The 69,421-nt window shown below is 36.3% G+C and overlaps 1 protein-coding gene across 1 annotated transcript; it reads right to left on the bottom strand.

Annotated features, from left to right (window-relative positions):
- Positions 1–31,378: 31,378 nt before the first annotated feature.
- LOC120347919 (uncharacterized) lies at positions 31,379–55,888 on the bottom strand. Its single transcript, XM_078118036.1, has 13 exons — positions 55,680–55,888; positions 55,058–55,207; positions 54,314–54,467; positions 53,823–54,014; positions 53,260–53,397; positions 52,568–52,688; positions 36,843–37,048; positions 35,153–35,378; positions 34,882–35,068; positions 34,255–34,404; positions 32,359–32,512; positions 31,874–32,062; positions 31,379–31,573 (listed from the first exon to the last, which is right to left on the bottom strand). The coding sequence occupies exons 1-13, from the start codon at positions 55,886–55,888 to the stop codon at positions 31,379–31,381; spliced, it is 2,271 nt and encodes a 756-aa protein (XP_077974162.1).
- Positions 55,889–69,421: the final 13,533 nt, after the last annotated feature.

The following is a 69,421-nucleotide window of genomic DNA, read 5'->3' as shown; positions in this document are numbered from 1 at the left end:
AGAGACTGCAGTAGCGATACGGACTGCAGGGTTGCCAGACCCCAGCGATCAAAAAAAGCCAAATCAAGACATAAAAAAGCCAGAAAAAGCCAACAATTTTACTAAGTACAAAAGCCCCATGATTTGTCAGATTTTAAGCCCTTGGCAACGTACTGATGATGATGTAGAGCCATCCGATCATTTAGTGAGGCACACAAATAAAAAGTAAAGTTCCTATAGAACTGTAGAAAGTAAAATAAATATCAAGCGGACAGCATTATTTTACCATTCAATATGCTGTATAGTGTATACAATACAGGGTGCCGCAGGTCTGTCAGTACGGTATGTAATATACCTACATGTTTCTACTTAAACTTGTGATAGGCTATACCTTAAAAAATTCTCCCTATATCATATCGAACTTGACTATTGAAAATTTTTTCACTTTTAAAATTTATAAACCATCAACTTTATTAAAAAATTATCTAACCCCCTGCCGCTCACATGTGGACCACTGATATCTAATTCAGTAATTTTAGCGTAATTAATCACATCGTTACTGCGCTTGCAGAATTAAACTAAAGCTCACATAAACTATATCAGGCATAATAAAAATTGAGTTATACCGGTACGTAGTAGGCTAGTACGGTATATATTTACGGTTATCTGGTTATACAACTATTTTTTGGAAACAGAACGTAAAACTGACAAATAACACGCAAAACCATAAAAACAAGGCAATGTTTACAACTCTGCTTGAACATCTGTATGAGCGGCTGCAGAAACTGCAATTATTTCTTATTGGGTACCGGTACCGTAGCGTAGCCCATGGTTAAGAGTTACAAACAAGAAAATCGATGCTCCAGGAAATCCTAATGTTAAGTAGAAAAGTACAGGTGATAGGCTATTGTTCAGTTGTAACACACTAAATATTGTATATCATATGATTTTATAATAGACACTAGAATAGACTTGAAAACAGCCAAAAAGCCAAACGGAAATTCTGACGCCAAACGCGTTTGAAAAAAGCCAAAAATGGCAAATTTGGCGTTAAAAAAGCCAATATGGCAACCCTGGTACGGAGTCTTCACAAGCACAACTAATGCGAAAGCAGAACTGCCACAGGGGGTGCAATTTTTTACGTCATCGAACACAAATACGAATCCCATGGACCTTTCCCCGAGCATCGACTTCTTTGTTTACTTTGTGACATTGGCCAATCAGCAAGATGCAAAAAGTGACGTAACAATGCCCCCTTTTCGCATTCGCTCAGACACTTTACTCACTCAGACAGATTTTCAAGCGTGGTTGTAAACATTACCTCGTTTTCGCGTTTTCGAACTCTATTCGTTAGTTTTTAGTTGTGTTTCGGAAACTTAAATATAAATCAGATAATTCAATAATCACTCTGTCTTCCTAGAAGTTTTAATTGAATTGCAGTAATAAAAATTAGTTTAGAAATAGCTGTGATAGACTAGCCTGAAATTCTTTACCGGTACTTTTAAAAAACAAATCGTTGTATGCGATGAATCATAAAGATGGTTTGAAACACATACTCCATTTTACAAGCGCCAACTCGCAAAAGCACTCCTAAAATAGCCTCGAAAATTTTGCAATGGTAAAGTATAGGAAGAATTTTCCGGGGGCTAAAGGTCGGGGAAAGGTCCATAGAGCAGTGGTTCTTGGACTTTTTCGAGCGCGACCCAAATCTGAGATTTATGAATACTCGCGACCCAATCCGGCGGTGTGGCTCAGCGGGCGGTGTGCCCACAACTGGGAGGATATTCATCTGCGGACAAGAAGCTTTCAAACCTACTTCTCCAACTCCGAGAGAGTGACTTCTTACCGATTATCAAGGAAGGTTATCTTTTCGGAGACAAAAAGAGAAACATGGGAGTAAGATTCAATCAATCGGGACAACTTAAGATTTTAAACTGCAAATTCTGCCGAACACCATATAACAGTGCAAAACATTTGTTTCTACACTGTGGAAAAATTGCAGAATACACCTCGGAAATGAGTGACGCTCTCAATGACATATGCAGCAATAGTTTTACAATATCCAGGAAAGAAATAATGGAAAATAGCTATAAAGGCCCTCAACAACTATTAATTCTGAAAGGATTCACCATCATGAAAAGTGTCATAATGAGAAGAAAAATCAGATTGGACATCGATGACAGGTATTCAAATAACAATGATAACAATATTGTGGAACTAACCTTGAAAAATCTGACTGAATTTCTCACCCAACAGGAAAATAAATATGAAAACCTGAACATATTTGGAATCACCGAAAACTGGAAATATATTCTAAACGGGTATTTATCAAACTTGTAGTAACATTTTCTTTCAAATTAAGTAATACTACCTTCAACCCCAACCACCATAAATGGTAGCTCGACATGAACGACAAAACCCTCAGAACACCACATTTTTATAAACCCGATAATACCATCTAATACAGCGGAAGTGATGAATCGGAAGCTTCACGGTGAATGTCATGCTGTGTGCGTGTTACACGTTTTCACACAGTGTGTACGGAAGCCGGGTCGGCGGGACGCCGAGGTGGCCTAGGACGTGCTGTGCCCTGCATGGTATAGTCCGAAGCCCCGGAAAAAGTTTGTGCTGTGATATACAGCATGTACCAAACCCCTGGGTGGAAGTCTGTGCCGTGCTATGACGCAGCTAAAGACCGAAGCCTCCTTAATTGTATGACTGCTGCTCACGCAGTGGTATGCTTATGAAGCGTTATACCGATAAGACTCGGATATGACGTGTCTTTTAGACATTTATCCGAAACTGGAAAATTCTGATCCGGATATTAAAAAAAAAAAAAAAAATCTAAGCGTTAGGAATACGCTCGCCACCGCACCTCTAATTACTCTTTGTGGGTTCGCAGGTTCGAATCCCATGCAGGGATGGTTATGTGCGAGAGGATTGCTGGACTCCTCGCCGTCGTTGGGTGGTTCAGGTAACCGCTGGTCGGTTACGGCTTCCTCCACCACCAAGTCCATGCTTCCGAAAACAAACAATACAGTAAAAACTAATCCCATACCCGACTTGGAATGGTAACCGGACGAGAGGCCGTGGTTCTCCATATGGATAAGCCGTCTTATCGGCTTTCCTCTCCCCCGGGATAAATATGTAAATCCTATCCCAAACAGCGTGAAAATGTATTATTATTGTTAGTACTCTTTGAGTCAAATGCAGACAACGATTTATTAGAAACAGTTCATTGACTCAGTGTGATTGTAGTATATATTTATGGTGTGATTGATGAGACTGGAATTTCCCTTCCAATATATCTACAATACATGGCTCTATTTTAATCAGCTTAATGCGCATGTCGTCACCACGATCGAGGTGATTGCGAGCCTTAGTTTTAAAACCGTCAGTGCCGAAAATTCGTGCTCGTACAGATACGTGGTCGCAAATGGTAGCAGAAAAGCCATTGCTTAGTTTCCAATTACTGTAGTGACTTTTCCTTTTTCCATAACTCTCCAAGTAACGCTATAATCAAAAGCTGTCGATGGAACTCGTCGTGATGCAGGTCGATAAACTCTTCCTGAAGTCCTGCAACATCCTCTGATAAGTCGTCAACCTTTACCATAAACGGATTTTTGACCCACACCCACCACTGAGATGGCAGATTTCTGTCGGTAATATAGCGGTCTAACTCCGTGATAAGGTTTTCCAAAGGCTCCATTTGAATGGTTTTGATGACACCAAATCTGCTAATCGCAATCTGATTTCCTTCTCCCAGATACTCGTTCACGGATGGAAGCGCTGCCGTTCCGTTTTTTTCTCCCAGAGTTGCATCTTTTCTCTGCTGAGAAAGTGGTGATATTTTGAATTCTGCCTTGCATCGATGTGTTAAGTATGTTCAATATGGCAAAGATGTCGTTTAAGTAACATACTTTAAGCATCCACTCCTTATCTTGGAACCCAAAGTCGCGCCGATGTTTTTTTCAATTGAGAAAGACCTGCACAGACGGGCCCCGACTCATCCTACTTATATTCGTTGCGAAACTCTAATTCTACGTACTCTAACCACCTTAAAATGGTTAACATGTACAAAGATGGATTCAAAACGATATTTTAAACCAAACTTGACCAGACATGAAATAATTGTCGTTAAACAAAGTTAATAGGAAAATTTCAAACAACCGCTTCCGTACCTAAATTCAACTCTCGACAAAACATGAATTAATACATGTAAATATGCATGCGCCAGTTCACCCACATTCAACACACAAACATATATTCAAAATAAGACAAAAACACGAAAGGGTATCGTTCGGGCGTCAAACTTGTGTAACATAAACACTCGGTGGGTCTATGTCTTGAATCAGCTAATGTTGACAGGCGAGCTTCTTTTTTGCCTTGTCTATTCGGATTCACGTCAAAGACGGCACCCATTTTTGGTTATTTTGCTCCAATAAGATGACAATCCGCGCGGTCAACACAACAAGCGACGTGAACTGTGACCGACACCATGACAAAGACACGTGACTGGCATCTATATAATATAAATTGTGAAGCAACAATGCAATCAGGACAGTTCTTTCTGTTAATGAAATTTAATATTTCATTGATTTGAAATACTCAAGCTAAGAAGGTAAATTAAGACATTCGACTATCTGAAAGATTAGATCCCTTGATTGCCATTGGATTTCCGACCTTTGCGCGACCCATTTTTAGACCTTCCGCGACCCATGTCTGGTACTTTGAGAACCACTGCCATGGAGCTAACAGAAATTAATCCGAATGTCCAAGGAGCAACTAGATCAGTGCTCTTCAACAGGGGTTCCGCAACACATGCAGTGGGGTTCCGTAAGTTTATAGGGTTCCTTGGGGGTTCCGCGTAAAGGTAAAAATCACTGCTGGGCCAGTAAAGTTGCAAAAAATGCTTAATCTTCTTTTCCATTTTTGGATGAATTTCTAAGTGCGCAACAGCAAGAAGGACTCCTAGATATCCGTAATGATATTAATTCTGAGGAAACCTTCGAAGAAAATGGGAAGGAATACTTTTGGATTTCTTTTCACAAAGAGGGTACAGCAATTGCAAAAATGCATTAAAACTTCTCTGTCAATTTCCCAATACCTATTTGTGTAAATCAGCATTTTTTGCTTTAACAACTATTAATAACAAAAAAGAAGTTGTTTAAAGAGTGTAGACATGAGTATGAGAATTGCTTTGAGCGCCGTGGAGCCACGATTCAAGAAGATTGCAAAGAAAATGCAAGAACAACCTACCGTAGTCATTGAATTTCACGCTTGTTACCTTCTTTCTATTTCGTTGATGAGGTGGAAATATTTGAATTACAAATATTCCGTGTTACGAGTATTTCGTGTTTTATTTTTGTTATTTGGGGTTCCATAAAAAACGAAAAATGATATCAGGGGTTCCGCAATAACAAAAAGGTTGAGGAGCACTGAACTAGAAGGCAATGGATAGTTTCCCTGAGCATCGATTTCCTTGTTTATTTCCGTAACAATTACAAATCAGCATTAAGTTAACAATGACGTAACAATTACAATTTATTCAGCCGCTCAATCAGATTTCAAGCGTGGTTGACAATTTTGATGGCGTCATTGAATTCGACAAATGAATTCTATAGAGCTCACAGACATTTTAAAAAAAAGTGATTGCCTTCTATCGAAAATACAATCTTCAACCACTGAAAATTTCAGAGCAATTTGGTACAGTAATTAAAAAGAAAAGCGATTAAAAATAACAAAAACGATCCACAGGCCCACTTCGAGTCTAATACTATCCACAACAACAACAACATAATAACAAAGCGAACCATAGGTCCACTTCATGTGCAATAAGATAATGCTTATTCGCCGGACGGCCGGAGCTATTAGGGTACTCTCGTAGTATGTGTACCAGGTTAGGCCATAATTTTATTCCTATTTTTCTTATTTTCGTTCTATTACGAATTCGAGGACTGTTTGTGTTAGCCAAGTGAATATACCCCCGCCAGTGATGGACATTTTATTGCATTTCTGTTGTTGAAATAAAATTATGTCATAGAAAGTCTAGTTTCTCTTGTAAAGTTAGTTATTAACTTACGTTTTGTTACGTAATAATTCTTTTTACATTACGACAGACAAATAATTAGTACAGCAGTAACGTGTAGTGGATTGGTCGCCGACCTTCGACCTCGTGAAAATTTATCCTGTGACATTCTAATAATACCATTTGTATTGAATTGGTATGAATATTCTTGTAATTTTAAACAGACATATTTCAGATTCAAAATTCAAATTTTATTGTAGTTCTTCGGCTCTATCTTGGGACAGACAAAAATTTCTGACAGCATCCGCGTCGTTTTGTATATATATATTGCATACACAAATTAGAAGCGTTCCGGTTGTTACGATTTTCGCAGCACATCACTGCCCATAGGCGTCCGTCTCTCTATACAACTTGATGTAAAGTATAGGCGAACAAAATTAGTTGCCTCCATATTGGTACAAATACTTCTGGAGCGCCGAAATTAGAACGAGAACGTTCTTGAAATTAGGAGAAATTTATCCTAATTTAGAATCTTTGTTTGACCTTAGGGTTGGTCTTTCACTGCCTTGTTCTTGTCATCCTAGGTTTCACTCTTTTTACAATTGAAAACAATGGCCATCACTGCAGTCCGTAATAATAATTCGACAGATGGCGAGTAACTTAACTTCTGGTTAATAGAACACACACAATCTTTTTAAGATTTCCAAAACGGTACGAAAAATAATTTTTTTCTCGAACATTCGAAACGAAAAGAGCTTTACTAATGTGTTGTAAGAACTAACGAATATATAAGGATAATGTAGAGCACAAGAGTAGTTGATATTGGTTAGATGGAATATTTTTGCATGCCTATGGCGACCTCTACTCTCACGCAATTGAACGACGGTACTTATTAGAACGTACAAATGGTATGTATTGGACAGTGAGCAATATAATTTAAACTATTCTCTCGATAGAACCACTCCACCCGACCGCAAAAGATTCCTGACAATACCTTGCTTATTTGCGGGTAAACACACAACTGTTCAGGATGCGCGAGTATATTATAGATAGAACCATTGACATCATAATTCATAGCACTAGGCAGCATGCAGTACAGCAAAAGAGGGAGCTCAACAGTGACATCAAGCAACACAAATAAGCATTAATAATGACGTCATCAATATTATCTTACATACTGTTACACCATGGTTACACATCAGTTTGTATTTTGGGTTATGGGCTATTAGTGATCATTTTTATTTACAAACGTCAATTTATGGAAAAAATAGGTCCAGTGGTAAATAAAATGCCAACTCTCTGTAAGCAATTAGGTTCTCTTTCTTCGTCCATTTTGTTTACATAGTATTGTAATGTTTGTTCACAATGATTTCGTACGTGTACACGTTCCCGGTTTTGGATTTCTGCATCCCAAACATTCAACTTTGCGTTTCGCAGCTTTGTCGCATTAAAAGAGAAATAGAAAAATAGTGATTATTTGTGTTACACTCACACCAAAAAATGAATTGCAAAAAATTAAATGACAAACATACTCGAAAAATCAGCACACGAGTAGAGGTAGTCATTTGTTGCTTTACTCCATCCACATAAGCGTAAGTCTGCCAAGCATTTGGATTTGCCAGATGTTTCGAGTATTACCGCTACTACTGAATCACATTCCTAGAATCAGAGAATTACATATTTATGAAATCCAAAAGTGGCCAGCAACCATGTAGTAAATTGAACAATGTGAAATATTTAAAATGTTTTCAATTTGGCATATCCACTCATCAAGCTTGTCCATGGGACACATTTTTCTATCCAATTCCATCTCATAAAAATTAATGCCATCCCTAATCCATTCCTATATAAGGCTATAAGGAATCCCACATCGGCACTCTTGAAACATTCACGAATTTACCGCTTGTATTTGCTAACTCAATTATTTTTGTACAAAGGCGAAAACTAGTTTTTATCTATCCCAATAAATTTTGCCGTTTTGCAAGATTGGGAAATATGTTAACATCTGGCTAGATATGAATTGACCAATAGTGTCGTGAAAAAATAAAAATATGGTTGACAGCATAATGTATACTTGAATGTTACACTTCGAACGCATAATAATGTCATTCTGTTTGATTCAGAACATGTATATATTCTACAGCACAATATAAAAATATTATGTATTTTGATTGATACGATTTTGTACATTGTTGAAACTGCCTTTTATATTTACCTTGTAAAAGTATTCCAAATAGATTCCCCAAAGCTGATTAACAGCGATTGTTATTTCACGAGATTTAACGTTTCTTGTTTGTCTTTTGAGTTGTTGAAGTAACGTTTCCGTTAATTTTTTCCAACATTTTATATCAATCTAAAGATTGTGAAAGGGACAAAACCTAATTAATGTTACTCATATTCTTAAAATATGATATCCTGATTTTGGCGCTCAATACATTTTTTCGTCTTAAAGGGTGACTATTTATTAATATTTGCATAGGACGCTTGGGGGAATTTTAAAAAAGTTTTAAATAATCATTTATATATCACACTTTTTGGTTTTCTGATATCGGTTTATGGTTATTGGTTTACGTCAGACTCGAAGAAAAAACTCGCTGTATTGCGTGATTATTTCTCAGTGCCAGATTTATTTTTCTCATCACCGTTGGATCAAACTCCGATAGTTTGAATAAAAACGCTGCTTTTTCATTCTGGTCAAGTTCTTGTAGTTTTTCGTTAAATGTTTTTGGAGCTGGAGTCGGCAAAGTATCTGGATCAATTCCTTCTCCCTGATTTTTTCCAAACAATTCAAGAAGATAATCGACAAGATAATTACAGGTGGAAATATGTCCCTGAAATGAAAACAATGACACGGTGTCCGTAGTTTTTACTTATGGTATTATATAAAGTATTCAAAATGATGTATTATTCAACAATAGCAAAAGGTGACTATTTACGTGAGTCCACACAAAAACTTCACCCGAAACTACAACTAAAGGCATCAGTAGAAATTTTATATTCAATTTCATTCTGACACTATATATAATAACTGCTTTATTTTGTCAGTGCATTATGTCTAGTTTGCGAGAATCAAACGCGTGCAAAGTAATTGGCAAAATGATCGAACAAATTTTATTTTGCTTTTCCTTACCAGAAACATATCGACTATCCCGGCATTATGAAAACAGATGTCTGCAACAAGTTTAAGATCAACACATTTATGAGGATCTGGAATATTTAATTCAGGAATCGCTGGGTTTTCGGTATCGAATTCAAGAACATCCATCCACCCGGGTATATCGGACCTACTGGAAAGTTTAAGAGATACCATTAGTACAATATTGACAAGATGATAAATCTTTTTAATACCCGAATCATAGCTTTTCTTGATTTGTTTATCCTTGATAGAGTGGGAGCCTATACTATATTCTTCATTTTTTTTTTCATTCGTGTTATGCCGGTTGTGTCTATTTAGCTTGCAGTCACTAAAATATATCATGCCTGTAGAAGTAACAAGTACCATGCATGTAACTGGAAAAATACATTTTTCCATATATATAACTACTAAATATTGTGCCCAAAGTTCTTACGATTGTGAGTGTGAGTGTACCTATAATGTAGGTCAGTGAGACGATTTTATGACATTTTCTTATCACCGGTGGTCTTTCGGTGATCTAATTTATATAAATAAATAAATTAGCAACCACCAAAGTTTTTCTTACCAAAATTCGATTCTCTCAGAGTTCGAAGTTGGAGCCAAAAATTTTCACGGGTTCCAATGCCTGATGGCAACAGCGGGCTAATAAGGCTTGTTTACAGTAAACTTTGTCACCATTTGTTAGAAAGTATTCATAATAATGATAGCCAAGTAGTTTAATACAAAAAATTGTTTACTTATTCTTGATGTTGTTGGCAGTTACGTCTGATGGAAAAAAAAATCGTCAGGAAGACTGAACGTCATAGACATATCCTCATCAAACAACGGTTTAAAATCAGCAATCGTGATATCAGGATCCCAGGATGGAGGATTAAAGCCATTTCCTCTGAAAGAAAATATGTAACGAAAATAAGTATTTTACATTGACATTACAGTAATTTTATTGACATGAATATGCGTGAAATATCAATACCACACCGGTGGCCTGCCGTGATAAATATCCAAATCAAATCTTGAAACTCGAAATGGTCTCATCGATTTATAAGTTGCTTATTATCGTTCGGGTTAAGCACGTATCGATGAGTGGCACCATCCATACCAAAGATGGATACTTTCATTCCTTCTGAGTATAGGGCTAGCTAGAAGACACCAACGAGAATACTAAATGTAGTTTTACACTATAGTTAACGTCTATAAATTAGCTATGCTATATCATCAGATCAATATTTCAACTTATACTGATAGACGTTTATCACTGGTTTTCGACAAAAACTTTGACGACTCACTGACGAGGCGATACGTTATCGACTCGCTAATCACAAATACTCATAAATCCTAACCCGGGCTACCACGTATTACTTACTTGCATTTTGTTCTCATATAAGGGAGTACAGATTCTGACTTCGGAAGATTTACATCGTTTTGATATAAATAAGGAGAAGGAGCCAATTCTTTAGTGCATTTCACTTTGCATTTGGAGTTAATTTTATTTGCATCGGTGCATGACACAATATCCACAACTGTAGCATCGAGACGTTTACATCGAACGCCTAGAAATATTTTAGATTTCATCATAATCAGACTGATATTATGGAAGATATGCATAAAAAGAATATAACGAATAAAGACCTTACTTTTCTTCGTGGAATACTTCAGCGTGAATGCTGATATTTTTTCAGGAAAGACAATTCTGAAAAATGTGAATTCATATCCAGGTAAAATAATCCGAATTGTCCCATTTTTTAGATCTTGCAGATATTCATTATATAATTGTTTTTTTGTGTATTTTATATCATCTGTTTCCCCGTAAATAGCGACAAAGTTGTTCCAAGAGCTCGTCCTGTATTTCTTACCACCAATCTAAATTTGTCAGTAATCATGTTATATTCTCCTTCGTATTTCTGTGAAACCTATATAGGGAAGGATAAAAAGTTCAAACTCAGCTATGAAATGTGACCCGTTTGTCTGGATATTGAATACATAGAAACTCCTCTAAGTTAGGTTGCGTTTTTTAATGCATAGTGTTGTTATAAGTTCGATCTTTAAAAATAAGGATAACAAAACTCAAGTCGAAGCTCCCACAAATTTCTGTCAACGGTTTTATACCAAGATGCCTTATAGTACAGTATTTCTGTTATGCTATTCGATATCTCACTATGAAATTCGAAATTTAAAAACTATAAAAAATCTAAAACTTGCGTTTGATTGTACCCGCTATTTTTTCAATTATATACCTATATAGTATAAGTCAAAAATCAGTTTATTTCAAATTTAAAGTAGTTTAGAAATCAAATTTGATTCCGATAAATTCGGAATGCGATATAAATGTATTGCTCGCTGACCGATGCCAAAAGTTGTGGCCGTACGAAATTTTCAGGCTTGTCCATGGGAATAAGATTCCTACAGGAAACGTCCCAGGGGATGGGATGGGACAGCCCACATTTGTATTTCCCGTGGGACACGAAAACCATATGATTTCCGGGGAAATTATAGTAAAACATTTCGTTATTGACTTCATGTCCAGGTATTTGAGCATAGCTCTCTTGTTAGTTAAAAAGAGCAAAATATATTCAGCATTGAAAATATACTTCGTGAAGAGGCTGATGGACACATGTATAATAGTTATGAACATAAAGTTAACAAGGCCGTAAATTTTGTTGTTTTGCATGTCTATTCGTACATGTAGTCCTATTTAGTAGTCGCTAAACCCAAATTTAACAATTATTATTGAATTTTATTCCAATGGGAATCCCATGGGATGGGATGGGACAGGCATAATTGATATGGGATGGGAATGGGACAGAAAAATATTCCCCATGGACAAGCCTGGAAATTTTGGTAAAGATTAAGTTGATTTTCGAGGCAAAAATATACTTTTTTAAATTTTTTGTTTTTCAAGTCAAAGTTATTTTCGTGAATTACTTTAGAACAGAACAATCAGTTTCTTTTTTGGTAACATCGGATGCTCTGATACTGAAATTCACCGCCAAAAATCTTAGTACATTTCATTACTTATCGATCTTAAGATCGGTAAGTATATTGATAGGTATTTGTCTGTATGTATGTCTGTCTGTCTGTCTGTCTGTGTGTGTGTCTGTTAGATGAACGCGATATCTCAAGAACGCTCCAAATTTTGCATGTGCATGCATCTTACCTCGGACCAGTGGCCTATAGATTTTGGGTTAATTATGTCGTATAATTAGCGAGTTATTAACTAATTACCGATCTAAGATCGAAAGATCGATAAGTCTTCGGTCTCCGACCGATATTCTCGTTTTAATCTGCCATCAGGAAGAAATATATATATATATATATATATATATATATATATATATATATATGCTGTGTTTACTCACGGACATCCAACTCTTTTGCCTTGGCGTTATATCAATCGTTAAATCTTTCGCGTGGGGTATTCTTCCATAGAGAAGACATGCACCGTTCATGTTTCGGTTCTCTGTAAAGAGTTTCAGATTTCTTCCGTTTGTTTTGAATCCAGGGTATGATATAACTCCTTTTTGACCGGCCAAATTATGCAAGCATGGCGATATTTTTCCAGGTGCTGTAAAAATTTGTATAGTGGTTACATAACAATTAGGCATATTTTTGCTACCCATACGAAAGATGATGCACATAAAATACTCGAACATTATGTGAAATAAAATATTCATACAGTTAACTTTATTCTGCAACAAAATGGGAGTTGATATTCCCAACAATATGCATTTCATTCAGTAGGGAATTTGAATTGAGTAGATTTGTGTTTATATGTTTTGTACGTAATATGTAAAAAATGTATTGATGGACGTAACTGAACGCTGCATGTAAGAATAATATTATTGGGGAACTCATCCTCATACTGCCACATCAATTTGATATATATGTAAATAAAAACTAATTCATTTGTTATATATATATATAACCACTTAATGCCGGAATTATGATCCGCTGAGAGAAAAAAATCGCCGCTTCGGTTATTTGCTAATTCAAGGCCGTAGAATACGAATTCAAACTTATTTTTTTTATTTTACCCCCCATTTGGGAGAAAAAATTTTGTCACGAAATCGATACACTCGTCCACGTGATGAATTTATTGTGTCAATACTCACACGTATTGCGACTGATACGAATGGAAATATAACAAATTCAATTCAAAATAAACGAAATCGGACAACAGAAAATGTTCAGTGGACCGTACTGTTGGTCATTAATATACGCCATGGTATCACGCAAAGCAATTTTTGGCTTTGTTTAAGCATAAATATACTCCGCATTTGGTACATCTGATTACCGGCTTGCTATCACACCCAGGGAAACGACATCGCTGTCTCTTAGCTTCTACCACAGGCCAATGGCCAGTGGCGTCGGTTCTGACCTCATTGTTGGGATGTGGAGTAGCTATTCTTCTGATTCGTGGTGGGGTAGTAGACAATGGCCTGCCTCGCTTAAGCGGAGTCGATATTTTCCCAAGCTTGCAAAGAGATTCTGCCACCAAACTTCGAAACGATAAAAGATCTCGCTGCTTGTTACTCGCAACTCCCAGGGACTCACAATCTCTTCTGTATAAGATCCAGCTGTTTACATTAGCCAAATCAACCAGGTGGAAGAAGATCCTCAGGTAGTACTTTTTTGACCGAATGCGTATTCTATAGTAGGCTATAAGCGCATCTAACAAGTCTACGCCTCCCATGCTACGGTTATAAAAATCTACCATAAACGGACGAGTCACCATTATGTGCTGTTTCGTGACGTTGTCCCATCTTCGGACTTCTGATGTGGGCATGGCGCTGGCAAAAGAACTGGCAATAGCTACACTTCGTTTATCATACCACTTCACAACTCTTATTTCAGTGTCCTCAACACATGACGTCTTTTCCTGATAACATCCCCGTCCTCTATTTTTCAAATCTTTGTCAGATTCCAGCTCATCCCAATAACCGATTTTGTCTCGCCGTCCCTATACAATAGATCTTCTTTTTGGCGAGAACGGACATCAAAGGTATGGACGTAAACCAATTGTCAAAACAGAGTATGTGATTTACATCATTCTCCACATTATCGGTCAGTTTGATGACTATGTTAGCACTAGCTCCGAGATCAGGGTAACCAGAAACAAGATGTATCTTTCCTGTATATATTTCAAAGTTGTGTACCAAACCATCTGTTCCACACAACATAAAGATTTTATACCCCCATTTGTGGGGCTTTTTGGGAAGATATTGTTTCAGCCCTGACCTCCCAGTAAACGGAACCATCTGCTCGTCGATACATAAAACTTGCTCTTGATGCAGTGGTTTGAATTTTGCTTTAAGCATTTCTAACGGGGGTCTGATTTTAAACAATCGATCTTGTTGAACATCAGAATCGCCATGAGGTAAATCGTTGTTATTGAAATGGAGCATCTTTTTTATTCTTTCCCATCGATCACGGGTCATTACATCGGCAACGCAGTTAACCTTTGTTTCCACAGCCCAAAACATACGTGTTCTCGGTAGACGAAAATTAGACATGTAAACGACACAACCAAGAAACTTCTCCATTTCTGGAATTGTAAGGTTTAGTTGTTTGGAGGGATCGCTGTGGCTCGCATAGATATTGGTTTCCGCAACTATTTGGTGCATTACATCCAAGTCAAAAAAATATTTGAAATATTCAATTGGTGCTCGCACTGTTTCCGATTCATACTCACGGCCTTTCCATGCAGGCAGCTCTCGTGCTGATTCTGGGTCACTTTCCTGTACAATCCTCCATACGGGCTTCCTACATGGGATATTGATTCCAATACACACCTCGACTTCAACCACGGAAGAAACTGACATCTCGCCTGACCCTCTTGCTTCCTGATCACTTTCTCCTCCCTGGTCAATGGATATATCCTGACTAGCAGCTTCGTCATCTGAACTTTCTGACAACAAGGCATAGTCTCTAATCTTTTTCGGTGGTACATATTCATCTTCGCTACTGCTGCAGTCACTGTCTTCGCTAACATCCCCACTAGATGGAAAGCGGATTCTCCAATTCTCCTTCTCATCCATTTTTCATTATTTGAATAAATTACTTCTACCACTAAACAATTTGAAGAAATTCCTGCATATTACTTTAGCCAGTCAATATCAGAAGCAAATCTTGATCAAAATATTATCATTACTTTAGGCTTTAGCCAGTCAATATCAGAAGCAAAACATGATCAAAATATTATCAGGTTTAGAGGGAAAGACATTATTTTAACTAATTAAACATCACTATATATAAATTTCGATAACAGAGTTACACATACTTAAAACATATTAGATTATGTTCCTATTTCTGCTCTTCAATTTCAAGTGTCTTGGTTTATGAAAGACAACTTAAACTGCAAAACATGGACGGATGGGACGATTTAGTGACAGTTGGGAAAACTGGCGTCAGCAGTAAACAACTAATTGTTAGGCAAAACTCTTTTTACCAAATGAAAGGACACATAACGGCCTCTTACTGTGATTTTTTCTCGACTCTCTGGGGTAAAGCTTTATACCCCAAAAAAGACGACGAAATCCGACTGCTACCGACATCACATTTCAACCGACATCAATGTAAACAAAGATGGCTGACCACAAAATATGAAACATTTGGTGGCGCTAAATAGGCTCAAACGAGAGAGTGGGTACAGACGATTTCGGGACAATCGCCGCTTTCTCTCTAGCTATCCTGGTTCGTACTATGGGGTGCAATAAAGTCAATGTCCCGAAAACGACCCCGTCGTCGTTAAGTGGATAAATATAAGCCACATACCTTTCTGAGAATTAGAAGTATTTAGCAAGAGAAACAATATCCCTAATGCATATATTCCGTGCATTCTTTTCACAGTATAAATTTGATATTGCAGTATGAATGTTAACCAGAAGAACAACATCGAATACAGCATCAGAATACGCATATATATATAGGCAGTGATAAATTTTAACATAATAATATGGCCCGAGGTCTTGATTTCTTCGAATCCCACATGTCTTGCGGATAGCGGTGTGGTTAAATACTGTTTTTATCTAATATACTTGCGTGGCAGTCATACGTGTGCCACTTACTTCTTAATAAAATACATTCATGAAATTAGGCTACAACACGCCCCGAAATGATGAATTTGATTACTAGTTTTTGTGTAGAACGGATTTTTGGTAATGTCGACGACCATAGATAGTATCTGAATAAATAAATAATTGAGTCAACATTGTAATAGAACGCGCAAATTTGAAACCTCAAACAACAATTTGTATTACATCCTATTTAATTTTGGACAGAGACTTCGAATTCCATATTTTCGAGCGTCACAGAAGCAGCGCAAATCCGACCATGTGACGTGCGCTGAAGAAAAAGGCTATAGCAGGGGTGCCCGGGTGCACAATCCTCTTGCTATTGGCGGCCACATTGCATTTATTTGTATTAAATACGGCCTCCAGGGGGTTGATGAGCGCGGTGGAGGCGCGCAAATTGTTTTGCTTTTATGACGTCATAACCGCGTATTTGACCCATGCATAGTGCAGTCTGTCCAACTATAAAGTATGTAAGACTACTTGGAAGTATATTATTCGCATTTTAAACGATTTTTTCTTTTCGGTATCCCTATTCTTGAGCAGATATATTGCATAATGGTTGCACAATTTTGAAAAAAAATCGAAAGTCGGGGAGGGGCGGTCGCCCCCATTTTCTTGTGCCCAAAAGTATATTAAATATCAAATATTTTATTGATTCACTATCAGGCTTGTCATACAAATCAGAGTCAGAATAAAATAAAACTACTACAATTTCGGTATCGGCAATATCGGCAATTTTTTTGGTATCGGTATCGGCTGAATTAATACCGATATTTCCCGATATATTTACCTTTTTGATATAATCCAGATTGTTTCAAAAGATAAGTTAAAATATTATTTTTTAATTTATTTTTTGTCTTGAGAGATCGTGAACTATGAGCCATGCATGTCTCCACCCCCGCGGGTGGCAACAGGAATAGGATTCACCTGTTTTTAAATATTTACTAGCAGAACTAGCTCATCTAGTTTGGCTATTTTAGCTGCCAAATTTTTATATTGACATTTTTAATTCATATTACATATTAATTATGAAGAAATATATCAACACGACACAGAAAAGAGAGCAACTACACGCACAATTTTGAATCATCGGTGGAATCGAGATCTTTTTATTACAGCACATGCACTTTTTGGCACGGTTACAAATTCTTACGGTTTTTCGTCAAGCGCGAGTGTCATTTAGTCCATCGACATCATTAAGCTAAATTCCGACGCAATTATCTCTCCACACAGGTTTTGAATATTGTGATTATATTAATTTTAATTTTGTTTAAATACACAATTTCTTTATAGATTTATTGATGTGGGCGCCTAGTATTATACGTATTATAGAGACTTCTAGTCGGCGCTGATTGATATCCTCTCATTTTGGCTGTAATTTATTGCCGCGACGATCACGATCAAACACAAAATAAAATATTTGCATATATTCTATATTTTTTTAAACACGAAAAACGATATTCGAAGGTCGCAATATTATTTTTAAATTGGAATTGGACATCCCGGCATATGAGTTTTGTAATTAGACACCGAGATTACTAGCGTCAGTGTACAATACATCCGAATCAATTAATGCATCTGGATACCAAACATCAATTTCCTATGTGATATATTCTTTTCGATCTGAAATAATGTGTACAATGAATAACGCTCAAAAACCATTGTTTCAGCCCGTCCGCCCTACACAGCACACTTAATTAAGGTAAAAGTTACATGGTATCGGTATCGGAATATCGGCCTTTTTGTAATATCGGCGTATCGGTATCGGCGTTTTTAGCTGGCATCGGATCGGTATCGGCGTTTATAGGATTTTGTATGTGGACGGCCGCATTACTTATTCACGACGGCCGCAGGTTGTGCACCGTTGGGCTAGAGTGTACTTTGTCAGCGCATAGTGAGGTTGTGTCTGAACCATGAAACGTCATTGCCACAATCACCAATGCAAAAAATAAAAACACTTGCTGAATTGCCCAAGAGCAATTAAATTACGTATAGACGTCAAAGCATTTTGTATTCATCTGAGTTCAACAAAGATCTTTGATAAAGCACCTATGTCATTGGGGTTTAGATAAGGTATATTAATATTATACATGTATTGATGCATATGACATATGAGTCTAAGTTATTCAAGAGTCTTGCTGCACACTAACACAAATATATTTCTGTAACGTTTCGTCTGAAAAAGGTCAGACTTCTTCAGACATACATAGTTCAACTATAACAACAAGGAAAGCAGTTACATGCATATTTAAACAATCAGTGTAAAATTATGGGAGTTATGCATGGTAAATAATCAATAAAATCGGCGAATTCTTGATTAAATAACAGCGGGTGACTGAAATGAAAGTTCATTGGTGAGATCTCTCCCTTTCTTTTATGTTTAACAATTAAAATCCAAATTAAACAGTATTGGATAAAGCAGACCAGAAAAGTTGTGTCAAATATAATATTGTGATATTATATTTTGTCTGTTATTAGCATGTCTGGCCATGCATGATCCAATTTTAAGAAAAAAAGTTATTAGGTACAAGAATTGATTAATTAAAACAATGAATGGAAAATTTGTAATTGGTCTAAACTTCCTTAATATTCATCCCTTGTGGCTCATGTGTCCCGAAGAGATGAATGAAATGAGATTCCTCGTTTTTTTGATAGATGTGGTCATAAAATAGTTTTTCAATGCCAATGACACTAAAATCTCTAAGCGAATGTCCCGGTTGACTAAATTGGGCACCAACAACAAGATCTTTGTTTTGGGATTTTATACTTCTAATATGTTCAGTTATTCGGTATTTTAAATGTCTTCCCGTTTCTCCGATGTATTGCATGTCACACTTTTTGCAGCTTATCAGGTAGATTACATTTTCCGAGTTGCATGAAATTTTTTGACGAATACTTATTTTTGCAGTCTTGTTTTTGTTTGTTGCCATTTTTTTTTCGTTTCCCCGGAATGTTGGCTGCATGATTTTCTGCCGCATTTGAAAAAGCGTGGATTCTTTTTGACGGGAGTTTCTGGTTTCAATTTTGCTCTAACTAATTTGTCTTTTAGCGTGGGGCATTTAGCTAATCTTGGTGGTTTTGGAAAAATTTATTTTAGTCTCTCGTTGTTGTCCAAAATGTATTGGTAATCTGAAAAGATTTTTCGAATATTTTATTAGGTCGGATGATAGCTTGTGATGAAGGTAGACAATGTTTTTTTTTGGTTTCAGTTTTTGGGGTTAAAAAAAGTTTTCTATTAAGTTCTTTTGCAGATTGTATTGCATCGTCAACTAAATTTTCTTTGTAGTTTCTCTACGTTAGGTATGTTTTCATTACTTTTGCATGTTTATCAAAATGCTCATTTGTTGAACAGGCTCTTCTTATTCTGATAAATAGACTTTTCGGAATATTTTTCGTGACATGTTTAGGGTGGCAGGATGATGGCGGAGGATACTGGTGCGAGTCGGTTTCTTTGCTGAAAATTTCCGTTTCCAATTTGTTGTTAATGATATGAACCTTAACATTCAAAACGCAATACAGTTTGGTGAGCATTCGAAGGTAAATTTGATCGTTGGATGTAAAGAATTTGCTGAGGTAACAAATTCTGATAGTTCCTCTTTGCCATGTGGTCATATAAGAAAACAATCATCAATAAAGCGGTGATAGTACTGTGGTTTTGTGTAATAATTCGGATTTCAGGTTTGCCATGAGAATGTTCGTTACAGAAATATATTTGTGTTAGTGTGCAGCAAGACTCTTAAATCACTTAGGATTGTCATTTTTACTCTTGCTTCAGCATCCTTGCAATATACGCATACGGATCCACCGACACAAAAGCATAGAAGAAGAATAAGTAGTTAGTCTCGCAGAAACTAAATAATCAGCGCAAGTTGACATATTTCGAGCTATACTGCTAGCTCAAGGACTGCAAAATGACTAGTTTTGTTTTTATATTAACTTAACTATTGGTATATATAAATTTATTTTGGCATAACAGATTTTCAACCGCTAAAAATACGAAATCAGTAGTTCTAACAGTGACAGATCACTAATTACAGGATGTAAGACCATGCTTCATTCTCTAACCACGTGTAACAAGGGTTCTATCAATTTAATCAGGCTAAACCAGCGCGTTGGAATCCGACGGGAGTTATCACGACATCCATTAAGACAAGATCGTTCATGGTAGTAAGTTCTAAGTTGCTCTACTCTACGGAGTGTATTTCAAAATGGGAATTTACTGGCATAACTCACCACATTCATCTTCTATACTACTTTTCAATAACACAAATCGGCTCACTGAGAAGTAAGGTTGAAAGTTTAGGACAGTGTTGGCATTTAACATTAAAATTGGAAAGCCTGGAATGAAACATCTCAAGTTATGTCCGTCCTGTTAAGAACCATATACGATATTATTTCGTACATCAGAACTACCCTTTATGGTCGTTATGATTGTCGAATTTATCCTCCGTCAATGTAACAATTGAGTTTTCTTGTCGGACCCACTATGTTCTTCTCTTTGATCACTTTTCCTAAATATATACCAGAAATTTTTCTGGTTGTGAAAGTTAGATATAGGCAGGGTACGTTTTGGTTACTAATCCTTGGTAAAACCCATATTCTTCTCTTATTTTACTTTGTATACTTACTGAATTTTATGTACCGGAAATCATTCTGTCTATGAATTTAGGTATGTAGGGTCTGATTTGGTAACCCATTGGTAAACTGTGCGCATATTTGTCAACTCAAAAATAGACCTCTCTTTTCAGTTGCGCTTAGGTGTAGACCAGTGGTGCGTGCCACCAACGTGCGCCGAGGAATGATTATTAGTGTTGCGCGAAGAGATTTCATTTTTGAATTTATTTCAAGTGATTCCAATAGACACTTAGCCCAACGACTTACAGATTCGCATTTTAATTTAAAACTTGGAAAGAAGAAGAAATAAGTAAACTAAGTGTGTGTGCGCGCGCAGCACAATAAACACCGAACGCAGGGGCGACTACTTTCCATAATATTTTTGGGGGCGAATTTAAGTAGCCCACCAAAAAAAACCGCGCTGTGTATCATTACGTAACAAAAATAACCTTTCGATGTCATTCTCTTAATTAAGTATTAGCATGTCATTTAATACTCATTTATTCAGTATATAGGCCGCTTTGCTTGGGCACGGAACTCGAGCGTCACTAAACCGATCCCTTGAATTCCGCGAATATATACCCACGGCTCTTGCTAACAAACATAAACGACCAATTTGAGGAGTCGCATTAGGAACTCTCGGGTATTGTTTTAATTCTTAGTTTTGCACAAAGCGCACCAACACCGTTTCGTAAAATTGGAAATGTCAAACAAGGTAACAAATTATTGTGCGAAGTTTTTCCCAAATTTTACCAAGGAAACATTACTTGACTAATAGAATTGCCATTATTGCCGTTTTATCGAATCATTATTTAAACTCAAAATAACATTCAAGATGCACGCAATAACTTTGCCCGGGATTTCATCGCTAAATACGAAAATAAAACAAGCACAATAGAAGTAAAATCATAAGAATGTCAACTAAGGTCTTCATAGATATCCGCATTCTGCCATCAGAAATGGTAATATTGAGAGCTCAAAATTGGGACGGTTAATTTACAAACGGTGGGGAGAAAGATCAAAGATGGCGCAAAAGATAAAAATTGGAATAGAATCCTGAATTCACTCTTTAATAGCTGTCGCTAACATATGTCGCCGAAATGAACGCATAATTCTCGCAGGAATATAAAGCCAAACTTCGACGTTCGCCGTTGTGTAAGAATTGATATATACTTGTAAAAAATGAGGACGGACGAAAACACCTCACCAACATCAGAATGTCTAGCGTTCTGGATGACTGTTGTATATATACTAAAATATCAGGGTGGTCCAAGGTTATGAGGTTGGAAGGCCGCAAAAACTTTTGAGGAGGTCTCGCGGGCCGCAGTCGGAGAAAACCCAAAAGTGATCAAAACATCGCGAGTTTACTCACTTTAAATATATTTAAGAATGAGAGTTTATTGTTCTAATCAGTTTTTCAAGGAAACTATACAAAGCCTTTAGTTACTTTGAAATTGCTTCTCGATAAATATCGTGGTATCTTTTCTCGTGTTTGGTTTTGTAATGTCGCTTAAAATTATATTATTTCGTGAAGGATATTACTTGAAAACACACCATCAGACACTATTTGGTTTAACGTTGTTGTGGGTAAGGAAATACGTTTCATCTCAGTTTACTTCGGTCACCTTTTTTCTACACTCGTTGATATGATGAATTGTTATATTTACCTCGTTCAAGCATTTAAAATAGCTTCCCCAAAGCTGCTTAACAGCGGTTGTCATTTTACTAAATTTGACATTTCTTTTTTGTCTTTTGAGTTGTTGAAGTAACTTCTCAGTCAATTTTTTCAAACATTTTATTCCAATCTGAGGATTGCATGGCATAGGAACAAAACCTAAGATGATCTATTAACCTTGGACTGAAGTGACTAAAGAAATATCCAATATTTACACCGGAAGCCAACCAACAGTATGTGTGGCGTAACTCCAAATGCTCACTACTGTTACATCACCATATTATGAAGTTGGACCTTTGTCATTGTGAATAAATCTTAATATTTGCATGAGACGCTGGATGGGATTTTTAATTGCGTCATTGCGCCACTGATTGGTTCTTAAACTTTTTCGAGCGCGACCCATATTAGAGATTTATGTATACTCGCGTCGCGACCCAATCCCAAGCAACGTGAAAATGTATTATTATTGTTAGTACTCTTTGAGTTAAATGCAGACAGTGATTTATTAGAAACAGTTCATCGACTCGGTGCGATTGATGAGAATGCCAATATATCTACAATACACGGCTCTATTTTAATCAGCTTAATGCGCATGTCGTCACCACGATTGAGGCGATTGCGAGCCTTAATTTTAAAACCGTCAGTGCCGAAAATCTGTGCTCGTACAGATACGTGGTCGCAAATGGTAGCAGAAAAGCCATTGCTTAGTTTCCAATTAGTGACTTTTCCTTTTTCCATAACTCTCCAAGTAAGGCTATGATCAAAAGCTGTCGATGGAACTCGTCGTGATGCAGGTCGATAAACTCTTTCTGAAGTCCTGCAACATCCTCTGATAAGTAGTCAACCTTTACCATAAACAGATTTCTGACCCACTACTGAGATGACAGATTTCTGTCCGTAATAAAGCAGCCAAACTCCGCCGTGATAAGGTTTTCATATTAGCCTTTTTCGCGTGACTTCTGTATCCGAATGGATCCTGCCAAACTCCGGACTCGACAACTACCACAAGAAAATAATTTAGAAGCAATACTAAAAAGAATTCAACGCCTTTAAAAGAATAACATTATAAGGACCCTGGCTATCAAGATCTGAGCCTAGAACACATTGATAAATGTTCTAGTGAAACTTTTTGTGAAATCAAGCACGCCGCGGAACAATTATTCCATGCTGAGAACCGATTGCAATTTTTTATTTCGCAATCTGTTTCTGAATATCAATAATTGTTTTTTCATTGTTTGCTCACAACTAATTTCAAAAAATTTATTTATCGCCATATTTAAACTGCATGATTGCTCTTTTCTTGTCATTGTTGTAAACTGCTTGTCTGAGGAAGTCTGATTTTGGTCAGACGAAACATTACAGAAATATATTTGTGTTAGTGTGCAGCAGGACTCTTGAATTGCATATTATATTTCATTGTTTTTAAATACCCAAGTTAAGAAGGTAAAATGAGATATTCGACTAGATCAGGGGTCTCAAACTCGCGGCCCGCGGGCCAATTGCGGCCCGCAGGATGATAATTTGTGGCCCCCGCCTTGGTATTGAAGTTTAATGTTAGTGCGGCCCGCAAGTCACTTAGCATTAGGCTGACCATATTTCCAAACACTAAAAAGAGGACACATTGTTTGGTAGAACCGTAAATATAGAAACGCATTTCATATGTGTATGAGATATACATTATAATATATGTACTAAATTCCCTAGAATTAAATATAAAAGTGACAATAGACGAAATGACGACAATGAAATAACGCATTTTTGTTGTATTAAAAAAATACGCAGGACAATCGATTGATTTTCTCTTAGACCATGAGTATTTGGCAGTTCCTTTAATCGTCTCCAACATTGCTGGGTTATTTTTTTTAATATCGTAAAACTGGGTATATTGGCGTAATTTTCTGTCTAAATCCAAATTTTCATAAATTGCGATATACGAGGTGAAATGGCGTAAAACCTAATTGTGAAACAAAACGATTTTACGTAGTAAACGAGTAAGCATAAGAAGTGTACATTTAATTAAAGGAAAACCCGTCTGCATGCTATCACCAGAGTCATTCTCTGCTATCACATCGCAATGCATTGCTTGTCATGTGTATAATGATAATTACAAGTCTCCACTGACTTTGGAATTTTCTTAACATATCAAAAACTTTCGATAATATAGGAGAATTTTAAATATTTAAGAGCGTCCTCGGAGGACACAATTTTTTTAACGAAAAAGGCGGACAAATCCTCCAAAAGGAGGACGTATGGTCACCCTACTTAGCATGATTTATGCTTTCAATATAACAGCGCTTCCCAAACTGTGTTCCGCTGAACACTAATGTTCCGCGAGCCTCTTCCAAGTGTTGCTCGGAAAAGGAATCAAAAAGATATCTAAATTGGTCGCCATGGCGATCTGATAATCATGAAGTTGTTGCCTAACTGACCGTTTAAAATCGCGTCAACTTCGGCCTAAAGTGGTCCAACTAAGTTAGGGTAGTGGCATTTTCGTTAACCGTCGGTTTAGCTTTTTGACTGTTAATTTCATTATCAAATTTACAGTACTTTTTTTGGTTTTGTTAAAGACAAACAAGTAAGTCTAAAGCAGTGTTTCCCAACAGGAGTCCGCGGTCTCAAATGAGTCCGCGGAGTGTTTGAATGAGTCCGCAACGTGCCAGAAATTCTGCGGGCCGCAAACGTTTTTGCGAAACTGAACAATCAGCCAAGTTACCAGTTACGTTAAAATTTACATAAAACGTCACAACCGTGACAACAAAAAAACTATCAATTTTTTATTTCTTATAAAGTGTTGCCCTGTTCGTCTTCTGATCAGTGTTTGCATAATTGAATCGATTTATTTAAAGTTATTACCTGATTCTGTATCGCGTATTTTTATTTTATTGTGTTATTTGACTGTGTTTGGTGGACGGGCGCGTATTTTTACGTTTTCAACTTTGTCTTTAGGTTCAGATCCTCTGTGTTTTGTTTGTTCGTTTGTTTTGTTTTATACCAGAGCGACCAAAATAAAATTGATTGAAAACATAAAAAGCAAGTTATTTCGCATATCATTATCGAGTCAATAATTACTGGTTATTGAGTGGGGCTGGTAATATATATGAATATTCAACTATTAGAATAAGAATTAACTATGCGAAAATTTGGTAACAGGTGACGCAAACAGGTCACTTGCGCGTCGCTTAATCAAACGATCGGATTTCACAGCTCACTGGCAAGTTTCCGACGAAAACACGAGTCTGTACATGCTTCTACCAAGTGGTGTTTCTCGCGGGTTCGAACAACGAGGAATAATTTTTTTTTCTGATAAGTGTCAATGGTGGCAACCCAAATTTTCTAATTTAAAAAGCGGCAATAACAAAAATAAAACCGACCGATTGAAATCGCTTTTTTAGACATTGCAAATCGCAAAATTTCTGGTGCGACCGTAGTATAGGAGCATTTTCCTTACGTTTCTTTGCTTTATTGCCTTCCTATTAGTACGTACAGTGGTACTGGAGTTTCATAAGCGTTGTACGAACAGATCAGATTTGTGGAATTCACAAAAATACGAACCAAAACAAAATATAATCGGGCACTTCACCACGCATTTTTGTGTCCACGGATTGCCATGATATTTTCTGAGTATTATTGATTTTATTTCGTCAACACAACCGCAGAATAATATGATCCCAATTAAATTAGAAATAAAGCAATGCGATGATTATGTATTTTTGATTTACTAATAGAATTTAAATAATAATTTTTATAAGTACTGAATCAAGTGATACTTTAAATTCTCGTCATTGTCATTTTAAATTCTCGTCATTGTCACGGATTGAATATTGTGCGACAGAAAAAGCCATTATACACTAAAAAATTCGGCTCTTTTAACAAACGCGTAATAGCGGCAAATTTCCGATTTCGAAATTCGTTACGGTTGTAATAAACGCACCTTGAGTCCGCAAAGGTTTTCACCGGTGAGAAAATAGTCCCCGACCAAAAATGGTTGGGAAACGCTGGTCTAAAGCAGGGTTTCTCAAACTTTTGATGTTGCGGAGCCCTTGAAAGGTTGAATATTATTCACGGAGCCCCAAAATAAATGTTAAAATTGTTACTTTCATATTAATATTCCTGAGCAAGTTAAAAGTACTTTACCTATTTCAAAATGCTGAACCTTTTTTAATAGGGTTAACACAAGTTATAAATAAATCTAAATTTTATACTAAAGCTGTTCTCCCTAAATCAAAAATTTCCCTCGGAATATACAGGTATTGTTACACAATGACGACGTTAATTGCTTTTTTGTTCTCGTGGGGAATTATGAGTTCAATGTGAAAAACATGTTACCATATTATAGTCATCGGCGACGAAATGCTAAAAATAATAATCAATAAAGAGGTAAATCCACAACCCAAATTTCTTGATTGAAAAACGGCATTCTAAAATATTAAAACTGAAACTTAAAATGGAAGATCACACGTTTGGTTTCAGCAGACTCACCTCAGATTGAAAACGCTTTTTTAGACATTGTAAATCACAAAATTTGTTGTTATGTTAGGTTTTCATCGTAGTAACTGCGAAATCTAAACACAGTCAATTGTGAGCGCGATGTACCTTTTTTTCATTCTGAAACTACCGACGGAGCTGATTGCAATAAAATAATTTTCTATTGTTCGTATTTTGCCCAGGCATTGTGATTTTTTAAACGGCGATATCTTGCTTAAAAATAATCTCAAGTGCGAAAGAACAAATCAAGTTTGACAAATCCCAATATCGCAAAAATACGACCCCAATTCATTTGTAGTTGGCATTTTATCACATATTTTATGTTTTTTTAGAATAGTATTCTTTCATTTTAGTAATCCTAATAGTAATCTCGAATCAAACGTGAGTAACGATGAGCACAATTACATTATAACGACGAGACACGTTGAATGCTCCATCGGTCATGGATTGAATATTTTAAGCAACAGAAATCTCGTATTCCTTTTTTTTAATCGCGAAGAATGTTGCGCAGAAGTTTCCGATTCCAATTTTGAACCACCTCCCTCTTAAGAATCCTGGCTGTGCTACTGCTTATAAATAATGTCATTTTTTAATTCTGCCTCTTTGCCATATTTCGAGGCTATATTGTTGTCAGATTTTATCAAATCTGTTATTGCTTCTTTGAACAGTTACAAAATTAGTCAGTATTTTGAAGAGTAATCGAATAGCTCGCGGAGCCCCTGGGTTTCTCTCGCGGAGCCCCGGGGCTCCGTACGGAACACTTTGAGAACCTATGGTCTAAAGAATAAAGGCAAAAGGTCAACCGTTCTTCCTCCATCTCTACCTGGTTTTACTTCGAAACGCTGGAAGTTTGTCGCGCATTTTCAACTCGCCACGGCGAAACCATTGGGAACCCCTACATTGCATCGTTTTTCTTTATCAATTTAACCCTTTAATTTTTGGTGTTCCGCGAGGTGATATAAAAAGTGTTCCGTGGCCGAAAAAGGAAACTCTGTAATATAAGATATAGTCACGTAGGGCAAAACAAAATATTTTATCATCTATCCCCTGAAATGAATATGCGATGCGTTAACCTACCAGTACCATACCTGTAGGCCTGATATTCGATCGCGGGACCGCCTGGAATAATTTTAAAACAGTATTCCATGATTTTTGACGTCACAATCACTAACGCTTAGTTTTATCTCGATACGTTCATCACTGTCCATTGGCTAAATGCTTGATTGGAACATCAGCGCAACAGTTATCAAAAGATGGAATTTTATAATTTCGCACATTCCTAAACATGTGGTTGGAAGTGAAGTTTCAGTAAACAGAAAGGTTGGTGATGAGCACAGACAATTTCAAAAAACTGGGAAACGCAATATATTTCTTTCTTGAGCATAGGAGCATCCCGACATGTTTTATCTGCACAGTTAAAGTTGCAGTGCACAAGGAATAAAATTTAAACAAGTTGCTAAGCTTTTATTGTGAAAAACCTGATGCGGCCCGGACTCATCAAGACTCTGCATCAGCGGCCCCCAAGTAAATTGAGTTTGAGACCCCTGGACTAGATAAAACTGAAAGATTAGATCTCTTGATCGCCATTGGATTTCCGACCTTGGCGCGACCCATTTTTATACCTTTCGCGACCCATGTCTGGTACTTTAAGAATCACTGCCATGAGGGTAACAGATATTAATCGGAATGTCCAAGAAGCAACTAGAAGGCAATGTATAGTTTCCCTGAGCATCGATTTCCTCGTTTATTTCCGTAACAATTACAAATCAGCAATAAGTTAACAATGACGTGACAATTACAATTTATTCAGCCGCCCAATCAGATTTCAAGCGTGGTTGACAATTTTGATGGCGTCATTGAATTCGACAAACGAATTCTATAGAGCTCACAGACATTATAAAAAAGTGATAGCCTTCTATCGAAAATACAATCTTCAACCACTGAAAATTTCAGAGCAATTTGGTACAGTAATTAAAAAGAAAAGCGATTAAAAATAACAAAAACGATCCACAGGCCCACTTCGAGTCTAATACTATCCACAACAACAACAACATAATAACAAAGCGAACCATAGGTCCACTTCATGTGCAATAAGATAATGCTTATTCGCCGGACGGCCGGAGCTATTAGGGTACTCTCGTAGTATGTGTACCAGGTTAGGCCATAATTTTATTCCTATTTTTCTTATTTTCGTTCTATTACGAATTCGAGGAATGTTTGTGTCAGCCAAGTGAATATACCCCCTGCCAGTGATGAACATTTTATTACATTTGCATTCCTGTTGTTGAAATAAAATTATGTCATAGAAAGTCTAGTTTCTCTTGTAAAATTAGTTATTAACTTGCGTTTTGTTACGTAATAATTCGTTTTACATTACGACAGACAAATAGTACAGCAGTAACGTGTAGTGGATTGTTCGCCGACCTTCGACCCCGTGAAAATTTATCCTGTGACATTCTAATAATACCATTTGTATTGAATTGGTATGAATATTCTTGTAATTTTAAACAGACATATTTCAGATAATGAATTCAAATTTCATTGTAGTTCTTTGGCTCTAACTTGGGACAGACAAAAATTTCTGACAGCATCCGTGTCGTGTTGTAAATATATATTGCATACACAAATTAGAAGCGTTCCGGTTGTTACGATTTTCGCAGCACATCACTGCCCATAGGCGTCCGTCTCTCTATTGGTACAAATACTTCTAGAGCGCCGAAATTAGAACGAGGACGTTCTTGAAATTAGGAGAAATTTATCCTAATTTAGAATCTTTGTTTGACCCTAGGGTTGGTCTTTCACTGCCTTGTTCTTGTCATCCTAGGTTTCACTCTTTTTACAATTGAAAACAATGGCCATCACTGCAGTCCGTGATAATAATTCGACAGATGGCGAGTAACTTACCTTCTGGTTAATAGAACACACTCAATCTTTTTAAGATTTCCAAAACAGTACAAAAAATAATTTTTTTCTCCAACATTCGAAACAAAAAGAGCTTTACTAATGTGTTGTAAGAACTAACGAATATATAAGGATAATGTAGAGCACAAGAGTAGTTGATATTGGTCAGATGGAATATTTTTGTATGCCTATGGTGACCTCTACTCCCACGCAATTGAACGACGGTACTTATTAGAACGTACAAATGGTATGTATTGGACAGTGAGCAATATAGTTTAAACTATTCTCTCGATAGAACAACTCTACCCGGCCGCAAAAGATTCCTGACAATATCTTGCTTGTTTGCGGGTAAGCACACAACTGTTCGGGATGCTCGAGTATATTATAGATAGAACATTGACATCATAATTCATAGCACTAGGCAGCATGCAGTACAGCAAAAGAGGGAGCTCAACAGTGACATCAAGCAACACAATTGAGCACTAATAATGACGTCATAAACATTATCTTACATACTGTTACACCATGGTTACACATAAATTTGTAATTGGGGTTATAGGCTATTAGTGATCATTTTTATATACAAACGTCAATTTATGGAAAAAATAGGTCCAGTGGTAAATAAAATGCCAGCTCTCTGTAAGCAATTAGGTTCTTTTTCTTCGTCCATTTTGTTTACATAGTATTGTAATGTTTGTTTACAATGACTTCGTACGCGTACACGTTCCCGGTTTTGGATTTCTGCAGCCCAAACATTCAACTTTGCGTTTCGCAGCTTTGTCGCAATAAAAGAGAAATAGAAAAATAGTGATTATTTGTGTTACACTCACACCAAAAAATGAATTGAAAAAAATTAAATGACAAACATACTCGAAAAATCAGCACACGAGTAAAGGTAGTCATTTTTTGCTTTACTCCATCCACATAAGCGTGAGTCTGTCAAGCAATTGGATTTGCCAGCTGTTTGCAATAGTACTCCTAAATCACATTCCTAAATTCAGAGAATTACATATTCATGGAATCCAAAAGTGGCCATCACCCATGTAGTAAATTGAACAATGTGAAATATTAAAAATGTTTTCAATTTGGCATATCCACTCATCAAGCTTGTCCATGGGACACATTTTTCTATCCAATTCCATCTCATAAAAATTAATGCCATCCCTAATCCATTCCTATATAAGGCTATAAGGAATCCCACATCGGCACTCTTGAAACATTCACGAATTTACCGCTTGTATCCGCTAACTCAATTATTTTTGTACAAAGGCGAAAACTAGTTTTTATCTATCCCAATAAATTTTGCCGTTTTGCAAGATTGGGAAATATGTTAACATCTGGCTAGATATGAATTGACCAATAGTGTCGTGAAAAAATAAAAATATGGTTGACAGCATAATGTATACTTGAATGTTACACTTCGAACGCATAATAATGTCATTCTGTTTGATTCAGAACATGTATATATTCTACAGAACAATATAAAAATATTATGTATTTTGATTGATACGATTTTGTACATTGTTGAAACTTCCTTTTATATTTACCTTGTACACGTATTCCAAATAGATTCCCCAAAGCTGATTAACAGCGATTGTTATTTCACGAGATTTAACGTTTCTTGTTTGTCTTTTGAGTTGTTGAAGTAACGTTTCCGTTAATTTTTTCCAACATTTTATATCAATCTAAAGATTGTGAAAGGGACAAAACCTAATTAATGTTACTCATATTCTTAAAATATGGTATCCTGATTTTGGCGCTCAATACATTTTTTCGTCTTAAAGGGTGACTATTTATTAATATTTGCATAGGACGCTTGGGGGAATTTTAAAAAAGTTTTAAATAATCATTTATATATCACACTTTTTGGTTTTCTGATATCGGTTTATGGTTATTGGTTTACGTCAGACTCGAAGAAAATATTACATGAAAACTCGCTGTATTGCGTGATTATTTCTCAGTGCCAGATTTATTTTTCTCATCACCGTTGGATCAAACTCCGATAGTTTGAATAAAAACGCTGCTTTTTCATTCTGGTCAAGTTCTTGTAGTTTTTCGTTAAATGTTTTTGGAGCTGGAGTCGGCAAAGTATCTGGATCAATTCCTTCTCCTTGATTTTCTCCAAACAATTCAAGAAGATAATCGACAGGATAATTACAGGTGGAAATATGTCCCTGAAATGAAAACAATGACACGGTGTCCGTAGTTTTTACTTATGGTATTATATAAAGTATTCAAAATGATGTATTATTCAACAATAGCAAAAGGTGATTTACGTGAGTCCACACAAAAACTTTACCCGAAACTACAACTAAAGGCATCAGTAGAAATTTTATACTCAATTTCATTCTGACACTATATATAATAACTGCTTTATTTTGTCAGTGCATTATGTCTAGTTTGCGAGAATCAAACGCGTGCAAAGTAATTGGCAAAATGATCGAACAAATTTTATTTTGCTTTTCCTTACCAGAAACATATCGACTATCCCGGCATTATGAAAACAGATGTCTGCAACAAGTTTAAGATCAACACATTTATGAGGATCTGGAATATTTAATTCAGGAATCGCTGGGTTTTCGGTGTCGAATTCAAGAACATCCATCCACCCGGGTATATCGGACCTACTGGAAAGTTTAAGAGATACCATTAGTACAATATTGACAAGATGATAAATCTTTTTAATACCCGAATCATAGCTTTTCTTGATTTGTTTATCCTTGATAGAGTGGGAGCCTATACTATATTCTTCATTTTTTTTTCATTCGTGTTATGCCGGTTGTGTCTATTTAGCTTGCAGTCACTAAAATATATCATGCCTGTAGAAGTAACAAGTACCATGCATGTAACTGGAAAAATACATTTTTCCATATAGTAGGTCGGGGTAGTTCGGACACCCGGGGTATGATGGTCAGTCAAAATAAAATCCTCCTACTAGCGACACCTCGCGCTTTTTTGTCGCTCAAAACGCATCGCGTGAAAGAGCGACATCATGCGAACAACGACAGAACCAAGATTTTACATTTCAGGCTCGATAACTTACAAGGCGGTGCTTTTTGGGGAAGGGGTGTTTCTGTTGGGACAGAAAAACGTCAAATTATAGAGTCCCATGGTGGCGAAGAATAATTTTAGCCGGAAAAGTCTGCGAACTCGGTTCTATTTTGTTTATTTGTTGAAAGTAGTTGCATTAGATCGAATAAATTCTTTAGCAGACTGCCAGTACTCATTTTTGGGTTGGCAGGGTCATTTAAGAGGTAGGGTGGGTTTTGAGTGGGGGAGGGGGGAGGATTTTTTTCAATATAGTCTGTTGGGAATGTCAATGGGCCGTCGTCATCGAAACTTATAAATAATTATTTTTTGGTACTAAGTACCCTTTTACAACAAAGATCAAAAGCACACTCATCGCCATATTTATATTGGATCTCTTAGAAGTTAAGCCCGGCGTAAAATTTCATCTTACCCCGTCAAATTATTTTTTCCATATGCGTATAAAATACGCCCAAGTTTATGCCAAGAAAATACAAAATAAATACTTCTAGAGGTAGTCCGTGTAAAGAAGATATAAAAATTGCAGTTGAAAAAGCGCAAACTAAATTTTGAATTTCTAGTTTTCCTAAAACTGTTCAAACTCTTTTGAAAATTGCCCTGTTATGTCCTTTATGGGGTAAGACGGACATACTTTTTGATATGCAAGAAAAGTGATCTGTTTAAAAAAAATTTAAGAGACATAATCCTGGGCCATCTAGGCGTTGATCAAAATCTTATGACCGAAATCCTAGACACCATCAAGTTAATTTTGGTGTGTGTCCGTCTTTCCCACAAAGTGTCTAACTTACCCCGATATTTTTTTAGCTGAAAATCGGGCGTAAATTTCGATTCGTTGCTATGGCAACAATGTGCAAATGTGGCAAGATAGCTGGAGGGTGGGTGCATGAATCAATAGTAGAACGAATGCAGCTGCGACATTATTTGAAGAGTTATTCAAAATAACTTATTAGTGGGTCCGACTTCCCCCGACCTACTATATATATAACTACTAAATATTGTGCCTAAAGTTCTTACGATTGTGAGTGTGAGTGTACCTATAATGTAGGTCAGTGAGACGATTTTATGACATTTTCTTATCACCGGTGGTCTTTCGGTGATCTAATTTATATAAATAAATAAATTAGAAACCACCAAAGTTTTTCTTACCAAAATTCGATTCTCTCAGAGTTCGAAGTTGGAGCCAAAAATTTTCACGGCTTCCAATGCCTGATGGCAACAGCGGGCTAATAAGGCTTGTTTACAGTAAACTTTGGCACCATTTGTTAGAAAGTATTCATAATAATGATAGCCAAGTAGTTTAATACAAAAAATTGTTTACTTATTCTTGATGTTGTTGGCAGTTACGTATGATGGAAAAAAAAAATCGTCAGGAAGACTGAACGTCATAGACATATCCTCATCAAACAACGGTTTAAAATCAGCAATCGTGATATCAGGATCCCAGGATGGAGGATTAAAGCCATTTCCTCTGAAAGAAAATATGTAACGAAAATAAGTATTTTACATTGACATTACAGTAATTTTATTGACATGAATATGCGTGAAATATCAATACCACACCGGTGGCCTGCCGTGATAAATATCCAAATCAAATCTTGAAACTCGAAATGGTCTCATCGATTTATAAGTTGCTTATTATCGTTCGAGTTAAGCACGTATCGATGAGTGGCACCATCCATACCAAAGATGGATACTTTCATTCCTTCTGAGTATAGGGCTAGCTAGAAGACACCAACGAGAATACTACATGTAGTTTTACACTATAGTTAACGTCTATAAATTAGCTATGCTATATCATCAGATCAATATTTCAACTTATACTGATAGACGTTTATCACTGGTTTTCGACAAAAACTTTGACGACTCACTGACAAGGCGATACGTTATCGACTCGCTAATCACAAATACTCATAAATCCTAACCCGGGCTACCACGTATTACTTACTTGCATTTTGTTCTCATATAAGGGAGTACAGATTCTGACTTCGGAAGATTTACATCGTTTTGATATAAATAAGGAGAAGGAGCCAATTCTTTAGTGCATTTCACTTTGCATTTGGAGTTAATTTTATTTGCATCGGTGCATGACACAATATCCACAACTGTAGCATCGAGACGTTTACATCGAACGCCTAGAAATATTTTAGATTTCATCATAATCAGACTGATATTATGGAAGATATGCATAAAAAGAATATAACGAATAAAGACCTTACTTTTCTTCGTGGAATACTTCAGCGTGAATGCTGATATTTTTTCAGGAAAGACAATTCTGAAAAATGTGAATTCATATCCAGGTAAAATAATCCGAATTGTCCCATTTTTTAGATCTTGCAGATATTCATTATATGATTGTTTTTTTGTGTATTTTATATCATCTGTTTCCCCGTAAATAGCGACAAAGTTGTTCCAGGAGCTCGTCCTGTATTTCTTACCACCAATCTAAATTTGTCAGTAATCATGTTATATTCTCCTTCGTATTTCTGTGAAACCTATATAGGGAAGGATAAAAAGTTCAAACTCAGCTATGAAATGTGACCCGTTTGTCTGGATATTGAATACATAGAAACTCCTCTAAGTTAGGTTGCGTTTTTAAATGCATAGTGTTGTTATAAGTTCGATCTTTAAAAATAAGGATAACAAAACTCAAGTCGAAGCTCCCACAAATTTCTGTCAACGGTTTTATACCAAGATGCCTTATAGTACAGTATTTCTGTTATGCTATTCGATATCTCACTATGAAATTCGAAATTTAAAAACTATAAAAAATCTAAAACTTGCGTTTGATTGTACCCGCTATTTTTTCAATTATATACCTATATAGTATAAGTCAAAAATCAGTTTATTTCAAATTTAAAGTAGTTTAGAAATCAAATTTGATTCCGATAAATTCGGAATGCGATATAAATGTATTGCTCGCTGACCGATGCCAAAAGTTGTGGCCGTACGAAATTTTCAGGCTTGTCCATGGGAATAAGATTCCTACAGGAAACGTCCCAGGGGATGGGATGGGACAGCCCACATTTGTATTTCCCGTGGGACACGAAAACCATATGATTTCCGGGGAAATTATAGTAAAACATTTCGTTATTGACTTCATGTCCATGTATTTGAGCATAGCTCTCTCGTCAGTTAAAAAGAGCAAAATATATTCAGCATTGAAAATATACTTCGTGAAGAGGCTGATGGACACATGTATAATAGTTATGAACATAAAGTTAACAAGGCCGTAAATTTTGTTGTTTTGCATGTCTATTCGTACATGTAGTCCTATTTAGTAGTCGCTGAACCCAAATTTAACAATTATTATTGAATTTTATTCCAATGGGAATCCCATGGGATGGGATGGAACAGGCATAATTGATATGGGATGGGAATGGGACAGAAAAATATTTCCCATGGACAAGCCTGGAAATTTTGGTAAAGATTAAGTTGATTTTCGAGGCAAAAATATACTTTTTTAAATTTTTTGTTTTTTAAGTCAAAGTTATTTTCGTGAATTACTTTAGAACAGAACAATCAGTTTCTTTTTTGGTAACATCGGATGCTCTGATACTGAAATTCACCGCCAAAAATCTTAGTACATTTCATTACTTATCGATCTTAAGATCGGTAAGTATATTGATAGGTATTTGTCTGTATGTATGTCTGTCTGTGTGTCTTTTAGATGAACGCGATATCTCACGAACGCGTGGTTGAATCTGCTCCAAATTTTGCATGTGCATGCATCTTACCTCGGACCAGTAGCCTATAGATTTTGGGTTAATTATGTCGTATAATTAGCGAGTTATTAACTAATTACCGATCTAAGATCGATAAGTCTTCGGTCTCCGACCGATATTCTCGTTTTAATCTGTCAATATGAAAAATTCTATATATATATATATATATGCTGTGTTTACTCACGGACATCCAACTCTTTTGCCTTGGCGTTATATCAATCGTTAAATCTTTCGCGTGGGGTATTCTTCCATAGAGAAGACATGCACCGTTCATGTTTCGGTTCTCTGTAAAGAGTTTCAGATTTCTTCCGTTTGTTTTGAATTCAGGGTATGATATAACTCCTTTTTGACCGGCCAAATTATGCAAGCATGGCGATATTTTTCCAGGTGCTGTAAAAATTTGTATAGTGGTTACATAACAATTAGGCATATTTTTGCTACCCATGCGAAAGATGATGCACATAAAACACTCGAACATTTTGTGAAATAAAATATTCATACAGTTAACTTTATTCTGCAACAAAATGGTAGTTGATATTCCCAACAATATGCATTTCATTCAGTAGGGAATTTGAATTGAGTAGATTTGTGTTTATATGTTTTGTACGTAATATGTAAAAAATGTATTGATGGACGTAACTGAACGCTGCATGTAAGAATAATATTATTGGGGAACTCATCCTCATACTGCCACAATCAATTTGATATATATGTAAATAAAAACTAATTCATTTGTTATATATATATATAAATATAAGCCACATACCTTTCTGAGAATTAGAAGTATTTAGCAAGAGAAACAATATCCCTAATGCATATATTCCGTGCATTCTTTTCACAGTATAAATTTGCTATTGCAGTATGAATGTAAACCAGAAGAACAACATCGAATACAGCATCAGAATACGCATATATATATAGGCAGTGATAAATTTTAACATAATAATATGGCCCGAGGTCTTGATTTCTTCGAATCCCACATGTCTTGCGGATAGCGGTGTGGTTAAATACTGTTTTTATCTAATATACTTGCGTGGCAGTCATACGTGTGCCACTTACTTCTTAATAAAATACATTCATGAAATTAGGCTACAACACCCGGAAATGATGACTTTGATTACTAGTTTTTGTGTAGAATAGATTTTTGGTAATGTCGACGACCATAGATAGTATCTGAATAAATAAATAATTGAGTCAACATTGTAATAGAACGCGCAAATTTGAAACCTCAACATATTTTCGAGCGTCACAGAAGCAGCGCAAATACGACCATGTGACGTGCGCTGAAGAAAAAGGCTATAGCAGGGGTGCCCGGGTGCACAATCCTTTTGCTATTGGCGGCCACATTGCATTTATTTGTATTAAATACGGCCTCCAGGGGGTTGATGAGCGCGGTGGAGGCGCGCAAATTGTTTTGCTTTTATGACGTCATAACCGCGTATTTGATCCATGCAAAGTGCAGTCTGTCCAACTATAAAGTATGTAAGACTACTTGGAAGTATAATATTCGCATTTTAAACGATTTTTTCTTTTCGGTATCCCTATTCTTGAGCAGATATATTGCATAATGGTTGCACAATTTTGAAAAAAATCGAAAGTCGGGGAGGGGCGGTCGCCCCCATTTTCTTGTGCCCAAAAGTATATTAAATATCAAATATTTTATTAATCACTATCAGGCTTGTCATACAAATCAGAGTCAGAATAAAATAAAACTACTACAATTTCGGTATCGGCAATATCGGCAATTTTTTTGGTATCGGTATCGGCTGAATTAATACCGATATTTCCCGATATATTTACCTTTTTGATATAATCCAGATTGTTTCAAAAGATGAGTTAAAATATTATTTTTTAATTTATTTTTTGTCTTGAGAGATCGTGAACTATGAGCCATGCATGTCTCCACCCCCGCGGGTGGCAACAGGAATAGGATTCACCTGTTTTTAAATATTTACTAGCAGAACTAGCTCATCTAATTTGGCTATTTTAGCTGCCAAATTTTTATATTGACATTTTTAATTCATATTACATATTAATTATGAAGAAATATATCAACACGACACAGAAAAGAGAGCAACTACACGCACAATTTTGAATCATCGGTGAAATCGAGATTTTTTTATTACAGCACATGCACTTTTTGGCACGGTTACAAATTCTGACGGTTTTTCGTCAAGCGCGAGTGTCATTTAGTCCATCGACATCATTAAGCTAAATTCCGACGCAATTTTCTCAACACAGGTATTGAATATTGTGATTATATTAATTTTAATTTTGTTTAAGTACACAATTTCTTTACAGATTTATTGATGTGGGCGCCTAGTATTATACATATTATAGAGACTTCTAGTCGGCGCTGATTGATATCCTCTCATTTTGGCTGTAATTTATTGCCGCGACGATCACGATCAAACACAAAATAAAATATTTGCATATATTCTATATTTTTTTAAACACGAAAAACGATATTCGAAGGTCGCAATATTATTTTTAAATTGGAATTGGACATCCCGGCATATGAGTTTTGTAATTAGACACCGAGATTACTAGCGTCAGTGTACAATACATCCGAATCAATTAATGCATCTGGATACCAAACATCAATTTCCTATGTGATATATTCTTTTCGATCTGAAATAATGTGTACAATGAATAACGCTCAAAAACCATTGTTTCAGCCCGTCCGCCCTACACGGCACACTTTAATAAGGTAAAAGTTACATGGTATCGGTATCGGAATATCGGCCTTTTTGTAAAATCGGCGTATCGGTATCGGCGTTTTTAGCTGGCATCGGATCGGTATCGGCGTTTATAAGATTTTGTATGTGGACGGCCGCATTACTTATTCACGACGGCCGCAGGTTGTGCACCGTTGGGCTATAGTGTACTTTGTCAGCGCATAGTGAGGTTGTGTCTGAACCATGAAACGTCATTGCCACAATCATCAATGCAAAAAATAAAAACACTTGCTGAATTGCCCAAGAGCAATTAAATTACGTATAGACGTCAAAGAATTTTGTATTCATCTGAGTTCAACAAAGATCCTTGATAAAGCACCTATGTCATTGGGGTTTAGATAAGGTATATTAATATTATACATGTATTGATGCATATGACATATGAGTCTAAGTTATTCAAGAGTCTTGCTGCACACTAACACAAATATATTTCTGTAACGTTTCGTCTGAAAAAGGTCAGACTTCTTCAGACATACATAGTTCAACTATAACAAGGAAAGCAGTTACATGCATATTTAAACAATCAGTGTAAAATTATGGGAGTTATGCATGGTAAATAATCAATAAAATCGGCGAATTCTTGATTAAATAACAGCAGGTGACTGAAATGAAAGTTCATTGATGAGATCTCTCCCTTTGTTTTATGTTTAACAATTAAAATCCAAATTAAACAATTGTATTTAGTGTTTCTCAGTATTGGATAAAGCAGACCAGAAAAGTTGTGTCAAATATAATATTGTGATATTATATTTTGTCTGTTATTAGCATGTCGGGCCATGCATGATCCAATTTTAAGAAAAAAAGTTATTAGGTACAAGAATTGATTAATTAAAACAATGAATGAAAAATTTGTAATTGGTCTAAACTTCCTTAATATTCATCCCTTGTGGCTCATATGTCCCGAAGAGATGAATGAAATGAGATTTCTCGTTTTTTTGATAGATGTGGTCATAAAATAGTTTTTCAATGCCAATGACACTAAAATCTCTAAGCGAATGTCCCGGTTGACTAAATTGGGCACCAACAACAAGATCTTTGTTTTGGGATTTTATACTTCTAATATGTTCAGTTATTCGGTATTTTAAATGTCTTCCCGTTTCTCCGATGTATTGCATGTCACACTTTTTGCAGCTTATCAGGTAGATTACATTTTCCGAGTTGCATGAAATTTTTTGACGAAAACTTATTTTTGTTTGTTGCCATTTTTTTTTCGTTTCCCCGGAATGTTGGCTGCATGATTTTCTGCCGCATTTGAAAAAGCGTGGATTCTTTTTGACGGGAGTTTCTGGTTTCAATTTTGCTCTAACTAATTTGTCTTTTAGCGTGGGGCATTTAGCTAATCTTGGTGGTTTTGGAAAAATTTATTTTAGTCTCTCGTTGTTGTCCAAAATGTATTGGTAATCTGAAAAGATTTTTCGAATATTTGATTAGGTCGGATGATAGCTTGTGATGAAGGGAAGCAATGTTTTTTTTTGGTTTCAGTTTTTGAGGTTAAAAAAAGTTTTCTATTAAGTTCTTTTGCAGATTGTATTGCATCGTCAACTAAATTTTCTTTGTAGTTTCTCTACGTTAGGTATGTTTTCATTACTTTTGCATGTTTATCGAAATGCTCATTTGTTGAACAGGCTCTTCTTATTCTGATAAATAGACTTTTCGGAATATTTTTCGTGACATGTTTAGGGTGGCAGGATGATGGCGGAGGATACTGGTTCGAGTCGGTTTCTTTGCTGAAAATTTCCGTTTCCAATTTGTTGTTAATGATATGATCCTTAACATTCAAAACGCAATACAGTTTGGTGAGCATTCGAAGGTAAATTTGATCGTTGGATGTAAAGAATTTGCTGAGGTAACAAATTCTGATAGTTTCTCTTTGCCATGTGGTCATATAAGAAAACAATCATCAATAAAGCGGTGATAGTACTGTGGTTTTGAAGGGGTTTTGTGTAATAATTCGGATTTCAGGTTTGCCGTGAGAATGTTCGTTACAGAAATATATTTGTGTTAGTGTGCAGCAAGACTCTTAAATCACTTAGGATTGTCATTTTTACTCTTGCTTCAGCATCCTTGCAATATACGCATACGGATCCACCGACACAAAAGCATAGAAGAAGAATAAGTAGTTAGTCTGGCAGAAACTAAATAATCAGCGCAAGTTGACATATTTCGAGCTATACTGCTAGCTCAAGGACTGCAAAATGCCTAGTTTTTTTTTTTTAAACTTAACTATTGGTATATATAAATTTATTTTGGCATAACAGATTTTCAACCGCTAAAATTATGAAATCAGTAGTTCTAACAGTGACAGATCACTAATTACAGGATGTAAGACCATGCTTCATTCTCCAACCACGTGTAACAAGGGTTCTATCAATTTAATCAGGCTAAACCAGCGCGTTGGAATCCGACGGGAGTTATCACGACATCCATTAAGACAAGATCGTTCATGGTAGTAAGTTCTAAGTTGCTCTACTCTACGGAGTGTATTTCAAAATGGGAATTTACTGGCATAACTCACCCCATTCATCTTCTATACTACTTTTTAATAACACAAATCGGCTCGCTGAGAAGTAAGGTTGAAAGTTTAGGACAGTGTTGGCATTTAACATTAAAATTGGAAAGCCTGGAATGAAACATCTCAAGTTATGTCCGTCCTGTTAAGAACCATATACGATATTATTTCGTACATCAGAACTACCCTTTATGGTCGTTATGATTGTCGAATTTATCCTCCGTCAATGTAACAATTGAGTTTTCTTGTCGGACCCACTATGTTCTTCTCTTTGATCACTTTTCCTAAATATATACCAGAAATTTTTCTGGTTGTGAAAGTTAGATATAGGCAGGGTATGTTTTGGTTACTAATCCTTGGTAAAACCCATATTCTTCTCTTATTTTACTTTGTATACTTACTGAATTTTATGTACCGGAAATCATTCTGTCTATGAATTTAGGTATGTAGGGTCTGATTTGGTAACCCATTGGTAAACTGTGCGCATATTTGTCAACTCAAAAATAGACCTCTCTTTCCAGTTGCGCTTAGGTAGACCAGTGGTGCGTGCCACCAACGTGCGCCGAGGAATGATTATTAGTGTTGCGCGAAGAGATTTCATTTTTGAATTTATTTCAAGTGATTCCAATAGACACTTAGCCCAACGACTTACAGACTCGCATTTTAATTTAAAACTTGGAAAGAAGAAGAAATAAGTAAACTAAGTGTGTGTGCGCGCGCAGCACAATAAACACCGAACGCAGGGGCGACTACTTTCCATAATATTTTTGGGGGCGAATTTAGGTAGCCCACCAAAAAAAACCGCGCTGTGTATCGTTACGTAACAAAAATAACCTTTCGATGTCATTCTCTTAATTAAGTATTAGCATGTCATTTAATACTCATTTATTCAGTATATAGGCCGCTTTGCTTGGGCACGGAACTCGAGCGTCACTAAACCGATCCCTTGAATTCCGCGAATATATACCCACGGCTCTTGCTAACAAACATAAACGACCAATTTGAGGAGTCGCATTAGGAACTCTCGGGTATTGATTTAATTCTTAGTTTTGCACAAAGCGCACCAACACCGTTTCGTAAAATTGGAAATGTCAAACAAGGTAACAAATTATTGTGCGAAGTTTTTCCCAAATTTTACCAAGGAAACATTACTTGACTAATAGAATTGCCATTATTGCCATTTTATCGAATCATTATTTAAACTCAAAATAACATTCAAGATGCACGCAATAACTTTGCCCGGGATGTCATCGCTAAATACGAAAATAAAACAAGCACAATAGAAGTAAAATCATAAGAATGTCAACTAAGGTCTTCATAGATATCCGCATTCTGCCATCAGAAATGGTAATATTGAAAGCTCAAAATTGGGACGGTTAATTTACAAACGGTGGGGAGAAAGATCAAAGATGGCGCAAAAGATAAAAATTGGAATAGAATCCTGAATTCACTCTTTAATAGCTGTCGCTAACATATGTCGCCGAAATGAACGCATAATTCTCGCAGGAATATAAAGCCAAACTTCGACGTTCGCCGTTGTGTAAGAATTGATATATACTTGTAAAAAATGAGGACGGACGAAAACACCTCACCAACATCAGAATGTCTAGCGTTCTGGATGACTGTTGTATATATACTAAAATATATATACTACCCGATATTCGACAATTCGTTAAAAATATTCGAATTATTCGATTCGATAAAATATTCTATGTCGCCCATCATTACGACCTGTAATCACGCCAGTAATCTGGCGAAATGCATGGTATAGTCCAACCAAACACTATGCAATGACACTTAATGAAACCTTCATTAAATTTAGTAAATTGCACTACTTCACGAAAGTGTGGTAGAATTGACAATTATTTCACATCTCGAACACAAAAAACGTTAATTACCTTTTTCGAATAGTTTCTGCGGTATGAAAAGTCGAATAAGCGTTTCGATATAGTAAATCAGGGTGGTCCAAGGTTATGAGGTTGGAAGGCCGCAAAATCTTTTGAGGAGGTCTCGCGGGCCGCAGTCGGAGAAAACCCAAAAGTGATCAAAACATCGCGAGTTTACTCACTTTAAATATATTTAGGAATGAGAGTTTATCGTTCTAATCAGTTTTTCAAGGAAACTATACAAAGCCTTTAGTTACTTTGAAATTGCTTCTCGATAAATATCGTGGTATCTTTTCTCGTGTTTGGTTTTGTAATGTCGCTTAAAATTATATTATTTCGTGAAGGATATTACTTGAAAACACACCATCAGACACTATGTGGTTTAACGTTGTTGTGGGTAAGGAAATACGTTTCATCTCAGTTTACTTCGGTCACCTTTTTTCTACACTCGTTGATATGATGAATTGTTATATTTACCTCGTTCAAGTATTTAAAATAGCTTCCCCAAAGCTGCTTAACAGCGGTTGTCATTTTACTAAATTTGACATTTCTTTTTTGTCTTTTGAGTTGTTGAAGTAACTTCTCAGTCAATTTTTTCAAACATTTTATTCCAATCTGAGGATTGCATGGCATAGGAACAAAACCTAAGATGATCTATTAACCTTGGGCTGAAGTGACTAAAGAAATATCCAATATTAACACCGGAAGCCAACCAACAGTATGTGTGGCGTAACTCCAAATGCTCACTACTGTTACATCACCATATTATGAAGTTGGACCTTTGTCATTGTGAATAAATCTTAATATTTGCATGAGACGCTGGATGGGATTTTTAATTGCGTCATTGCGCCACTGATTGGTTCTTAAACTTTTTCGAGCGCGACCCATATTAGAGATTTATGTATACTCGCGTCGCGACCCAATCCCAAGCAACGTGAAAATGTATTATTATTGTTAGTACTCTTTGAGTTAAATGCAGACAGTGATTTATTAGAAACAGTTCATTGACTCGGTGCGATTGATGAGAATGCCAATATATCTACAATACACGGCTCTATTTTAATCAGCTTAATGCGCATGTCGTCACCACGATTGAGGCGATTGCGAGCCTTAATTTTAAAACCGTCAGTGCCGAAAATCTGTGCTCGTACAGATACGTGGTCGCAAATGGTAGCAGAAAAGCCATTGCTTAGTTTCCAATTAGTGACTTTTCCTTTTTCCATAACTCTCCAAGTAAGGCTATGATCAAAAGCTGTCGATGGAACTCGTCGTGATGCAGGTCGATAAACTCTTTCTGAAGTCCTGCAACATCCTCTGATAAGTAGTCAACCTTTACCATAAACAGATTTCTGACCCACTACTGAGATGACAGATTTCTGTCCGTAATAAAGCAGCCAAACTCCGCCGTGATAAGGTTTTCAAATTGCTACATTAGAATGGTTTTGATGACACCAAATCTGCTAATCGCAATCTGATTTCATTCTTCCAGATACTCGTTCACGGATGGAAGCGCTGCTGTTTGTCCACTCTCCATTTTTTTCTCCCAGAGTTGCATCTTTTCTTTGAAAGCAGACACTTTACCTGAGAAAGTGGTGATATTTTGAATTCTGCCTTGCATCGATGTGTTAAGTATGTTCAATATGGCAAAGCTGTCGTTCAAGTAACATACTTTAAGCATCCACTCCTTATCTTGGAAACGAATGTCGTGCCGATGTTTTTTTTAATTGAGAAAGACCTGCACAGACGGGCCCGACTCGTCCTACTTATATTCGTTGCGAAACTCCTAACTACCTTAACATGGTTAACGTGTACGAAGATGGATTCAAAACGATATTTTAAAACAAACTTGACCAGACATAAAACAAGAGAGCTACGCACAAATATATGGACACGTTAGACCAGAGCGAATCAGTCTTTACCGGTACCGTCAAAAAATTTCAAACAACTGCTTCCTACCCAAACTCAACTCTCGACAAAACATGAATTTCATTACCGGTATAATTAGAAAGCCATTTTTGGAGACCCTCATGCTTTCAGAAACCAATACTTTTGTTGTCCGTGCTTCTTTCGCAGTAATTGGGGCCTCGAGCTGAAGCCACATTCTATAAGAGTATAAGTATATTTTGATTTTCCCGCAAAAAAAAATCATACACAAAACACAAACAATGAACACACGGAAGAGCGGGAAAATCGGGGTAACTGGCAAAACCTTTCCAAAGGGTTGAAGCCAGTTCACTCACATTCAACACACAAACATATATTTAAGATAAAAAAAGACAAAGACACGAAAGGGTATCGTTAGGATAGGATATACATATTTATCCCGGGGGAGAGGAAAGTTTAGAAAGATTAGTTAGCCAGTTATTTGTCTTCGGAAGCATGGACTTGATGTTCGGGCGTCAAACTTGTTTGAAAGCAAACCTCGGTGGGTCTATGTCTTGAATCAGCTAATGTTGACAGGCGAGCTTCTTTTTTGCCTTGTCTATTCGGATTCACGTCAAAGACGCGAAAAAATATCAGAAATACAGAAATACAATTGTGTTAGCGTGCAGCAGAGCTCTTGAATTGCATATTATGGTATTTTCTTCCTGCTACAGCATCTTTGCATTACATGCATACGGATCCACTAGCGCAAAGGCATAGAGAAAAGATTGGGAGTTAGTCTCGCGCAACCTCTACTGATCGTTATATTAGCCTTTTTCGCGTGACTTCTGTATCCGAATGGATCCTGCCAAACTCCGGACTCGACAACTACCACAAGAAAAGAATTTAGAAGCAATACTAAAAAGAATTCAACGCCTTTAAAAGAATAACATTATAAGGACCCTGGCTATCAAGATCTGAGCCTAGAACACATTGATAAATGTTCTAGTGAAACTTTTTGTGAAATCAAGCACGCCGCGGAACAATTATTCCATGCTGAGAACCGATTGCAATTTTTTATTTCGCAATCTGTTTCTGAATATCAATAATTGTTTTTTCATTGTTTGCTCACAACTTATTTCAAAAAATTTATTTATCGCCATATTTAAACTGCATGATTGCTCTTTTCTTGTCATTGTTGTAAACTGCTTGTCTGAGGAAGCCTGATTTTGGTCAGACGAAACGTTACAGAAATATATTTGTGTTAGTGTGCAGCAGGACTCTTGAATTGCATATTATATTTCATTGTATTTAAATACCCAAGTTAAGAAGGTAAAATGAGATATTCGACTAGATCAGGGGTCTCAAACTCGCGGCCCGCAGGATGATAATTTGTGGCCCCCGCCTTGGTATTGAAGTTTAATGTTAGTGCGGCCCGCAAGTCACTTAGCATTAGGGTGACCATATTTCCAAACACTAAAAAGAGGACACATTGTTTGGTAGAACCGTAAATATAGAAACGCATTTCATATGTGTATGAGATATACATTATAATATATGTACTAAATTCCCTAGAATTAAATATAAAAGTGACAATAGACGAAATGACGACAATGAAATAACGCATTTTTGTTGTATTAAAAAAATACGCAGGACAATCGATTGATTTTCTCTTAGACCATGAGTATTTGGCAGTTCCTTTAATCGTCTCCAACATTGCTGGGTTATTTTTTTTAATATCGTAAAACTGGGTATATTGGCGTAATTTTCTGTCTAAATCCAAATTTTCATAAATTGCGATATACGAGGTGAAATGGCGTAAAACCTAATTGTGAAACAAAACGATTTTACGTAGTAAACGAGTAAGCATAAGAAGTGTACATTTAATTAAAGGAAAACCCGTCTGCATGCTATCACCAGAGTCATTCTCTGCTATCACATCGCAATGCATTGCTTGTCATGTGTATAATGATAATTACAAGTCTCCACTGACTTTGGAATTTTCTTAACATATCAAAAACTTTCGATAATATAGGAGAATTTTAAATATTTAAGAGCGTCCTCGGAGGACACAATTTTTTTAACGAAAAAGGAGGACAAATCCTCCAAAAGGAGGACGTATGGTCAACCTACTTAGCATGATTTATGCTTTCAATATAACAGCGCTTCCCAAACTGTGTTCCGCTGAACACTAATGTTCCGCGAGCATCTTCCAAGTGTTGCTCGGAAAAGGAATCAAAAAGACATCTAAATTGGTCGCCATGGCGATCTGAGAATCATGAAGTTGTTGCCTAACTGACCGTTTAAAATCGCGTCAACTTCGGCCTAAAGTGGTCCAACTAAGTTAGGGTAATGGCATTTTCGTTAACCGTCGGTTTAGCTTTTTGACTGTTAATTTCATTATCAAATTTACAGTACTTTTTTTGGTTTTGTTAAAGACAAACAAGTAAGTCTAAAGCAGTGTTTCCCAACCCGAGTCCGCGGTCTCAAATGAGTCCGCGGAGTGTTTGAATGAGTCCGCAACGTGCCAGAAATTCTGCGGGCCGCAAACGTTTTTGCGAAACTGAACAATCAGCCAAGTTACCAGTTACGTTAAAATTTACATAAAACGTCACAACCGTGACAACAAAAAAACTATCAATTTTTTATTTCTTATAAAGTGTTGCCCTGTTCGTCTTCAGATCAGTGTTTGCATAATTGAATCGATTTATTTAAAGTTATTACCTGATTCTGTATCGCGTATTTTTATTTTATTGTGTTATTTGACTGTGTTTGGTGGACGGGCGCGTATTTTTACGTTTTCAACTTTGTCTTTAGGTTCAGATCCTCTGTGTTTTGTTTGTTCGTTTGTTTTGTTTTATACCAGAGCGACCAAAATAAAATTGATTGAAAACATAAAAAGCAAGTTATTTCGCATATCATTATCGAATCAATAATTACTGGTTATTGAGTGGGGCTGGTAATATATTCGAATATTCAACTATTAGAATAAGAATTAACTATGCGAAAATTTGGTAACAGGTGACGCAAACAGGTCACTTGCGCGTCGCTTAATCAAACGATCGGATTTCACAGCTCACTGGCAAGTTTCCGACGAAAACACGAGTCTGTACATGCTTCTACCTAGTGGTGTTTCTCGCGGGTTCGAACAACAAGGAATAATTTTTTTTCCTGAGAAGTGTCAATGGTGGCAACCCAAATTTTCTAATTTAAAAAGCGGCAATAATAAAAATGAAACCGACCGATTGAAATCGCTTTTTTAGACATTGCAAATCGCAAAATTTTTGGTGCCACGTAGTATAGGAGCATTTTTCCTTACGTTTCTTTGCTTTATTGCCTTCCTATTAGTACGTACAGTGGTACTGGAGTTTCATAAGCGTTGTACGAACAGATCAGATTTGTCGAATTCACAAAAATACGAACCAAAACAAAATATAATCGGGCACTTCACCACGCATTTTTGTGTCCACGGATTGCCATGATATTTTCTGAGTATTATTGATTTTATTTCGTCAACACAACCGCAGAATAATATGATCCCAATTAAATTAGAAATAAAGCAATGCGATGATTATGTATTTTTGATTTACTAATAGAATTTAAATAATAATTTTTATAAGTACTGAATCAAGTGATACTTTAAATTCTCGTCATTGTCATTTTAAATTCTCGTCATTGTCACGGATTGAATATTGTGCGACAGAAAAGGCCATTATACACTAAAAAATTCGGCTCTTTTAACAAACGCGTAATAGCGGCAAATTTCCGATTTCGAAATTCGTTACGGTTGTAATAAACGCACCTTGAGTCCGCAAAGGTTTTCACCGGTGAGAAAATAGTCCGCGACCAAAAATGGTTGGGAAACGCTGGTCTAAAGAATAAAGGCAAAAGGTCAACCGTTCTTCCTCCATCTCTACCTGGTTTTACTTCGAAACGCTGGAAGTTTGTCGCGCATTTTCAACTCGCCACGGCGAAACCATTGGGAACCCCTACATTGCATCGTTTTTCTTTATCAATTTAACCCTTTAATTTTTGGTGTTCCGCGAGGTGATATAAAAAGTGTTCCGTGGCCGAAAAAGGAAACTCTGTAATATAAGATATAGTCACGTAGGGCAAAACAAAATATTTTATCATCTATCCCCTGAAATGAATATGCGGTGCGGTAACCTACCAGTACCATACCTGTAGGCCTGATATTCGATCGCGGGACCGCCTGGAATAATTTTAAAACAGTATTCAATGATTTTTGACGTCACAATCACTAACGCTTAGTTTTATCTCGATACGTTCATCACTGTCCATTGGCTAAATGCTTGATTGGAACATCAGCGCAACAGTTATCAAAAGATGGAATTTTATAATTTCGCACATTCCTAAACATGTGGTTGGAAGTGAAGTTTCAGTAAACAGAAAGGTTGGTGATGAGCACAGACAATTTCAAAAAACTGGGAAACGCAATACATTTCTTTCTTGAGCATAGGAGCATCCCGACATGTTTTATCTGCACAGTTAAAGTTGCAGTGCACAAGGAATAAAATTTAAACAAGTTGCTAAGCCTTTATTGTGAAAAACCTGATGCGGCCCGGACTCATCAAGACTCTGCATCAGCGGCCCCCAAGTAAATTGAGTTTGAGACCCCTGGACTAGATAAAACTGAAAGATTAGATCTCTTGATCGCCATTGGATTTCCGACCTTGGCGCGACCCATTTTTATACCTTTCGCGACCCATGTCTGGTACTTTAAGAATCACTGCCATGAGGGTAACAGATATTAATCGGAATGTCCAAGAAGCAACTAGAAGGCAATGTATAGTTTCCCTGCGCATCGATTTCCTTGTTTATTTCCGTAACAATTACAAATCAGCAATAAGTTAACAATGACGTAACAATTACAATTTATTCAGCCGCCCAATCAGATTTCAAGCGTGGTTGACAATTTTGATGGCGTCATTGAATTCGACAAACGAATTCTATAGAGCTCACAGACATTATAAAAAAAGTGATAGCCTTCTATCGAAAATACAATCTTCAACCACTGAAAATTTCAGAGCAATTTGGTACAGTAATTAAAAAGAAAAGCGATTAAAAATAACAAAAACGATCCACAGGCCCACTTCGAGTCTAATACTATCCACAACAACAACAACATAATAACAAAGCGAACCATAGGTCCACTTCATGTGCAATAAGATAATGCTTATTCGCCGGACGGCCGGAGCTATTAGGGTACTCTCGTAGTATGTGTACCAGGTTAGGCCATAATTTTATTCCTATTTTTCTTATTTTCGTTCTATTACGAATTCGAGGAATGTTTGTGTTAGCCAAGTGAATATACCCCCTGCCAGTGATGAACATTTTATTGCATTTGCATTCCTGTTGTTGAAATAAAATTATGTCATAGAAAGTCTAGTTTCTCTTGTAAAATTAGTTATTAACTTACGTTTTGTTACGTAATAATTCGTTTTACATTACGACAGACAAATAGTACAGCAGTAACGTGTAGTGGATTGTTCGCCGACCTTCGACCCCGTGAAAATTTATCCTGTGACATTCTAATAATACCATTTGTATTGAATTGGTATGAATATTCTTGTAATTTTAAACAGACATATTTCAGATAATGAATTCAAATTTCATTGTAGTTCTTTGGCTCTATCTTGGGACAGACAAAAATTTCTGACAGCATCCGTGTCGTGTTGTAAATATATATTGCATACACAAATTAGAAGCGTTCCGGTTGTTACGATTTTCGCAGCACATCACTGCCCATAGGCGTCCGTCTCTCTATACAACTTGATGTAAAGTATAGGCGAACAAAATTAGTTGCCTCCATATTGGTACAAATACTTCTGGAGCGCCGAAATTAGAACGAGGACGTTCTTGAAATTAGGAGAAATTTATCCTAATTTAGAATCTTTGTTTGACCCTAGGGTTGGTCTTTCACTGCCTTGTTCTTGTCATCCTAGGTTTCACTCTTTTTACAATTGAAAACAATGGCCATCACTGCAGTCCGTGATAATAATTCGACAGATGGCGAGTAACTTACCTTCTGGTTAATAGAACACACTCAATCTTTTTAAGATTTCCAAAACAGTACAAAAAATAATTTTTTTCTCGAACATTCGAAACAAAAAGAGCTTTACTAATGTGTTGTAAGAACTAACGAATATATAAGGATAATGTAGAGCACAAGAGTAGTTGATATTGGTCAGATGGAATATTTTTGTATGCCTATGGTGACCTCTACTCTCACGCAATTGAACGACGGTACTTATTAGAACGTACAAATGGTATGTATTGGACAGTGAGCAATATAGTTTAAACTATTCTCTCGATAGAACAACTCTACCCGGCCGCAAAAGATTCCTGACAATATCTTGCTTGTTTGCGGGTAAGCACACAACTGTTCGGGATGCTCGAGTATATTATAGATAGAACATTGACATCATAATTCATAGCACTAGGCAGCATGCAGTACAGCAAAAGAGGGAGCTCAACAGTGACATCAAGCAACACAAATGAGCATTAATAATGACGTCATAAACATTATCTTACATACTGTTACACCATGGTTACACATAAATTTGTATTTGGGGTTATAGGCTATTAGTGATCATTTTTATATACAAACGTCAATTTATGGAAAAAATAGGTCCAGTGGTAAATAAAATGCCAGCTCTCTGTAAGCAATTAGGTTCTTTTTCTTCGTCCATTTTGTTTACATAGTATTGTAATGTTTGTTTACAATGACTTCGTACGCGTACACGTTCCCGGTTTTGGATTTCTGCAGCCCAAACATTCAAATTTGCGTTTCGCAGCTTTGTCGCATTAAAAGAGAAATAGAAAAATAGTGATTATTTGTGTTACACTCACACCAAAAAATGAATTGAAAAAAATTAAATGACAAACATACTCAAAAAATCAGCACACGAGTAAAGGTAGTCATTTTTTGCTTTACTCCATCCACATAAGCGTGAGTCTGTCAAGCAATTGGATTTGCCAGCTGTTTGCAATAGTACTCCTAAATCACATTCCTAAATTCAGAGAATTACATATTCATGGAATCCAAAAGTGGCCATCACCCATGTAGTAAATTGAACAATGTGAAATATTAAAAATGTTTTCAGTTTGGCATGTCCACTCATCAAGCTTGTCCATGAGACACATTTTTCTATCCAATTCCATCTCATAAAAATTAATGCCATCTCCAATCCATTCCTGTATAAGGCTATAAGGAATCCCTCATCGGCGATCTTGAAACATTCACGAATTAACCGCTTGTATTTGCTAACTTAAATATTTTTGTATAAAGGCGATCTAAAACTCTAAAACTAGTTTCTATCTATCCCGAATTTTGCCGTTTTGGGAGATTGGGAAATATGTTAACATCTGGTTACGATATGAATTGACTAATAGTATCGCGAAAAAAAATAAAAATTTGGTTGACACTTGACGGCATAATGTATACTTGAATGTTACACTTCGAACGTCTAATAATGTCATTCTGTTTAATTCAGAACATGTATTCTACAGTACAATATAAAAATATTATGTATTTCTATTGATACGATCTTGTACATTATTGAAACTTCCTTTTATATTTACCTCGTACAAGTATTGCAAATAGCTTCCCCAAAGCTGATTAACAGCGTTTGTTATTTCACGAGATTTAACGTTTCTTGTTTGTCTTTTGAGTTGTTGAAGTAACGTTTCCGTTAAATTTTTCCAACATTTTATATCAATCTAAAGATTGTGAAAGAGACAAAACCTAATTAATGTTACTCACTTTCTCAAAATATGGTATCCTGATCTTGGCGCTCAGGAAATTCGTCTTAAATTGTGGATTATTTATTAACCTTGGGTTGAAGTGACTAAAGAAATATCTAGTACTTACACCAGCAGTCAACTAACAGTCGATGTGCGCTACTCCAACTACTCACCACTGCTACATCCTCATATGAATTTGGAACTCTGTTATTGTAATGTAGATAGACCTTAATATTCGCATAGGACGCTTGTAAATTTTTTAAAGGAGTTTTAAATAATCATTTATCAAACTTTTTGGTTTTCTGATATTGGTTTATGGACGTCAGTACTCGAAGAAAATATTGCATGAAAACTCGCTGTATTGCGTGATTAATTCTCAGTGCCAGATTTATTTTTCTCACCCACGTTGGATCAAACTCTGATAGTTTGAATAAAAACGCTGCTTTTTCATTCTGGTCAAGTTCTTGTAGTTTTTCGTTAAATGTTTTTGGAGCTGGAGTCGGCAAAGTATCTGGATCAATTCCTTCTCCTTGATTTTCTCCAAACAATTCAAGAAGATAATCGACAGGATAATTACAGGTGGAAATATGTCCCTGAAATGAAAACAATGACACGGTGTCCGTAGTTTTTACTTATGGTATTATATAAAGTATTCAAAATGATGTATTATTCAACAATAGCAAAAGGTGACTATTTACGTGAGTCCACACAAAAACTTCACCCGAAACTACAACTAAAGGCATCAGTAGAAATTTTATATTCAATTTCATTCTGACACTATATATAATAACTGCTTTATTTTGTCAGTGCATTATGTCTAGTTTGCGAGAATCAAACGCGTGCAAAGTAATTGGCAAAATGATCGAACAAATTTTATTTTGCTTTTCCTTACCAGAAACATATCGACTATCCCGGCATTATGAAAACAGATGTCTGCAACAAGTTTAAGATCAACACATTTATGAGGATCTGGAATATTTAATTCAGGAATCGCTGGGTTTTCGGTGTCGAATTCAAGAACATCCATCCACCCGGGTATATCGGACCTACTGGAAAGTTTAAGAGATACCATTAGTACAATATTGACAAGATGATAAATCTTTTTAATACCCGAATCATAGCTTTTCTTGATTTGTTTATCCTTGATAGAGTGGGAGCCTATACTATATTCTTCATTTTTTTTTTTCATTCGTGTTATGCCGGTTGTGTCTATTTAGCTTGCAGTCACTAAAATATATCATGCCTGTAGAAGTAACAAGTACCATGCATGTAACTGGAAAAATACATTTTTCCATATATATAACTACTAAATATTGTGCCTAAAGTTCTTACGATTGTGAGTGTGAATGTACCTATAATGTAGGTCAGTGAGACGATTTTATGACATTTTCTTATCACCGGTGGTCTTTCGGTGATCTAATTTATATAAATAAATAAATTAGAAACCACCAAAGTTTTTCTTACCAAAATTCGATTCTCTCAGAGTTCGAAGTTGGAGCCAAAAATTTTCACGGCTTCCAATGCCTGATGGCAACAGCGGGCTAATAAGGCTTGTTTACAGTAAACTTTGTCACCATTTGTTAGAAAGTATTCATAATAATGATAGCCAAGTAGTTTAATACAAAAAATTGTTTACTTATTCTTGAGGTTGTTGGCAGTTACGTCTGATGGAAAAAAAAAATCGTCAGGAAGACTGAACGTCATAGATATATCCTCATCAAACAACGGTTTAAAATCAGCAATCGTGATATCAGGATCCCAGGATGGAGGATTAAAGCCATTTCCTCTGAAAGAAAATATGTAACGAAAATAAGTATTTTACATTGACATTTCAGTAATTTTATTGACATGAATATGCGTGAAATATCAATACCACACCGGTGGCCTGCCGTGATAAATATCCAAATCAAATCTTGAAACTCGAAATGGCCTCATCGATTTATATGTTGCTTATTATCGTTCGAGTTAAGCACGTATCGATGAGTCATCCATACCAAAGATGGATACTTTCATTCCTTCTGAGTATAGGGCTAGCTAGAAGACACCAACGAGAATACTACATGTAGTTTTACACTATAGTTAACGTCTATAAATTAGCTATGCTATATCATCAGATCAATATTTCAACTTATACTGATAGACGTTTATCACTGGTTTTCGACAAAAACTTTGACGACTCACTGACGAGGCGATACGTTATCGACTCGCTAATCACAAATACTCATAAATCCTAACCCGGGCTACCACGTATTACTTACTTGCATTTTGTTCTCATATAAGGGAGTACAGATTCTGACTTCGGAAGATTTACATCGTTTTGATATAAATAAGGAGAAGGAGCCAATTCTTTAGTGCATTTCACTTTGCATTTGGAGTTAATTTTATTTGCATCGGTGCATGACACAATATCCACAACTGTAGCATCGAGACGTTTACATCGAACGCCTAGAAATATTTTAGATTTCATCATAATCAGACTGATATTATGGAAGATATGCATAAAAAGAATATAACGAATAAAGACCTTACTTTTCTTCGTGGAATACTTCAGCGTGAATGCTGATATTTTTTCAGGAAAGACAATTCTGAAAAATGTGAATTCATATCCAGGTAAAATAATCCGAATTGTCCCATTTTTTAGATCTTGCAGATATTCATTATATGATTGTTTTTTTGTGTATTTTATATCATCTGTTTCCCCGTAAATAGCGACAAAGTTGTTCCAAGAGCTCGTCCTGTATTTCTTACCACCAATCTAAATTTGTCAGTAATCATGTTATATTCTCCTTCGTATTTCTGTGAAACCTATATAGGGAAGGATAAAAAGTTCAAACTCAGCTATGAAATGTGACCCGTTTGTCTGGATATTGAATACATAGAAACTCCTCTAAGTTAGGTTGCGTTTTTAAATGCATAGTGTTGTTATAAGTTCGATCTTTAAAAATAAGGATAACAAAACTCAAGTCGAAGCTCCCACAAATTTCTGTCAACGGTTTTATACCAAGATGCCTTATAGTACAGTATTTCTGTTATGCTATTCGATATCTCACTATGAAATTCGAAATTTAAAAACTATAAAAAATCTAAAACTTGCGTTTGATTGTACCCGCTATTTTTTCAATTATATATCTATATAGTATAAGTCAAAAATCAGTTTATTTCAAATTTAAAGTAGTTTAGAAATCAAATTTGATTCCGATAAATTTGGAATGCGATATAAATGTATTGCTCGCTGACCGATGCCAAAAGTTGTGGCCGTACGAAATTTTCAGGCTTGTCCATGGGAATGAGATTCCTGCAGGAAACGTCCCAGGGGATGGGATGGGACAGCCCACATTTGTATTTCCCGTGGGACACGAAAACCATATGATTTCCGGGGAAATTATAGTAAAACATTTCGTTATTGACTTCATGTCCATGTATTTGAGCATAGCTCTCTTGTTAGTTAAAAAGAGCAAAATATATTCAGCATTGAAAATATACTTCGTGAAGAGGCTGATGGACACATGTATAATAGTTATGAACATAAAGTTAACAAGGCCGTAAATTTTGTTGTTTTGCATGTCTATTCGTACATGTAGTCCTATTTAGTAGTCGCTAAACCCAAATTTAACAATTATTATTGAATTTTATTCCAATGGGAATCCCATGGGATGGGATGGGACAGGCATAATTGATATGGGATGGGAATGGGACAGAAAAATATTTCCCATGGACAAGCCTGGAAATTTTGGTAAAGATTAAGTTGATTTTCGAGGCAAAAATATACTTTTTTAAATTTTTTGTTTTTTAAGTCAAAGTTATTTTCGTGAATCACTTTAGAACAGAACAATCAGTTTCTTTTTTGGTAACATCGGATGCTCTGATACTGAAATTCACCGCCAAAAATCTTAGTACATTTCATTTTAATCTGTCAATATGAAAACTTCTATATATATATATATATGCTGTGTTTTACTCACGGACATCCAACTCTTTTGCCTTGGCGTTATATCAATCGTTAAATCTTTCGCGTGGGGTATTCTTCCATAGAGAAGACATGCACCGTTCATGTTTCGGTTCTCTGTAAAGAGTTTCAGATTTCTTCCGTTTGTTTTGAATCCAGGGTATGATATAACTCCTTTTTGGCCGGCCAAATTATGCAAGCATGGCGATATTTTTCCAGGTGCTGTAAAAATTTGTATAGTGGTTACATAACAATTAGGCATATTTTTGCTATCCATACCAAAGTAAGCCACATACCTTTCTGAGAATTAGAAGTATTTAGCAAGAGAAACAATATCCCTAATGCATATATTCCGTGCATTCTTTTCACAGTATAAATTTGCTATTGCAGTATGAATGTAAACCAGAAGAACAACATCGAATACAGCACCAGAATACGCATATATATATAGGCAGTGATAAATTTTAACATAATAATATGGCCCGAGGTCTTGATTTCTTCGAATCCCACATGTCTTGCGGATAGCGGTGTGGTTAAATACTGTTTTTATCTAATATACTTGCGTGGCAGTCATACGTGTGCCACTTACTTCTTAATAAAATACATTCATGAAATTAGGCTACAACACGCCCCGAAATGATGACTTTGATTACTAATTTTTGTGTAGAATAGATTTTTGGTAATGTCGACGACCATAGATAGTATCTGAATAAATAAATAATTGAGTCAACATTGTAATAGAACGCGCAAATTTGAAACCTCAACATATTTTCGAGCGTCACAGAAGCAGCGCAAATCCGACCATGTGACGTGCGCTGAAGAAAAAGGCTATAGCAGGGGTGCCCGGGTGCACAATCCTTTTGCAATTAGCGGCCACATTGCATTTATTTGTATTAAATACGGCCTCCAGGGGGTTGATGAGCGCGGTGGAGGCGCGCAAATTGTTTTGCTTTTATGACGTCATAACCGCGTATTTGATCCATGCAAAGTGCAGTCTGTCCAACTATAAAGTATGTAAGACTACTTGGAAGTATAATATTCGCATTTTAAACGATTTTTGTTTTTCGGTATCCCTATTCTTGAGCAGATATATTGCATAATGGTTGCACAATTTTGAAAAAAATCGAAAGTCGGGGAGGGGCGGTCGCCCCCATTTTCTTGTGCCCAAAAGTATATTAAATATCAAATATTTTATTAATCACTATCAGGCTTGTCATACAAATCAGAGTCAGAATAAAATAAAACTACTACAATTTCGGTATCGGCAATATCGGCAATTTTTTTGGTATCGGTATCGGCTGAATTAATACCGATATTTCCCGATATTTTTACCTTTTTGATATAATCCAGATTGTTTCAAAAGATGAGTTAAAATATTATTTTTTAATTTATTTTTTGTCTTGAGAGATCGTGAACTATGAGCCATGCATGTCTCCACCCCCGCGGGTGGCAACAGGAATAGGATTAACCTGTTTTTTAATATTTACTAGCAGAACTAGCTCTAATTTGGCTATTTTAACTGCCAAATTTTTATATTGACATTTTTAATTCATATTACATATTAATTATGAAGAAATATATCAACACGACACAGAAAAGAGAGCAACTACACGCACAATTTTGAATCATCGGTGGAATCGAGATTTTTTTATTACAGCACATGCACTTTTTGGCACGGTTACAAATTCTGACGGTTTTTCGTCAAGCGCGAGTGTCATTTAGTCCATCGACATCATTAAGCTAAATTCCGACGCAATTATCTCTCCACATATTGAATATTGTGATTATATTAATTTTAATTTTGTTTAAATACACAATTTCTTTATAGATTTATTGATGTGGGCGCCTAGTATTATACGTATTATAGAGACTTCTAGTCGGCGCTGATTGATATCCTCTCATTTTGGCTGTAATTTATTGCCGCGACGATCACGATCAAACATAAAATAAAATATTTGCATATATTCTATATTTTTTTAAACACGAAAAACGATATTCGAAGGTCGCAATATTATTTTTAAATTGGAATTGGACATCCCGGCATATGAGTTTTGTAATTAGACACCGAGATTACTAGCGTCAGTGTACAATACATCCGAATCAATTAATGCATCTGGATACCAAACATCAATTTCCTATGTGATATATTCTTTTCGATCTGAAATAATGTGTACAATGAATAACGCTCAAAAACCATTGTTTCAGCCCGTCCGCCCTACACAGCACACTTAATTAAGGTAAAAGTTACATGGTATCGGTATCGGAATATCGGCCTTTTTGTAATATCGGCGTATCGGTATCGGCGTTTTTAGCTGGCATCGGATCGGTATCGGCGTTTATAGGATTTTGTATGTGGACGGCCGCATTACTTATTCACGACGGCCGCAGGTTGTGCACCGTTGGGCTATAGTGTACTTTGTCAGCGCATAGTGAGGTTGTGTCTGAACCATGAAACGTCATTGCCACAATCACCAATGCAAAAAATAAAAACACTTGCTGAATTGCCCAAGAGCAATTAAATTACGTATAGACGTCAAAGCATTTTGTATTCATCTGAGTTCAACAAAGATCTTTGATAAAGCACCTATGTCATTGGGGTTTAGATAAGGTATATTAATATTATACATGTATTGATGCATATGACATATGAGTCTAAGTTATTCAAGAGTCTTGCTGCACACTAACACAAATATATTTCTGTAACGTTTCGTCTGAAAAAGGTCAGACTTCTTCAGACATACATAGTTCAACTATAACAAGGAAAGCAGTTACATGCATATTTAAACAATCAGTGTAAAATTATAGGAGTTATGCATGGTAAATAATCAATAAAATCGGCGAATTCTTGATTAAATAACAGCGGGTGACTGAAATGAAAGTTCATTGGTGAGATCTCTCCCTTTCTTTTATGTTTAACAATTAAAATCCAAATTAAACAGTATTGGATAAAGCAGACCAGAAAAGTTGTGTCAAATATAATATTGTGATATTATATTTTGTCTGTTATTGGCATGTCTGGCCATGCATGATCCAATTTTAAGAAAAAAAGTTATTAGGTACAAGAATTGATTAATTAAAACAATGAATGGAAAATTTGTAATTGGTCTAAACTTCCTTAATATTCATCCCTTGTGGCTCATGTGTCCCGAAGAGATGAATGAAATGAGATTCCTCGTTTTTTTGATAGATGTGGTCATAAAATAGTTTTTCAATGCCAATGACACTAAAATCTCTAAGCGAATGTCCCGGTTGACTAAATTGGGCACCAACAACAAGATCTTTGTTTTGGGATTTTATACTTCTAATATGTTCAGTTATTCGGTATTTTAAATGTCTTCCCGTTTCTCCGATGTATTGCATGTCACACTTTTTGCAGCTTATCAGGTAGATTACATTTTCCGAGTTGCATGAAATTTTTTGACGAATACTTATTTTTGCAGTCTTGTTTTTGTTTGTTGCCATTTTTTTTTCGTTTCCCCGGAATGTTGGCTGCATGATTTTCTGCCGCATTTGAAAAAGCGTGGATTCTTTTTGACGGGAGTTTCTGGTTTCAATTTTGCTCTAACTAATTTGTCTTTTAGCGTGGGGCATTTAGCTAATCTTGGTGGTTTTGGAAAAATTTATTTTAGTCTCTCGTTGTTGTCCAAAATGTATTGGTAATCTGAAAAGATTTTTCGAATATTTGATTAGGTCGGATGATAGCTTGTGATGAAGGGAAGCAATGTTTTTTTTTTTGGTTTCAGTTTTTGGGGTTAAAAAAAGTTTTCTATTAAGTTCTTTTGCAGATTGTATTGCATCGTCAACTAAATTTTCTTTGTAGTTTCTCTACGTTAGGTATGTTTTCATTACTTTTGCATGTTTATCAAAATGCTCATTTGTTGAACAGGCTCTTCTTATTCTGATAAATAGACTTTTCGGAATATTTTTCGTGACATGTTTAGGGTGGCAGGATGATGGCGGAGGATACTGGTGCGAGTCGGTTTCTTTGCTGAAAATTTCCGTTTCCAATTTGTTGTTAATGATATGAACCTTAACATTCAAAACGCAATACAGTTTGGTGAGCATTCGAAGGTAAATTTGATCGTTGGATGTAAAGAATTTGCTGAGGTAACAAATTCTGATAGTTCCTCTTTGCCATGTGGTCATATAAGAAAACAATCATCAATAAAGCGGTGATAGTACTGTGGTTTTGAAGGGGTTTTGTGTAATAATTCGGATTTCAGGTTTGCCATGAGAATGTTCGTTACAGAAATATATTTGTGTTAGTGTGCAGCAAGACTCTTAAATCACTTAGGATTGTCATTTTTACTCTTGCTTCAGCATCCTTGCAATATACGCATACGGATCCACCGACACAAAAGCATAGAAGAAGAATAAGTAGTTAGTCTCGCAGAAACTAAATAATCAGCGCAAGTTGACATATTTCGAGCTATACTGCTAGCTCAAGGACTGCAAAATGACTAGTTTTGTTTTTATATTAACTTAACTATTGGTATATATAAATTTATTTTGGCATAACAGATTTTCAACCGCTAAAAATACGAAATCAGTAGTTCTAACAGTGACAGATCCCTAATTACAGGATATAAGACCATGCTTCATTCTCCAACCACGTGTAACAAGGGTTCTATCAATTTAATCAGGCTAAACCAGCGCGTTGGAATCCGACGGGAGTTATCACGACATCCATTAAGACAAGATCGTTCATGGTAGTAAGTTCTAAGTTGCTCTACTCTACGGAGTGTATTTCAAAATGGGAATTTACTGGCATAACTCACCACATTCATCTTCTATACTACTTTTCAATAACACAAATCGGCTCGCTGAGAAGTAAGGTTGAAAGTTTAGGACAGTGTTGGCATTTAACATTAAAATTGGAAAGCCTGGAATGAAACATCTCAAGTTATGTCCGTCCTGTTAAGAACTATATACGATATTATTTCGTACATCAGAACTACCCTTTATGGTCGTTATGATTGTCGAATTTATCCTCCGTCAATGTAACAATTGAGTTTTCTTGTCGGACCCACTATGTTTTTCTCTTTGATCACTTTTCCTAAATATATACCAGAAATTTTTCTGGTTGTGAAAGTTAGATATAGGCAGGGTATGATTTGGTTACTAATCCTTGGTAAAACCCATATTCTTCTCTTATTTTACTTTGTATACTTACTGAATTTTATGTACCGGAAATCATTCTGTCTATGAATTTAGGTATGTAGGGTCTGATTTGGTAACCCATTGGTAAACTGTGCGCATATTTGTCAACTCAAAAATAGACCTCTCTTTTCAGTTGCGCTTTGGTGTAGACCAGTGGTGCGTGCCACCAACGTGCGCCGAGGAATGATTATTAGTGTTGCGCGAAGAGATTTCATTTTTGAATTTATTTCAAGTGATTCCAATAGACACTTAGCCCAACGACTTACAGACTCGCATTTTAATTTAAAACTTGGAAAGAAGAAGAAATAAGTAAACTAAGTGTGTGTGCGCGCGCAGCACAATAAACACCGAACGCAGGGGCGGCTACTTTCCATAATATTTTTGGGGGCGAATTTAAGTAGCCCACCAAAAAAAACCGCGCTGTGTATCGTTACGTAACAAAAATAACCTTTCGATGTCATTCTCTTAATTAAGTATTAGCATGTCATTTAATACTCATTTATTCAGTATATAGGCCGCTTTGCTTGGGCACGGAACTCGAGCGTCACTAAACCGATCCCTTGAATTCCGCGAATATATACCCACGGCTCTTGCTAACAAACATAAACGACCAATTTGAGGAGTCGCATTAGGAACTCTCGGGTATTGTTTTAATTCTTAGTTTTGCACAAAGCGCACCAACACCGTTTCGTGAAATTGGAAATGTCAAACAAGGTAACAAATTATTGTGCGAAGTTTTTTCCAAATTTTACCAAGGAAACATTACTTGACTAATAGAATTGCCATTATTGCCGTTTTATCGAATCATTATTTAAACTCAAAATAACATTCAAGATGCACGCAATAACTTTGCCCGGGATTTCATCGCTAAATACGAAAATAAAACAAGCACAATAGAAGTAAAATCATAAGAATGTCCACTAAGGTCTTCATAGATATCCGCATTCTGCCATCAGAAATGGTAATATTGAGAGCTCAAAATTGGGACGGTTAATTTACAAACGGTGGGGAGAAAGATCAAAGATGGCGCAAAAGATAAAAATTGGAATAGAATCCTGAATTCACTCTTTAATAGCTGTCGCTAACATATGTCGCCGAAATGAACGCATAATTCTCGCAGGAATATAAAGCCAAACTTCGACGTTCGCCGTTGTGTAAGAATTGATATATACTTGTAAAAAATGAGGACGGACGAAAACACCTCACCAACATCAGAATGTCTAGCGTTCTGGATGACTGTTGTATATATACTAAAATATATATACTACCCGATATTCGACAATTCGTTAAAAATATTCGAATTATTCGATTCGATAAAATATTCTATGTTGCCCATCATTACGACCTGTAATCACGCCAGTAATCTGGCGAAATGCATGGTATAGTCCAACCAAACACTATGCAATGACACTTAATGAAACCTTCATTAAATTTAGTAAATTGCACTACTTCACGAAAGCGTGGTAGAATTGACAATTATTTCACATCTCGAACACAAAAAACGTTAATTACCTTTTTCGAATAGTTTCTGCGGTATGAAAAGTCGAATAAGCGTTTCGATATAGTAAATCAGGGTGGTCCAAGGTTATGAGGTTGGAAGGCCGCAAAAACTTTTGAGGAGGTCTCGCGGGCCGCAGTCGGAGAAAACCCAAAAGTGATCAAAACATCGCGAGTTTACTCACTTTAAATATATTTAAGAATGAGAGTTTATCGTTCTAATCAGTTTTTCAAGGAAACTATACAAAGCCTTTAGTTACTTTGAAATTGCTTCTCGATAAATATCGTGGTATCTTTTCTCGTGTTTGGTTTTGTAATGTCGCTTAAAATTATATTATTTCGTGAAGGATATTACTTGAAAACACACCATCAGACACTATGTGGTTTAACGTTGTTGTGGGTAAGGAAATACGTTTCATCTCAGTTTACTTCGGTCACCTTTTTTCTACACTCGTTGATATGATGAATTGTTATATTTACCTCGTTCAAGTATTTAAAATAGTTTCCCCAAAGCTGCTTAACAGCGGTTGTCATTTTACTAAATTTGACATTTCTTTTTTGTCTTTTGAGTTGTTGAAGTAACTTCTCAGTCAATTTTTTCAAACATTTTATTCCGATCTGAGGATTGCATGGCATAGGAACAAAACCTAAGATGATCTATTAACCTTGGACTGAAGTGAACAAAGAAATATCCAATATTTACACAAGCCAACCAACAGTATGTGTGGCGTAACTCCAAATGCTCACTACTGTTACATCACCATATTATGAAGTTGGACCTTTGTCATTGTGAATAAATCTTAATATTTGCATGAGACGCTGGATGGGATTTTTAATTGCGTCATTGCGCCACTGATTGGTTCTTAAACTTTTTCGATCGCGACCCATATTAGAGATTTATGTATACTCGCGTCGCGACTTAATCCCAAGCAACGTGAAAATGTATTATTATTGTTAGTACTCTTTGAGTTAAATGCAGACAGTGATTTATTAGAAACAGTTCATTGACTCGGTGCGATTGATGAGAATGCCAATATATCTACAATACACGGCTCTATTTTAATCAGCTTAATGCGCATGTCGTCACCACGATTGAGGCGATTGCGAGCCTTAATTTTAAAACCGGCAGTGCCGAAAATCTGTGCTCGTACAGATACGTGGTCGCAAATGGTAGCAGAAAAGCCATTGCTTAGTTTCCAATTAGTGACTTTTCCTTTTTCCATAAGGTAATTTTCTTTTCCTTCCTCCAAGTAAGGCTATGATCAAAAGCTGTCGATGGAACTCGTCGTGATGCAGGTCGATAAACTCTTTCTGAAGTCCTGCAACATCCTCTGATAAGTAGTCAACCTTTACCATAAACAGATTTCTGACCCACTACTGAGATGACAGATTGCTGTCCGTAATAAAGCAGCCAAACTCCGCCGTGATAAGGTTTTCAAATTGCTACATTAGAATGGTTTTGATGACACCAAATCTGCTAATCGCAATCTGATTTCATTCTTTCAGATACTCGTTCACGGATGGAAGCGCTGCTGTTTGTCCACCCTCCATTTTTTCTCCCAGAGTTGCATCTTTTCTTTGAAAGCAGACACTTTACCTGAGAAAGTGGTGATATTTTGAATTCTGCCTTGCATCGATGTGTTAAGTATGTTCAATATGGCAAAGCTGTCGTTCAAGTAACATACTTTAAGCATCCACTCCTTATCTTGGAAACGAATGTCGTGCCGATGTTTTTTTTAATTGAGAAAGACCTGCACAGACGGGCCCGACTCGTCCTACTTATATTCGTTGCGAAACTCCTAACTACCTTAACATGGTTAACGTGTACGAAGATGGATTCAAAACGATATTTTAAAACAAACTTGACCAGACATAAAACAAGAGAGCTACGCACAAATATATGGACACGTTAGACCAGAGCGAATCAGTCTTTACCGGTACCTTTGACGCTACCGGTACCGTCAAAAAATTTCAAACAACTGCTTCCTACCCAAACTCAACTCTCGACAAAACATGAATTTCATTACCGGTATAATTAGAAAGCCATTTTTGGAGACCCTCATGCTTTCAGAAACCAATACTTTTGTTGTCCGTGCTTCTTTCGCAGTAATTGGGGCCTCGAGCTGAAGCCACATTCTATAAGAGTATAAGTATATTTTGATTTTCCCGCAAAAAAAAAATCATACACAAAACACAAACAATGAACACACAGAAGATCGGGAAAATCGGGGTAACTGGCAAAACCTTTCCAAAGGGTTGAAGCCAGTTCACTCACATTCAACACACAAACATATATTTAAAATAAAAAAGACAAAGACACGAAAGGGTATCGTTAGGATAGGATATACATATTTATCCCGGGGGAGAGGAAAGTTTATTTAGCCAGTTATTTGTCTTCGGAAGCATGGACTTGATGTTCGGGCGTCAAACTTGTTTGAAAGCAAACCTCGGTGGGTCTATGTCTTGAATCAGCTAATGTTGACAGGCGAGCTTCTTTTTTGCCTTGTCTATTCGGATTCACGTCAAAGAAGGCATCCGTTTTTGGTTAATTTGCTCCAATAAGATGGAAATCCGCACGGTCAACATAACAAGCGACGTGAACTGTTACCGACACCATAAAAAAGACACGTGACTGATATCTATATAATATAAATTGTGATGCAACAATGCAATCAGGACAATTCTTTCTATTAATGACATTTTATATTTCACTTAACGATCAGTAGAGGTTGCGCGAGACTAACTCCCAATCCTTCCTCTATGCCTTTGCGCTATTGGATCCGTATGCATGTAATGCAAGGATGCTGTAGCAGGAATAAAATACCACAATATGCAATTCAAGAGTCCTGCTGCACACTAACACAAATATATTTCAGTAACGTTTCGTCTGACCAAAATCAGACTTCCTCAGACAAGCAGTTTACAACAATGACAAGAAAAGAGCAATCATGCAGTTTAAATATGGCGATAAATAAATTTGTTTGAAATTAGTTGTGAGCAAACAATGAAAAAACAATTCTTGATATTCAGAAACAGATTGCGGAATAAAAAATTGCAATCGGTTCTCAGCATGGAATAATTGTTCCGCGGCGTGCTTGATTTCACAAAAAGTTTCACTAGAACATTTATCAATGTGTTCTAGGCTCAGATCTTGATAGTCAGGGTCCTTATAAGGTGATTCTTCTAAAGGCGTTGAATTCTTTTTAGTATTGCTTCTAAATTCTTTTCTTGTGGTAGTTGTCGAGTCCGGAGTTTGGCAGGATCCATTCGGATACAGAAGTCACGCGAAAAAGGCTAATATAACGATCAGAAATACAGAAATACAATTGTGTTAGCGTGCAGCAGGGCTCTTGAATTGCATATTATGGTATTTTATTCCTGCTACAGCATCCTTGCATTACATGCATACGGATCCACTAGCGCAAAGGCATAGAGAAAGGATTGGGAGTTAGTCTCGCGCAACCTCTACTGATCGTTATATTAGCCTTTTTCGCGTGACTTCTGTATCCGAATGGATCCTGCCAAACTCCGGACTCGACAACTACCACAAGAAAAGAATTTAGAAGCAATACTAAAAAGAAATCAACGCCTTTAAAAGAATCACATTATAAGGACCCTGGCTATCAAGATCTGAGCCTAGAACACATTGATAAATGTTTTAGTGAAACCTTTTGTGAAATCAAGCACGCCGCGGAATAATTATTCCATGCTGAAAACCGATTGCAATTTTTTATTTCGCAATCTGTTTCTGAATATCAATAATTGTTTTTTCATTGTTTGCTCACAACTAATTTCAAAAAATTTATTTATCGCCATATTTAAACTGCATGATTGCTCTTTTCTTGTCATTGTTGTAAACTGCTTGTCTGAGGAAGTCTGATTTTGGTCAGACGAAACGTTACAGAAATATATTTGTGTTAGTGTGCAGCAGGACTCTTGAATTGCATATTATATTTCATTGTTTTTAAATACCCAAGTTAAGAAGGTAAAATGAGATATTCGACTAGATCAGGGGTCTCAAACTCGCGGCCCGCGGGCCAATTGCGGCCCGCAGGATGATAATTTGTGGCCCCCGCCTTGGTATTGAAGTTTAATGTTAGTGCGGCCCGCAAGTCACTTAGCATTAGGGTGACCATATTTCCAAACACTAAAAAGAGGACACATTGTTTGGTAGAACCGTAAATATAGAAACGCATTTCATATGTGTATGAGATATACATTATAATATATCTACTAAATTCCCTAGAATTAAATATAAAAGTGACAATAGACGAAATGACGACAATGAAATAACGCATTTTTGTTGTATTAAAAAAATACGCAGGACAATCGATTGATTTTCTCTTAGACCATGAGTATTTGGCAGTTCCTTTAATCGTCTCCAACATTGCTGGGTTATTTTTTTAAATATCGTAAAACTGGGTATATTGGCGTAATTTTCTGTCTAAATCCAAATTTTAATAAATTGCGATATACGAGGTGAAATGGCGTAAAACCTAATTGTGAAACAAAACGATTTTACGTAGTAAACGAGTAAGCATAAGAAGTGTACATTTAATTAAAGGAAAACCCGTCTGCATGCTATCACCAGAGTCATTCTCTGCTATCACATCGCAATGCATTGCTTGTCATGTGTATAATGATAATTACAAGTCTCCACTGACTTTGGAATTTTCTTAACATATCAAAAACTTTCGATAATATAGGAGAATTTTAAATATTTAAGAGCGTCCTCGGAGGACACAATTTTTTTAACGAAAAAGGAGGACAAATCCTCCAAAAGGAGGACGTATGGTCACCCTATCTAGCATGATTTATGCTTTCAATATAACAGCGCTTCCCAAACTGTGTTCCGCTGAACACTAATGTTCCGCGAGCATCTTCCAAGTGTTGCTCGGAAAAGGAATCAAAAAGACATCTAAATTGGTCGCCATGGCGATCTGAGAATCATGGAGTTGTTGCCTAACTGATCGTTTAAAATCGCGTCAACTTCGGCCTAAAGTGGTCCAACTAAGTTAGGGTAGTGGCATTTTCGTTAACCGTCGGTTTAGCTTTTTGACTGTTAATTTCATTATCAAATTTACAGTACTTTTTTTGGTTTTGTTAAAGACAAACAAGTAAGTCTAAAGCAGTGTTTCCCAACCCGAGTCCGCGGTCTCAAATGAGTCCGCGGAGTGTTTGAATAAGTCCGCAACGTGCCAGAAATTCTGCGGGCCGCAAACGTTTTTGCGAAACTGAACAATCAGCCAAGTTACCAGTTACGTTAAAATTTACATAAAACGTCACAACCGTGACAACAAAAAAACTATCATTTTTTTATTTCTTATAGTGTTGCCCTGTTCGTCTTCTGATCAGTGTTTGCATAATTGAATCGATTTATTTAAAGTTATTACCTGA

The sequence above is a fragment of the Styela clava genome, chromosome 11 (assembly GCF_964204865.1).
Source record: "Styela clava chromosome 11, kaStyClav1.hap1.2, whole genome shotgun sequence".
Taxonomy (NCBI): Eukaryota; Metazoa; Chordata; class Ascidiacea; order Stolidobranchia; family Styelidae; genus Styela; species Styela clava.
The sequence above is the reverse complement of the archived record's forward strand: the minus strand, read 5'-3'. Positions and strand labels throughout refer to the sequence as shown.

What these genes read in the sequence shown, in the direction of transcription:
- LOC120347919 (XM_078118036.1), bottom strand. Translation starts at nt 55,888, where the DNA reads ATGAAATCTAAAATATTTCTAGGCGTTCGATGTAAACGTCTCGATGCT. An exon ending in GGATAGTCGATATGTTTCTG is followed by an intron (nt 54,015 to 54,313) that starts GTAAGGAAAAGC and finishes TTTTCATTTCAG; the next exon opens with GGACATATTTCCACCTGTAA. An exon ending in CAGAGTTTGATCCAACGTGG is followed by an intron (nt 53,398 to 53,822) that starts GTGAGAAAAATA and finishes CACAATCTTTAG; the next exon opens with ATTGATATAAAATGTTGGAA.